The sequence below is a fragment of the Pinus tabuliformis genome, chromosome J (genome assembly GCF_031772625.1).
Source record: "Pinus tabuliformis cultivar Carrire ecotype Pingquan chromosome J, CPIR1, whole genome shotgun sequence".
NCBI classification, from domain to species: domain Eukaryota; kingdom Viridiplantae; phylum Streptophyta; class Pinopsida; order Pinales; family Pinaceae; genus Pinus; species Pinus tabuliformis.
Window position 1 is genome coordinate 712,200,775 of NC_142295.1, and position 72,089 is coordinate 712,272,863.

The following is a 72,089-nucleotide window of genomic DNA, read 5'->3' on the forward strand; positions in this document are numbered from 1 at the left end:
TGCCATCCTAGTCAAGGAACAACTTCTTTCTTTTTAAAGAAAAATATTCATGAAAATGTGCCTACAACTATTCAAGAGCCGCGTCAGTAGCTTTCTGATCTGCCAAACAATAATTTGGATGAGAAATTAATGAATTTTGGATATTCTCTTAGGGGAACAAGGGATTATTGGACAAAGAGTCATTGTGAACTCACTAACATGACCAACCAATTGGGTTTACCTACTTTGTTTTTTATATTGTGTGCAGATGACACAAAGTGGCCTGATTTGCATAGTGTTATGCCTTCGAACAAATGTTCTCATTGAAAAAATGAGCATGCCAAACAAATTCAAAAATTTATTTAGTACCTCCATATAGTTTCTATGTACATGCACCAAAGATTCAATATCTTGTGTGGCACATTTTTGCAAAGATATGTTGGTGATAAAGACTTTTGGTATAGGTTTGTTGTCGTTCCTTTTCAACAGATCTTTTAATTTAATGATTTGAAGCAAAAGGTACATTCTTATACTTGGTTAATATATGTTAATTGCAACTTTTGAATTTTTTCAGGTATGAGTGGCATCATAGAGGTTCAAATCACATTCATGGATTCTTGTGGTTTCCTAAAGCACCAGATGTGGAAACATTGGATTGGTATAATGCCATTGCTGTCAGTGCAACAAAGTGCTACTTTGACAAGTATGTTAATTCCCAGAATCGGCGTGACATACATTGTTGAAATGTCATGATCCATCGAACTCTAAATGATGATCCATGTATTTTAAATATTTAACAATTTTTTTCTTGCAAACCTAAAGAAGATTATGAGAATTTAGTGAACCGTGTCCAAAGGCATATAAAATGTAGTGTTGATTCTTGTTTATGCAAAAAAGGGTATATGCTTTCTTGTCTCCGTGATTCTCCATGGGAGGTTTGTGCGAAGCCAATATTGTACATAGATGAAAAGGGGAAAAAAGTATGAACAAATACGAAACGATGACCATTTAAATGTTCACAATGTTGATTTTTTGACAATCTGGCAAGGAAATGTTAATTGTCATCTAGTTCTTTCCCGACATCAAGTTTTGAAGTATATTGAAAAATATTCTTCGAATGGAGAACGAAGATAATAAAGTTATCACAAAATGTTGACCAAACTCTTGCTGGTGGGAGTGAGTGTGAGGCTCTTGCATTATCTGTGTATAGAAGGTAGTTGCTACAATGATTATTGAGCATGACATTGGACCTCAAGAAACCTACCATTTGTTGCTAAAGTCACCTCTTGTTGTCTATAGTTGCAAATGTTTCCCATTGAATGTTGGGAAGAAAATGTACCATAGGGTTTTGCTGCATTCTAATGAAGTTTTGTGTCAAAAAAATTTCATTGAGGTTTATCAAACCCGACCTATATTTTTGGAACATTTGTGCTTGATAGAAATAGCAAGATCGTGGAGCTTTGATGTGAAGCATATGCAGGAGCCTTGGAGGCCATGAGATAACCATGCTATCATTCGTGTTTGGCCATGGTTTTATGTTATTCTTGATGAAGGGATGGAAGTGTTCGAAACATTTTTTTGGAGTGAGTTGATTTTATATAATCCATTTTGTGTCATTGCTTTAGATATTGGGTTTTCAACTGAAAATATTGTTCAGAATTGGAGGAATTTCAAATATTGCACATGGCATGTTGATAGAGGCCCTTTTCCAAATGAAGGTGATGAAGAGGATGTTGAGTTGTTTATACATGAAGAAAATGATGATCGATATTTAGAAGAGTGGAAACTTTTTTCGTAGTTAGTTCCTCCAAGTTGTGTAAACATTTCAGACCTTGATAATGCTTGTAGAGGGGACTTTGATATTGATTATAATTGGTAGGAAACGATGGTATCAAATTATTTTTTAGAATAAGGGATCAATTTTGTAAAACATGCAGAATCGATAGGTGGTGAAAATTGTGGCTTTGTTAGGGACACATATTTGTCACGTTCCTCTCTATCAGAAAAAAAATAGCTGCTTTTGAAATTGTTTTTTGACACTTTGTTAATGGAAAAAATTATGGTGATTTGGAAACGATTATTCAAGGTACTACTAGAACTGGGAAGTCTTCTCTCATTGACTGTATTTCTCATGTTCTTTCTAGTTCAACAACAGATGGTAAAATTCCTTTGTTATTTCTTACTCCAATCGGTATTGTTGCTTTTAACATACATGCGAAATCAATACATTCTACTTTAAAAATTCCTATAAAAGATATAAAGGCATTGACTAGGTAGGCTTTGTCAGTGTTTCAAGAATAAATGAGGTTGTTTAATGTATATTTATTGATGATATGAGCTTTATAGGTCCACAACTATTCATACAAATAGATTCTTGTTTGCAAGAAGCCTTTCTTAGAAAGAAGGATTGTCCTTTTAGTGGTAGATCTGTCATTCTTGTGGGTGACCTTAGCCAATTGCTTCCTATTAGAGATAAACCCTTGTATGCAGGTAGAACAGCTGGGAAATCTTTGTGGGAAAGCTTCAACATTGTTTTTGTTTCCGAGAAAACTAGTGTCTTTTCGATCTGCTAGTCCCATTAAGACAGGTAGCTATCTTAGAAACAAACAATTAAAGCAATTTGTGATTTCCTTTATGTATGATAGATAAGAGAGAAGAAATGGGGGACAACCTAGATCTTCCACTTGGCTCCTTGCTTGATTTCTCTCTCCCTTGATAGAGCTTTCCCCTCCTCTCCTACTTGTCCCGCTTTAGAGAATACCTGTAGAGTCAAAGCAACAAAACACCATCAAAGCATCTCGATCTATAATATCATAAACAATGTAGAATCATAAATACATTGACCATACAATTGCATTCACAAATAACAAAATTCACAAATACATGATTATATGGAGGAAAACTCAAAGAACTTTATTAATAGTAGAAGAGAGGATTACAACCCAGCTGTCTGATCCAGCATCATCCTCCCAGCATCAAAGCCCTCTTCACCTCCTGAAAATCAAGGTCACCCAACAATAAAATGTCTCTTCTCAAAGATAAACCAACAACACTTCCTTACAAATTAAAAAATTCTAGCCCCTAGATCTCTCAGATGAGGGATCCATATATAGATGTCTTGCAAGGGTGTGAGTCAGCTCTGGGTTTTTGATTAGTGTCATTCCACTAATAGTTCTTGGTTCCACTTGGAGATTTCATTGATCTCTTACTCATCCTTAGATGAATTCAGAGAGGCAAGTGTCACGGGAGAAGTTTCTAGAAGATTCCCTGAGCTTCTACTTAGCAAACTATCTCTGCCATTTATCCATTCTCACTCATCACACCCTACAGAAGGCCTCTTCAGTATGCATCACACCTCGCTAGTGTAGCAGCCAGTATGCATCACACCTTGACCATGGAGTAGTCAGTATGGTCCAATTTTGGCTAGTTCTGAGTGGTTTTTCAGGTGGAACTTCTGGGAAATGATATAATCAGTTGACCATGATCCTTTAGGGTATGAAACAACAATTTTAGGGGTTAAAGAGCCCTTGGTTTATCAACATATGTGACTGGGGTTGAAGTGCCCAAATATGTCTATAACAGTTGCCCCCTAAAGCATGAGGTCGTAAATATTTTGATGTCAGGTGAAATGCTTTATCATGAGGATCTGAGGTATTCGAACTGGAAGGTGACCTGTATAAGATACAATACAATACATCATCATCATATTATTTTCATGATCTAGCTGAGGCGGGCATTCCCATGCTCAGCTTTATAAACTCATTTTCATGTACATAGGATAGACAATGGTTTTTTGTTGCAGATTGGTGATTCTTTGCATGAAGAGTCATCTTCCTTGGCTTAGATGACTATCTATGCAACTTTTGTGTACATTTCATGTCTTTATGTTCCTAAATATATCGTAGCCTGGATGGATGAAACTAGATCTGGAGTCTTCAAAACTTGTTCAATCTTCGCCCGATATACAAGTCGATCCATGTGAAAAGTTGTTCTTAAGTCAAACATGGAAAGGCATTGCTTGATTACCAGCCAATAATGTAAGCTGTTAACAAGCATGAGAGGAATCACCGATAATGATAATGACCCTCAAGATACTACAGTACAATTCATGTGGTGCGAATATATCATTCGATGTTGAACACCACGTAAAACCTTTCGGTTGAAGGCCATCGATGTAAACCTGACGCTGGAAGTGAGAAACTTTCCATTAAGGCATGCAAGCTTCAAAGCACTGAAAGGGTTGTTTCTAAGTCGACTTCTTGGATAATGAGCTAATGTCAAAAATAAGTGACTCACCATAGGAGGGCCTTAATGTATCCCACTTCTATGACACGAAACAGAGCAAATTATTTTCTGGAGGTGAAAATGATCTGGTGATACAAGGTTCAGGAATGGTGGTCATGAAAAATGAAGGGTGAAGGTATTGCAGTGGATGAGGCATTAGCTGGATTGTGAATTCTTTGAATGACTTCTCTTGAACATGTCGGCGACACTGAGATGGATTGGTAGCATTAACCCCAAAATATGGATGGTACGAAGGACCAATGGTGATATGACCGGTAAACTGAATAACCCAACTCGACTCAATCATGATGTTGGAGTGAAAGTGTCATGTTCAAGAGCAACCTGCTACCAATAAAATTCTTTAAGTTTTCTTCCCTTTTTCTCGAGTCCTTGCTGACCAGTACCTCTTTCTTTTTGCTAAGCTTGAGGAGGATAACATTGCTTGTTCTATAATTTGCCCTTTGGTCAAACCTGTCACTATATTTTAATGAGCCTAGCGATAGTGAAACTCATTCTTGTTTGGATGGACAAGTTTGTTGCTATCATTTTAACGAGTTTAATGACAAAGATAACTTGGTCCTTTTCATGTTTATAGAGTTTGAAAAGGGATGAAATGGAAACTCCAATAGTCCTTTTTCGTAGCATAATCCCTTAATTTCAAAAAAGTATAAAAGAATATGAAAGGGATGACTTTTCGATCACTTTAGAGAGTCGAAAAAGATAAGAACTCGATATTTTTGTTTGATAATCCCTCAAGTCCAAAAGGATTAAAATATAAAGGAGGGATGGTGGAAAGGCCAATAGCTCAACAATCCTTTTATATTTAACGAGTCTAAAAAGAGTTTAAAAGAGACTCATTTTTGAGGAAGGAGTGGTGTTTTCAGGTAGCAACTGGTTCCGGGTAAGCTTGGAACTTCTCAAAACATCGCAGCGTGAAGAGGGTGGCTAACAGGACCACTCGTCGCAGCTGTTCCTCAAAAGGGTAAACAATCAAGTGGAAGCATATGATTAGCCAAAAGAATGGAGGTGATGGTAGGAACACAACCAAGGTTCTAAAGGGTAATAACAATGTAATCACAAAGGTTATTTACTGAGGGTGGATTCATTTCTTAATGAGCTTGAGATGGGAGAAACTATGCTCATAGGTGGGTTTATTTTTTAACGAGCTTGAACATTGCGGAAACATTGCTCATACTAGTCGTTTAAAGATGTCTCTCATTGGTAGGTTTATTTTTTAGTGAGCTTGAACTCTACGATAACATGTGCTCATTGCCTTTTTATGTAAGCTAGAAATGACCAAACTACAAAGCTAACTACACTAAAGCTAAGGAACTACTGAGGTTAGGTAGTGTCATGCGGAAAGAGTCAATTTTGCGGACAAAACTGACCTCCCTAGAAAACAAGGCTTTTCTAGTGACAAACAATACAATCAAGCACTATCTTTCCCTAAATATGCATTTAAAATAAAAGCAACCAGGTGTTTAAGGCTTACCTCTAGTCCAACGCTGTTTGTAGCAGCCAAGCCTCTTCGATCTAGATGAGCTCCTTCTCCTTGAAGCTTGCATTCACTAACAAGCAAACAATTACATAGCACCTGAATAACTCATATAATAAAACATATTCATCATAAAGACCAAGGAGTTTATGAAAGAAATTATATATAACAACTTGTTGAGAAAAATGAACTTAATTGTATTAATTGGAAACAAAAGAAACCATTACAACCAGTGCCTTGGTGTTGTGCAGGTCCCTCCCAGGGTCCAGCAAGAGTTCTCCTCTACTTTGATCAGCTCACCCACTTCCAAATGAAGCTAAGAAAGGATTGGGATCTCTCCTCTCAAGCTCTATAAGGGAGTCCTAATTTCAGCAGCATCTACCCTTAGAAATGTTCAGCTTTCAACCTCCCTTCCCTCTAGCCCAATGCCTGTATTTATAATGCTTTGGAGGAAGTTAATCAGGTCCACCATCAATGGGATAAGCCCCTCTTTCAATGGGATAGCTCCCCTCTTCATGGGATAAGTTCCTCTTTCTTTGGGATGCATGAACCATCTGGAGGCGCTCAATCCACATCAAACCATCTTCTAGAATGCTCTAGATTCGACCACAAGTAACTTTTTTGAAGTAAAACTTGTGCCTTTTGACCTTTACAGGAGTACACACCCACCCCTTTACAGACAGAGTGTACAAGTACGTAGGTATTGTGAACTTGAGGTGCGTACACGCAGGTAAGGGTAAGAGAAACTGTGTAACCAGAGTTATATTGACTTTTAAGGACTTTCTCTCTTTCTTGGAGTTTGACATGAGGAGCAGAGGTATAAGACTTGCCAAGGAGGACAGTATGACAATTGATGGAGCCATACTGACTGCAAATAGTCATGGTGACAAATTTTAGTGTAACAGATTGCCCCCTAAAGTGCGAAGCCTGTAGTAGATTAGGGTTTCCGTCTTAGAGCTCTATAAGGGAGTCCTAATTTTAGCAGCATCTACCCTTAGGAATGTTCAGCTTTCAACCTCCCCTCCCTCTGGCTCAATGCCTGTATTTATAATGCTTTGGAGGAAGTTAATCAGGTCCACCATCAATGGGATAAGCCCCTCTTTCAATGGGATAGCTCCCCTCTTCATGGGATAAGTTCCTCTTTCTTTGGGATGCATGAACCATCTGGAGGCACTCAATCCACGTCAAACCATCTTCTAGAATGCTCTAGATTCGACCACAAATAACGTTTTTGAAGTAAAACTTGCACCTTTTGACCTTTACAGGAGTACGCACCCACCCCTTTACAGACAGAGCGTACAAGTATGCAGGTATTGTGAACTTGAGGTGCATACACGCAGGTAAGGATAAGAGAAACTGCGTAACCAGAGTTATATTGACTTTTAAGGACCTTCTCTCTTTCTTGGAGTTTGACATGAGGAGTAGAGGTATAAGACTTGCCAAGGAGGACAGTATGATAATTGATGGAGCCATACTGACTGCAAATAGTCATGGTGACAAATTCTAGTGTAACAGATTGCCCCCTAAAGTGCGAGGCCTGTAGCCTGTAGAGGACTCCCTTTTAGAGCTTGAGAGGAGAGATTCCAATCCTTTCTTAGCTTCATTTGGAAGTGGGTGAGCTGATCAAAGTAAAGGAGAACTCTTGCTGGACCCTGGGAGGGACCTGCACAACACCAAGGCACTGGTTTTAATGGTTTCTTTTGTTTCCAATTAATACAATTAAGTTCATTTTTCTCAAAAAGTTGTTATATATAATTTGTTTCATATACTCCTTGGTATTTATGATGAATATGTTTTATTATATGAGTTATTCAGGTGCTATGTAATCGTTTGCTTGTTAGTGAATGCAGGCTTCAAGGAGAAGGAGGAGCTCATCTGGATCGGAGAGCCTTGGCTGCAACAAACAGCGTTGGACTAAAGGTATGCTTTAAACACCTGATTGCTTTTATTTTAAATGCATATTTAGGGAAAGATAGTGCTTGATTGTTTTGTTTGTCACTAGAAAGCCTTAGCTTTTAGGGAGGTCGGTTTTGTCCTCAAAATTGACTCTTTCCGCATGACAAAATGGCGACTCCACTGGGGACAAAATGGCGACTCTTTCCGCAAACGATTACATAGCACCTGAATAACTCATATAATAAAACATATTCATCATAAAGACCAAGGAGTATATGAAACAAATTATATATAACAACTTGTTGAGGAAAATGAACTTAATTGTATTAATTGGAAACAAAAGAAACCATTACAACCAGTGCCTTGGTGTTTTGCAGGTCCCTCCCAGGGTCCAGCAAGAGTTCTCCTTTACTTTGATTAGCTCACCCACTTCCAAATGAAGCTAAGAAAGGATTGGAATATCTCCTCTCAAGCTCTAAAAGGGAGTCCTAATTTCAGCAGCATCTACCCTTAGGAATGTTCAGCTTTCAACCTCCCCTCCCTCTGGCCCAATGCCTATATTTATAATGCTTTGGAGGAAGTTAATGAGGTCCACCATCAAAGGGATAAGCCCCTCTTTCAATGGGATAGCTCCCTTCTTCATGGGATAAGTTCTTCTTTCATTGGGATGCATGAACCATCTAGAGGCACTCAATCCACGTCAAACCATCTTCTAGAATGCTCTAGATTCGACCACAAGTAACTTTTTTGAAGTAAAACTTGCGCCTTTTGACCTTTACAGGAGTACGCACCCACCCCTTTACAGACTGAGCGTACAAGTACGCAGGTATTATGAACTTGAGGTGCGTACACGCAGGTAATGGTAAGAGAAACTGCGTAACCAGAGTTATATTGACTTTTTAAAGACTTTCTCTCTTTCTTGGAGTTTGACATGAGGAGCAAAGGTATAAGACTTGCCAAGGAGGACAGTATGACAATTGATGGAACCATACTGACTGCAAATAGGCATGGTGACAAATTTTAGTGTAACAGATTGCCCCCTAAAGTGCGAAGCCTGTAGTAGATTAGGGTTTCATATCATCTAGGAAGGGTGAAGCACTTTATCATTTCAAGGATTATCTTGTGGAGAGCCCAGTCAGAACCTGCAAATATTCAACACAAAATACATATATGAGATCATATCATCGCTAAGGTAGGCATTCCCATACTTAGATTGAAAACTTTAACTAACAAACTAACTACTACTCTGATATAGGAATGATTTCGCAGTACATCATAATCATAGACTCATGTAGACACAGTATGGATGCAGCCATCTGTTTATGATTGGTCTACTGTATAATGAATACAAAACTCCTCGCAGCCTGGATGGTAGAAACTAGATCCAGGGTCTTCATTTCTACTTCCCGAAATAGTACGATTCTATCCATGCGAATAAATGAGTTGATGTCGAACATGGTAGAAACCACTTGATTTCCAGTCGATGATGTAAACTGTTAACAAGTGTGAGAGAAGCCACCAGTGATGTCAATGGCTCTCAAAGTACCCAGTACAATCCGTGAGATGTGAATGAATGTGTTGATGTCGAACATGTCACGGAATCCTTCGATCGAAAGTCAATGATGTAAACCATCGTCAAAGGCGAGAAACCTGCCATTGACGCATGCAGATTTCAAGGTACTGACAATTTCTAGGTCATCTTTCTAGATAATGTGCTGATGTCAATAGAAAGCGACCCGTTGCAGGCAAGCCCACAAATTAAGATAGTGCTTGATTGTTTTAATTGGAAACAAAAGAAACCATTACAACCAGTGCCTTGGTGTTGTGCAGGTCCCTCCCAGGGTCCAGCAAGAGTTCTCCTTTACTTTGATCAGCTCACCCACTTCCAAATGAAGCTAAGAAAGGATGTGAATCTCTCCTCTCGAGCTCTAAAAGGGAGTCCTAATTTCAGCAACATCTACCCTTAGGAACGTTCAGCTTTCAACCTCCCCTCCCTCTGGCCCAATGCCTGTATTTATAATGCTTTGGAGGAAGTTAATCAGGTCCACCATCAAAGGGATAAGCCCCTCTTTCAATGGGATAGCTCCCCTCTTGATGGGATAAGTTCCTCTTTCATTGGGATGCATGAACCATCTGGAGGCGCTCAATCCACGTCAAACCATCTTCTAGAATGCTCTAGATTCGACCACAAGTAACTTTTTTGAAGTAAAACTTGCGCCTTTTGACCTTTACAGGAGTACGCACCCACCCCTTTACAGACAGAGCGTACAAGTACGCAGGTATTATGAACTTGAGGTGCGTACACGCAGGTAATGGTAAGAGAAACTGTGTAACCAGAGTTATATTGACTTTTTAAAGACTTTCTCTCTTTCTTGGAGTTTGACATGAGGAGCAGAGGTATAAGACTTGCCAAGGAGGACAGTATGACAATTGATGGAGCCATACTGACTGCAAATAGTCATGGTGACAAATTTTAGTGTAACAGATTGCCCCCTAAAGTGCGAAGCCTGTAGTAGATTAGGGTTTCATATCATCTAGGAAGGGTGAAGCACTTTATCATTTCAAGGATTATCTTGTGGAGAACCCAGTCAGAACCTACAAATATTCAACACAAAATACATATATGAGATCATATCATCGCTAAGGTAGGCATTCCCATACTCAGATTGAAAACTTTAACTAACAAACTAACTACTGCTCTGATATAGGAATGATTTCGCAGTACATCATAATCATAGACTCATGTAGGCACAGTATGGACATAGCCATTTGTTTATGATTAGTCTACTGTATAATGAATACAAAACTCCTCGCAGCCTGGATGGTGGAAACTAGATCCAGGGTCTTCATTTCTACTTCCCGAAATAGTACGGTTCTATCCATGCGAATAAATGAGTTGATGTCGAACATGGTAGAAACCACTTGATTACCAGTCGATGATGTAAATTGTTAACAAGTGTGAGAGAAACGACTAGTGATGTCAATGGCTCTCAAAGTACCCAGTACAATCCGTGAGATGTGAATGAATGTGTTGATGTCGAACATGTCACAGAATCCTTCGATCGAAAGTCAATGATGTAAACCGTCGTCAAAGGCGAGAAACCTGCCATTGAGGCATGCAGATTTCAAGGTACTGACACTTTCTAGGTCATGTTTCTAGATAATGTGCTGATGTCGATAGAAAGCGACCCGTTGCAGGCAAGCCCACAACACGAAATCATAGATCAAGTTGAAGAAATGTAGCTGTAAGGACTGACTTAGGGATGGTCAATATGGATGACAGGTATTTTGCAGATGAATGGTTTATTTACAGTGACCTCTTGAACACGTAACGACACAACAGATGGCTTGGTGACAATTGACCCAAAGTTAATACCCGGAAACCGGCTGAAGACTTTCAATGTGGTTTGATCAACTATTAGGCAAAGGATTTCCCAACCCATATGAATGAAAAGTGTCGTGTCCAAGAGTGGTGATAAGGTTTTTCTGAGACAAAGGATAACAAATAGGCTCATTTTTTTCACTTTTCCCCCACCATATCTGGCAAGTACCTCTTTATTTTTTTACAAGCTTGAGGAGGATAACATTTGCTTCATTATAAGCTCATCCTTCGGATGAGTCCAACTTAGTTTAGATTCGAACCCTAAGAAGGAGTGGTCCGTTCCTGTTTGTAATCGAACAGGTCCTTTACTGTGAAATTTTAACGAGTCCAGTATAGGAGAAACTTAGCGTTTTTCAATTTTAGAGAGTCTGAAAAAAATTAAGAAGACTCCAGGGTTGACCTTTTTCGTAAATTTGTGTCTCCCAAGCCCGAAAAAGTATAAAATAATACTTGAGAGAACCGCTTGATCTTTACGACCAAGGAGTACTTTCATGATTAGTGTCTTTGACCTGAAAAGTAAAAAGCGATCAAGGACACGTCGTTTTATTTCCAATATTGAATTTGAAACGACAAAAATCCGACAATCTTTTCATGTTTTTACGGTCAGAAAAGGGCTGTAAAAGGACCGTATTTTAATTCTGTTTTAACTAGTGTAAAAGAAACGCTCAACAATCTTTTCATGTTTTGAGAGTCTGAAAAGGGCTTAAAAGAGAACTCCAAGGTTTCACTTTTTCGTAAGTTTTAACGAGTTCAAAAAAATGATAAAAATGTACTCATGGTTTTCATTTTTTCGTAAGTTTTAATGAGTTCGAAAAAATGATAAAAATGTACTCATATGACCGACTTTCAATTTAATTTACGAGTAGGAAAAGACGGAAATAACTCGGCATTTTCATTTGTTTTATGAGAATGAAAGATAGCAAAATAATCTTGGGATTTTCATGAGTTTAACGAGTCTTGAAAATAACTAAAATTGACTCGAGATAGGTTTCATTTTTACAAAAGCTTGAAACAGAGAAAAACTATGCTTCAAAATAGTTTCATTTTTACAGAAGCTTGAAACAGAGAAAAACTATGCTTGATGCCCCCTAAGCGTAACTGCTAGAGCGCATGCCCCCCCAGCTTCATTTCATTCAACTAAGTACAAACTGGATGGAATGAAGGTTCATGTATGAGATCATTTGAAAGACTCGACCTAAAACTGTAAGAAAATTATGCAAAACACTGAAATAACTAACCTAAATATACAACTTAACATTTATGATATCTAGTCAAACTCTCGACTCAAGTAGAGGAGGATTTGTTTCATTTTTTAACGAGCTTGACACAGGAAAAGAACTATGCTCGGATTCAGTTTCATGTTTACGCAAGCTTGAAATGAAAAACTATGCTTGTTATAAGTTCGCATGCCCCCAGCATAATGACGTAAATCAAGGTACATGCACTATCTTTCCCTAAATATGCATTTAAAATAAAAGCAACCAGGTGTTTAAAGCATACCTTTAGTCCAATGATGTTTGTAGCAGCCAAGCCTCTTCGATCCAGATGAGCTCCTCCTTCTCCTTGAAGCCTGCATTCACTAACAAGCAAACGATTACATAGCACCTGAATAACTCATATAATAAAACATATTCATCATAAAGACCAAGGAGTTTATGAAACAAATTATATATAACAACTTGTTGAGAAAAATGAACTTAATTGTATTAATTGGAAACAAAATAAACCATTACAACCAGTGCCTTGGTGTTGTGCAGGTCCCTCCCAGGGTCCAACAAGAGTTCTCCTTTACTTTGATCAGCTCACCCACTTCCAAGGGAGTCCTAATTTTAGCAGCATCTACCCTTAGGAACGTTCAACTTTCAACCTCCCCTCCCTCTGGCCCAATGCCTGTATTTATAATGCTTTGGAGGAAGTTAATCAGGTCCACCATCAAAGGGATAAGCCCCTCTTTCAATGGGATAGCTCCCCTCTTGATGGGATAAGTTCCTCTTTCATTGGGATGCATGAACCATCTGGAGGCGCTCAATCCACGTCAAACCATCTTCTAGAATGCTCTAGATTCGACCACAAGTAACTTTTTTGAAGTAAAACTTGCGCCTTTTGACCTTTACAGGAGTACGCACCCACCCCTTTACAGACAGAGCATACAAGTACGCAGGTATTATGAACTTGAGGTGCGTACACGCAGGTAATGGTAAGAGAAACTGCGTAACCAGAGTTATATTGACTTTTTAAAGACTTTCTCTCTTTCTTGGAGTTTGACATGAGGAGCAGAGGTATAAGACTTGCCAAGGAGGACAATATGACAATTGATGGAGCCATACTGACTGCAAATAGCCATGGTGACAAACTTTAGTGTAACAGGTAGGATGGTTTTGTCCTCTTCCGAGGCAAAACACTTCCTTTGCTTTGTTCGTGTGATGTAGACAAAGGTGAATGGTGGATCAGACCAATCACCTAACCTAAGAAGTTGAACTAAAAAGCTAAAAAGCTAAAAAAATGAAATTGGTCATTTTTCACTTGCATACAAAGGTTTGCATGCCCCCAGGTATTAAAAAGAGGAGAGTTTCCAGGTCACCATATGGAAGTCCCTATGGTTAGGCAGGATTGTTTCTGCCAACAGTAGACAAAAAACACTTCCTTGGGTTTGTCCATTGAAATAGATGAAGGTGAATGGTGTGAGCTTCCAATCACATAACCTGTCGGGAAACCTATCCTTTCAGCTGGGTTTTCCTACCAAAATAGATCAGGGTGGATGCCCCCTGAGCTTCGTTACATTCACTGGACTACCCGCGATAATTAGGTGGATGAAATGAAGGTTGAAGAGACATTCTTGATGCAAAGACACCATTTAGGGATGATGTTTGACTCATAGTTGTGTTTGAACTGGGAAATGAATGTTGGTTGATAAGATGCACCATTTGGCCTTCATGCAGGAAACACATCACTTGAAAGAGCGTGGAAACAATAACTTCCATGTTATAAACATAGTCACGCCCAAGGCGTAGATTGTAATCTAATGGCCCTTGGATTACCATCACATTCAAGTGAACGATTTTCCTTTTCAAAGTTATCGGTAACTTTGGAAGGATTCCTAACGGTCAACTGGTTCCTTTATTAAAGCCTGACTAATTTTGTGTCTTAGGCAGAAGCGATGGTGAACCAAGTGATTTCAAAGCAGTTGAGGAAAGGATACTCACTGAAGCCCCTTCATCTAAGATAGTGCCAGACACGATCATTTCGTAAACTTGTACTATGATCCGGAATGGTACATTAGATGGAAGGCGGGGTCTTGCTAGTTGATTCCAATCAAAGGAAACAACTAGACTGCTCAGAGGAGGTACCGGATAAATGCTGGATGAACCTCATGAACTGGGGGAATTTCCTCTTGTTGTAAAGGAACGGGTGGATTTCCCCCAAGTTCATCAGACTCTGTATTGACAAAAATAATTTGAACGGTGTCGTTCTCATTCTCTTTGGAAATTGTGTCATCTGAAGGTGGACCTTCTGAAGGCAAGACTCAATCAACTACCATCTCGACCTGTTGACTTTGGTCTGGTATGGACTCAGAAGGTTCACTTTCAACGATAGGTGTTTCGACCGATAATTGAGTTATGCCAGTCGGGTTTTCAACTAGCGACGAACTTGGTGAGAGTTTCTTGTATCCAGGTGGAAGTCACTGCGGTGAAACATGACGGTTATCTAAGACACTTTTGGCTTTGCCCATAAAAGGAAAATAGTGAAGAGCATGATTACCTTCACATAACCTACATGGAAATTTCACCCTTTCCCTTCTGTCCATAGACTTCATTTTCATTGGTTGATGGTGTGCTATCAACCTGATTACTATAGGTTGATGACACCGGATGGTGCGAATGGGGAGACCATTCTCTCAAGATCCGTGGAATGCAAGGACAATCTTGATGAAGGTGGTCCCCCTTGCAAATTATGCATGGAGATCTGTGTTTGGAAAGTTTGGTGTGCGGATTTTCATTGGACGATGCATGGTTGCCCCCTTGTTTAACTGACTTCTTCTTCTTATTTTACTTCCCTTTCTTCTTCTTCTCAGCGACTTTATTTTTAGTATCACTAGTTTCACCAAGCAAAGAGGAATAAGGGGAGGGAGAAACAGGAGAAGTAGAAGGTGAAGGGACAACTTCAGTATCATATGGTTGTTGATTCGATTGCTGAGGAATCATGGTATTTTGAATGACAGAGGTTGAGAATAGCCATACTGGAAAGTCAATTGTGATTCTTGGAAGGGACAATGTAGCCACATATGGAGCACCAATATCTCCCCAAGAAGAGAAATGACTAGGATTCTCCCCAAGAGGGGTTCCTTGATTGGTGGACTCCATTATCTCAACCTAAGATCAAGGAAGGAACAAGGATGTTATTTCGATTTAAATAAATTTTAAATGACTCTTTGACACAACTTTTCTTTTTCAATTTTTAAGAGTCGAGAAAAAGCTAAAGATGACTCTAGTCGCCTTCAATTTTTAATGAGCCTAAAGTGACAAGTGCTCAGATGGACCTTTTATTTTAAGGAGTCAAAAAGGAACGAAAGTGACTCCTCTAGAAATCTAGACAGAGGGATTACCAAACCAATCACAAAACTGCAAAATACACCTTGGTGATAAACTAAAGAGAAACTACCAAGGACTTATGTATGACAGTCAATCTTCCTGAATGCTGTGTTCAGTGCATTGCGATCGATAGAGCACTAGACATGACTTCCTATGGATAAAGGATATCATCCCATTGTGGTCTCCCAATATATACTCGACGGTACGGGGAGCACAAGTCCATACTAGAACTTGTCGCATCAAAGAGGAGAAATCACCCAACCTTCAATGAAAATGATAGTTACCAGGTTTTGCGACGTCGAAACATGCCTCTAGCCTATACTTCTAGATGCGTTGCATTAGGTTCCAAAGCATTTTTATGTTCATTGAGATTTATTTTAGATTTGATCTTGTTTAAAAGTTTGTCTTTCAAGGTTCACCCCATGATGTAGATGTAAAATTCCTAAATATATGCAATCTAAAATGATAAACAATCATTTATTTTCTTTTAGCAATGAAAATCCTAGCTACTAAGGAAAGAAGATTACGATTCTTTCAATAGAGAGCAAAGAGCACACACTAAATGCACTTTTCCTAAATCATTTTTGCACACAGTCTAAATGCAAATACACATGCATGTATTTGCTTTTTCATTTCCTTAATGTGAGAATGCCAAAAAGGAAAACTAAGTATAGATCTGAACTATTTTCTTCAAAGCGACATTTCGACAATTTCTTTTCAAAACTAAAGGAAGACTAAACGACACTTTTCTATTTCGAACAAAAAACTTCTTTCAACGCTTCAAATATTAACAATTCAAATAAAATACAATGACAAAAGTACAATCGACTATCTACAGGAGGAAGACTTTACGACACTCTGGTTTTTGACTCAAAATGATAGTTACGACACTTTTTGCATCAAAACAATAGTTCGATTAAGCTGCTTTTGAATAAGGATTGAAAATGATGGAAAAATACATAAAAACATTCACTAATCCTAATAAGTGGAGGTTGAAATATGTAAATGAAAGAGGCTTGAAGAATGAGATACTGATCATAAGCAGCAACACAATCAAATAGAGCTGAAAACAAGGACAAAAAACAAAATTTCAAAGAGAGAAATGAGATCACTCAGTCATCGCACCTGTGCTTCTTAGAAACAGGGATGCATCTCACCTGCTACACATGGGAGGTGCGATGCATATTGGTTTCCAGTCACAGACAATGCGATGGGCCAGGGAACAAAACTGAGTTAGCTTTTTGGTCAAATTTACAGCTGAGTTCAGGGATTTAGGCTGAGCTATTATGAACAGTAAAGAACAAAGTACAAGGGTATGATATTAGGAGGTTATCAAGCTACCACAAGGGTGCTTAGAATTCTTGTAAGTTAGATGTTCAGTTCATAAACCAACCTGGATATTAGCTGAAGCAACATTCATCTACTTTGCAGTTGCATAGCAAGAACAGTTCGAAGGCTATCTGGCTAACTTCAAGCTCTGTCTATAGTTTATAAAGTAAACAACAATAACAAACAAACAGACTATTCGCTCCCCAATGGAGTCGTCATTTTGTTTTCGGGAAAACTAGTGTCTTTTCGATCTGCTAGTCCCACTAAGACGGGTAGCTATCTTAGAAACAAACAATCAAAGCAATTTGTGATTTCCTTTATGTATGATAGGTAAGAGAGAATCAAAGGGGACCAACCTGGATCTTCCGCTTGGCTCCTTGCTTGATTTCTCTCTCCCTTGATAGAGCTTGCCACTCCTCTCCTACTTGTCCCGCTTTAGAGAATACCTGTAGAGTCAAAGTAACAAAACACCATCAAAGCATCTCGATCTATAATATCATAAACAATGCAGAATCAAAAATACATTGACCATACAATTACATTCACAAATAACAAGATTCACAAATACACGATAATATGGAGGAAAACTCAAAGAACTTTATTAATAGTAGAAGAGAGGATTACAACCCAGCTGTCTAATCCAGCATCATCCTCCTAGCATCAAAGCCCTCTTCACCTCATGAAAAGTAAGGTCACCCAACAATAAAATGTCTCTTCTCAAAGATAAACCAACAACACTTCCTTACAAATTACAAAATTCCAGCCTCTAGATCTCTCAAATGAGGGATCCATTTATAGATGTCTTACAAGGGTGTGAGTTAGCTCTGGGTTTTTGATTAGTGTCATTCCACTAATAGTTATTTGTTCCACTTGGAGATTTCATTGATCTCTTACTCATCCCTGGGTGAATTTAGAGAGGTAAGTATCATGGGAGAAGTTTCTGGAAGATTCCATGAGCTTCCACTTAGCAAATTGTCTCTGTTATTTGTCCATTCTCACTCGTCACACCCTACAGAAGGCATCTTTTTTATGCATCAAACCTGTCTAGTGTAGTAGTCAGTATGCATCACACCTTGACCATTGAGCAGTCAGTATGGTCAAGTTTTGGCCAGTTCTGAGTAGTTTTTCAGGTGGAACTTCTGGGAAATGATGTAATCAGTTGACCATGATCCTTTAGGGTATGAAACAACAGTTTTAGGGTTAAAGAGCCCTTGGTTTATCAACATATGTGACTGGGGTTGAAGTGCCCAAATATGTCTATAACAATTGTCGCTTTCGAAAAATTTATAGGTAGGAAGGAGACGATTTGAGACAAATGTCATTTCACAATATTTTAATGAATGTTAGAAATGCAAAGCATTTTCTTTCTAATTGGGATATTCTTATGACGTGCGTTGATAGTTTCTTGGATCCATAGGAAATGACATTGTTTGATTCTTATATTCACTTATTTGTGACAAATAATCTCGTCAATTTTCACAATGAAAAAAATGCTTAAATCGTTAATTTTTCCTATTATGAGATGTGTTATAGAGTGTAGTAGAAGAATAGAGATGGATGATAGTGAGGATGATGTGTTGGAGCATGAATTACTGCTATGTCATGGATAGTGCATGATGTTAACATGTAATTTGTGGGTTGAAGCTAGCCTGGTCAATGGTGCACTTGGATATATTGAAAATATTTTCTTTGTGCCTAATTCTAAGTCGCCAGAACTTCAAGAATTTGCTATAGTTATGTTTAAAAAGTATTTTGGTGTTCTATTTGATAGGGATTGTCCTATTGTTGTACCCATTGTGCCTACTGTTCGGGGGAATCTAAGACAAATTCCTTTGGAAGTGGCATGGGCATTGACAATACACAAATCACAATGCATGCCTTTGCAATGAGCCACTGTAGATATTGGAGACAAATAGAGGCACGGTCTAACATTTACAACTATATAAAGAGTGAAATAAATATAAAATTTTCATATTTCACTAGCTTTTTATTTTCAACATTATGCAAAAATGCAATACAATGCATATGTTACACATAGAAATAAAGAGGAGGAAGGATTCAAGTCGATATAATTGAAGGGGTATTTATGTTGAATACAATTTACTGTTGATGACTAATTTTTTGTAATTTTTGTTGTTTCTTGCAATTATTTGTATGCACATCGATAAGTTATTTTGAATCATTTTAGGTTTTTATGTCTAGTTGATATAAAATGAGGGTTTCATCCTATTTTTGTCGATGAACACATTCATGTCCTTCTTAAAATGAAATCAAATGTGGAATACTTGTATCATTTGCACGAGAGAGAATATGGAAGGATACCGAGAAGGGACTGGTTAGAAAGCATGAAGCATCGTGATCATTATATTGCTGATTTGAATTGGTGCTCCTTTTGTCATCAGTATGGTTGTGTTCTGGAAGAGGCTATCTTTCAATAATTCTATTTTGCTGGAGTGTTTGAAGTTTAATTTTGTATCAGAATTTGTTCAAAACTTCCCCTTTGTTTTTGGTATTAATTCTTTGTGTTTATTAATGTAATGGATCATAATTGCAGTGTATAAACATAACTTTGATTTTAAATTGTTGTTTTATTTTTTTAAATGTTTATTTCATAATTACTTCATCATGATTTATTAAATGAGTCTTAATATAATTAAATTATTATTAATAAAATTATGTTTATTTATTATTATTGTTATTATTATTATAATAACTTTGTTTAATTATTATTATTATTTATTATTATAATTATTTTTTATATAATAGTAATATTATAACATCCAATATTATAATAGTAATAATATATTATTAATGTTGTTATTGTACTTATTATATTAATATTATTCATAATAACATTAATAACATTAATTCTTAATATTATTCATAATTGATATATGTGCTTCATATGCCCCTATCCATGGTTAAGAATATTTTCATACTCATATAAAATAGTTTGGTTGTGAAATAAGTTATTTGTTATGGGCATGTGGTATTGGTAATCCATGGTATTGGCTGATGGTATTGTAACAAAGCCTATTTTTTACAAGTTAATAATATCCACGGTAAAGTGGGGATTAATATCCAACATTAAGAATCTTGTATTGTTATCAAATATCTTGTTTGTTAAATAGCTTATGGTATTTAGGCATGTGGTATTGATAAGTCATGGTATTGACCCATGGTATTGTAACAAAGCCTATTCAAAAGTTAATAGCAAAATCAAAATATAACAAATTGAATTTTATTATTGTTATTACTTTAACGTTTCTACTATTAATTGAGCCAATATTTAAATGTTTACACTCATCCTTGATACTAGGTTCATATTACTTTTAACTCTTTTTTTAATTGGGGCAACATTTAAAATTGTTTACCTACTTACATTACATCTACACATCTAACCTATACTGGGTTCTAGAGCGCCTCTTAGCACAATAAATTATTTTGTTGAAGTTAAAAGCATGATCTCATAATACATTAAACTATCTGTTTTTTTTTTAAATAATTATGAAAAAAATCCATGTTTCATTTTGCAATAGTCAATGTCAAATTACTCTTTGTAATTAATTTGTGGAGAAAGAGGAAAGACCGTGGAGGAAGTGCCACAGAAGGGGTGAGAAGAGAAATTAAGTGTAGGGAAGTTTGTTAGGTAGCAGGAAATATATCGAATCATGCTTTTCTTCCTCCACGACGTGCATAAAGCTAGGGTAATTTTGCAAATAGTTATTTTATTACTGATTACTCTAACATTGTTATGACTAAGATTGTTGTTAATCCCTAAGAAACTTTCATTTTAAACTTTTTTTCAATTTTAAACATTTAACCACGATGTGTTGCAATATGCTAAATAAAAAAAAATTTAATGCATTGAAGAAATTGTTAAAGATCAATAAAGCATGAAGAATAAAATATCAAAGACTAGAATTAAATCCAAGCACACACAAATAAATGATCATCTCATTGAATTTTAAATAAAGTTATATGAAAATACTAGTGCAAAAGGAAAAGCTCGAACAATTGAAAATGGTGGAAGCATTTGTAAATGAAATTAAGTGTTAGTTGATGCCAAAAAAAATAAACGAGGATTACTGTATCGATAAAATCTTAACAAAAAATTGATTCACTGCAAGAAAAAGAAAGTAAACATAGATCCAGAAAATTTTCAAGATCATTACATACTCAATAGATAGTAACTAGACGGGTAGTTATGGAACATGATTCTCTATTTCTGAGCTCGCTGATAATGGGAGTTGAAACTCACAGTGTACATGTTTCTCCTTATGAGCTAATATGTCTTCAAATTGATTTAGCTTTTCGTGTAAATGCTCCTAACCCCTCTTCAAATTTACTAATATATCCTACATCTCCCACAGGTTGCATTGAATATTATTCATGGATGAGATAATTGCATTCCATTCATCATGTTTGTTTCTTAGGAGCTGTTCCACAAGAATTTTGAGATATGCAAGCTCATTACCAATGTTGTGTTGATCAAATGAATAATCGTTAAAATTAGACCTATTAACAAAGCTATGATCTATAGCCTCCCCCTGACAAATTCGTTGCAAGTGGTGTCGACTTATTTTCGCTCGTTCACCAAATTCACACCTCATTCTACCTCATTTGAATGGAATTTTGTATTTTACTAGATGACATAAAAGACTTGAATACAATAATGCCATGAACGATGCAAACTGATGAAAGCTTTTAATTTCCATGTGTGACATTTATCTATATTGCTTTATTTAATTCGTTGGATATACCCTACGTCAACGTAAATCACCATTAATTTAGTCAATTTCAAAAATTTATGTAACTTATTTTTCAAAGCTATCTATTTCCCTTTCTAGTTAATGTAAGAATTTATTCGGAAAATCCACATGGTATATGATTATTATTTTTTAACAAATCGATCGATATTATAAAATAGTATTTCGACATTTATTCACAAAATGCATGCATAAACATTTCTCCACAACTAGTTTATGTTCTTCAATGGAAGAGGGATGTGCAAAAAGAAATATGTGTGGCAGAATCCTTGTTCATTCTTTTTTACACTTTTGTATATGTCACCCATCCACACATACCAACTTTCTGGAGTGTGTATTACTAAATATTAAAAAGTTAATTAAGGCTAATCATGAAATCATTATGCCTCACATTAAATTATTATGCAATTGATGTTCTATCATTAATAGAAACATTACTAAATGATAACTATAATGCGTTCAATAAGAACAAAGTCCATAATTCATACAATTTGCACAAATGACACTCGACACTATATTATAATTTCTTCTTCCTCTAGACTTGAATTCATATAAGCTCTAAATATATTATGATTTTACTATTACTCTACTACAAATGCTTATTATCTCAATAGTACCAGTTATTAATATATGAAAGTATATCTGTTAATCAGAGAATTAAATCTTAATTATGTTTTTATGATAACTTGATTACGTATTGATTCACTTAATAAGTGACAAAAATATTATTTTATGATTATAAGTCGATTCAATGAATAAATGACAAAAATACTAATTTATAATATCTATAAACACATTTTTTCTTGAAATGTTTACTACCAATAATCATTATACTTGTGTGGATTGCGAAGATATGGAATAAGATTTCATTGTGAAAAATAAATATGCAAATAGAATTGTACAAAGGAGACTGACACGTCATTTCATTATTAGGCATACTGGCCGTGGAAACTTATCCATATACTTGAATTGATTTAATAAATGCCAAAAATATTGTTTTTGTAATAATAAATACAATTTTATTGATATGTTTGCAACCAAAAATCATTACACAATGCATCAAAGTAAACACTATTATGCTATAAGGGGTAACGTGACTTTGTATCGATTTGTTGAATGGATATTAATAGCATTGCTAAGCATTAATTAATTATTCAATGCTAAGTGTGAATTCATCTACAACACAATCAATATCTATCATTCCAAGTTTCCACATCTTAACAAACATTTCCATCTCAATACATTTTTACACACTTGTCCTTTCTCGCTGTTATGAAACCAACTCAAGAAAAGATAGAAAAGATAGATCAATGCCTTAGAATTCAGCCTCTTTGAGGGGGAAACCTCCTTTACATTACATAAATGAACAATTCTTGGATGATTCAAATGACAAAAACTCCTTTCTATATATAGGAGTCTAAGGAGTCACAATATAACCCAGTTGACCTAACAATAATAATATAAAGCCACAAAAATAACAATAGAGGGATTCTATGGGGCACAGTAATAACAATATGGGGGCAATAGGGGCACAACAATATCAATAATGGGTATAACTACAATAGTAATGGGGTAATCACTAGTATTATAGGGGCCCAACATGCCCCTCCTTCAAAAAAGTGTTGTCCTCAACGCTTGAGTAGTTCTGGATACTTCTGTATAAAATTCTCATCCTCCCCTGTGGAATCTTCAATGGATAAGTTCTTCCACTTGATAAGATACTCCAAAATTGATCGATTTCGTAGCTATCGAGTTCTTGTTTCTGTGACTGCTTCCGGTTCAAATATAATTTTTCCTTCCTCGTGAAGATCTGGCAATATTGTTTGAACTGGGAGCTTGTCGCCTATAACCTTCTTTAAACATGAAACATGGAAAACTGGGTGCAATCGAGAAGCTGCAGGAAGCTCCAATTTGTATGCCATAGTACCCATCTTTTGTAACACCTTGTATGGACCGTAATACTTTGGTGATAATTTATTATCCTTCTTAGCTTGCGTGAGGGGCATTTTCTTATATGGTTGTAGCCATAGGAATACCCAATCACCTACATCAAAACTTCTTTCACTGCAATGTTGCTCTGCCTATTGTTTCATTCTATTCTGTGCCAACACGAGGTTATCCTTTAAGAGTTGGAGGAATTGTTGTTGAAGTTCGATGTGCTGTTCCACTTCTTGAACCTTAGAATTTTCTCTTAAATATGATGTGATGGATGGTGGTTGATACCCATAAAGTGCCATAAATGGGGTCATTTTTGTTGTTGTATGGAAGGAAGTGTTATACCACCATTCAGCCAGAGGCAACCATTTGACCCATTGTGTCTATTTATCAGATACAAAGCAACGAAGATATCCTTCCAAACATTTGTTTACTATCTCAGCTTTCCCATCAGATTGAGGATGATAAGATGAGCTATGAGCTAACTGAGTACCAAGACAAGAAAAAATTTTGTCCAAAAATTTCCAGTGATAATGGGATCTCTTTCACTTACAATAATCTTTGGGTTTCCATGTAGCTTTTGAATTGTTTCCATAAATGTAGTAGAAATTGTACTGGCTTTAAATGGATGTGATAATGCACAAAAGTGTGCATACTTGGTAAGTCTATCAACTACCACCATGATGACACTCTTTCCCTCAGACTTGGGTAAGCCTGTGATAAAATCCATTGAAACCTCCTCCCAGTGTTGGCTTCGAATGGATAAAGGTTATATCATTCACGTAGCATAACTTAGTATAAAATGTGTAATTTTTAAATTTTATATATATATATATATATATATATATATATCTATATCTATATCTATATCTATATCTATATCTATATCTATATCTATATCTATATCTATATCTATATCTATATCTATATCTATATCTATATCTATATCTATATATATATATATATATATATATATATATATATATATATATATATATATATATATATATATATAATCTACACAGAGATCGCTAAGTTTTCATATTAAAAATATATTTTTTATGCAAAAATATATTTTTATTATTTTTCGAAGTTGGCGAAGTGATATTTCGATACATTTTGTAGACACGTGTTGATGTTAAGTTTTTTTTCAACTATTTAAATAAATTGAAAAACCAAAAGTATCGTTTTGAAAAGGACTTGTAAATGAAGATAGTGGTATTCTTTGAAATTTTTTCATTGTGTATAATGTATGATATTTATTTTTTATTCAACCTCTTTAAAATAATCAAACTTAGGCTTATGTGATCCATATCATGAAAAGTAAGAAAACTATTGGTAAAAATCACATCATCAGAGTTTTTTCGATGAGTTTAAAACTATCGAGTGTGGTTCATCGTTAGGACGAGATCGAGAACCAGATATTAATATGAAGTTAAACAGATGAAGAGAAAAAATTTAATTCGTTATAATATAACGGTTAGATTTCACTAAATAAATAATATTTTAATATAAGAAAATAATTGTTAGAATATAGTTATTAGTATTAAACTAAGGAAAATAAATAATCGAAAGGAAAATTTTAATGAAATGAATATCTAGAAATAAAAATAAACATAATATTTAGGTCAAACCTAAATAACCAAACCAATAAAACAATTAATAAAATCAATACAATAATATAATAATATAATAAAATAAAAATAATATTTGGCTCAAACTTAAATAATCAAAATAATTAATTCTAAAAAATTAAAAATAATAAATGATCAAACTTAAATAAAAAATATTTGCGTGAAACATAAATAATCAAAACACTAAAATGTAACAACCTCCAACTAATTAGATCAATTATGTGATTAATAATCAACACACAACTATTCAACTAATTAGCATAGAATTTTCAAAAAATATGAGTAAACACAACTTACATATAGTGATGATATTCCTTATTTGTGATTTCGGGGTTGAACGCTATTTGAATCCCACTAATTGCAACAAAGTTTTGGGGACGACTCTCCACCCAACCATAGGATCTGCTGCACATAATCTTTCTATAGTTGGCCACCCCTAAGCCCTCAATCGACGTACTACTGTCAGGGAATCCTTTGTCTCACAACACTTTTCTCCCAAGATAATGGATTAAGGAATGGATGAATATCATCCTCCTCATTTTCCATTAAATAAACCAAAAAATGGAAAGAGGTCCGCATGCACACATTCCATGTCTCAACATGCAACTTTTATGTCTTTATTTTAAGTTTTACTTAATTTAATATTTCTCTTAATTTAACTCTTTCTTATTTTATTCATTTTTACTTTTTGTTAACTTTACTTATTTTACTATTTTTATAGTTTACTTTTATATATATTTATTTAGAACTCTAGTTTATTATTTACTATTTTATTTATTTATTATTATTATATTCTCTTCATTATTTATTTACTATTATTATCCTTTTCTTATTTTTAACTATTTATTTACCATTATTATCTTTTCTTTATTGTTTATTATTTATTTATTTATATTGTAATATTATTTTATTTATTTATTTATTTATTATTATTATTAGGGGACATTACATACTCCCCCTCTTTAAAGAACTTCATCTAAGTTAAGTTGAATCATTTAAAATTTTATTTTATTTAGTTGTTTATTACTTCACATTTGCCCCGCACCCTTTGCTGAACTAGTATAACCGGCAGGAATTGAAAGTTTCCACAATACCCAGGAAATCCCAAGGAATCTTTGTCCTTTTTCCCACTTTTGGAACCAGGCATAAGCCTCATTGGTCTATACCATAGCCCAAGGCTATCCCCAAGGATCATGCCCGGCTCGTACCTCATCTACCCTAAGGCAGGCATCCATTCCCAATACTCAATGACTTCGGGCATCTCACAAGGCTAACCCACTCCCTCCACACTCACTAAGGTGCACAACCCCACGCATCGAAGTCCTTACACCCCCACGAGACTTAAGCATCACAATCCAATAGAAGATAACCCACATGCCAACTCTTGCATGTCATCATGAGAACATAACATCCTTGTTATCAAAAAATTCTGCATGTCATAAATCTACATACAATTACCACATGCTTCACATCATAATATCCTCCTAAGTTATAAAATCAACATATCAACATCAAAGACATATCATCACATAATAAATGTACATGTCAATATACCACATATCATAACATCATAATCAATATGCATATCATATTCATCATAAACATAAAACATCATTATCATAACAAATAAATAAATGATCGCCACATATGCATGATTAACCTCTCATCGGAACTATACTATTTACCACATACCATCACTTCATGAAACATCATTAATATTAGAATCATCTCAATACTTATCAGATATAGAACAATACTACACTATAAGAATTCTTATCATGGTTCATCAAAATAAATTTCATTTACTTGTGTAAACAATGAATACCAACTAGGAAATAAGATTATTCAACATTCCTCTAGGTTGTAGGCTATCTCACCAATACTATTACTGTCATGTATTCATTAAGATACCAATTAATTTTCAATAATCATTTCCACTTTTGCCAACTAGGAAGTTTACCATTTACACCATAGGTATACTGATTTAACTACATCATTAAATTTCAAATGAGGTTCATTATCTTTAGAATTAATCCCTTGTCATGTAATCTTCCTTCCCCAAGGAAATTTTAGTGGAATTCATTGTTAAGATATTATCAGTTGTACAATCATTCTCTAAATTATCAATATCAATTAAAATTCCATGATCACTATACATATTTTTCTTATCCAAATGGCACAGATACACTAGGTCATCATTATTTAAGTCTTATGTCATGTTTAATCCACCTTCATGAGGGCTTGTTGTCCCTTGGTGATTTATCCATCACACATGTAATTGTTATTGTACATCCTCAAAATATCTACTTATCTCATCGAGTTCCCATCTTCATACCACTTGACCTCGCTTCATACTCAATGTTTTCTCATTCATCTACATAGTTTATTTCCTTTTCCAAAAGTTAAACAAATTTCATCCTTGAAACATTTCTCTAGTTTATCACTTGCCATTTCTCACCAATTACAAGTATTCAAAAATTCCAATCTTGACACTTTTAAATTTTGTAGGTCATCACTATGACCCATACCAATCATTTTGTTCAATCCACTCATCAATATCCTTAAGAAAACTTTCCAAAGATAGACCCTATAATTTAGCACTAGACATTATTACAATTTCAAAATTCCCTTCACACTTTAACGTTATGCACCTTAAGAACTATATGAACTTTAATTAGCTACTACAATATTAAAATTTCATATTGTTGTTGTTCACATTAGCACCATGCTCACTATCACTAATGTTGGACTTCCCATGAAAAAAATACCTTAATGCTAAGGCATTTTCCTAGTTTCCGCTCAGAAAATCTTCCGAATTTCTATTTTTAGCTTCTTTATTCCTGTCCTATAGACATTCATGGATTATGTAATCATAGGTTACCATAATTCCTACAACTCTAATTAACTTCATAATCATCACAGTAATTAAACGTTATTAATTGTTATCAATGCCTATTGCAAATTCTTCCATCATATTCTAGGACAATTTATTACTTATTGTTGATTTCTTACTCTTGTTTGTGAAACTTCCACTCATTCTCTTAAGTATCTATCTAGTACTATTCTCTATTTATCTCATTATTCCAAGTTGGTCATGGTTATCATGACTACCATTGATTATCATTAATAATAAATTTGTAAGTTCCTCCATTGTCATTCATTCTTATATAACTTCATTAAACATATACCGTTAAGAGTAAGGAGCAATCTTAGAATCCCTCCTTTTTTTCTTTTAATGATTTTCAATACCCTTATCTCCTTATATTATTTTTCTGCAATGCTATTTGTTAGCACTATTATTTCAATGTTGTATCATTTTATTTCCCCTTTTTAAGAGGAGATATCCTCAAAACAAAGTCATAACAACTTGAATTCTATTCTATAGGCACTTTAAATATATTCCACATCCACTTTAAATACTTTCCACATGAAACTCCCAATTCTTTACGGATAGTATATTGTGCTAATATTTTCCCTTTGATAAGAAAACATGATAATTGTTAACCATTACCTCCTTTCATTTATATTGCTAATTTATCACTTCCAAATTACATCATTACTATTAGGTTGTCATAATAATCATCATAAATAAGTTTGAAAAGTTTGTTGTGGATTGGTCGTCATCTAATTGGGATATAAAAAACTTAAAACATTTCAACCTTCCAATATTTCGTTAAGTTTCCACAATGCTTCACTCTAAAAGGTGTGCCTCTTAAGAAGTGCAAACATATAGATATTACTGACAATGCAATTTCTGTAGTTATTTTTTAATACAACCTCTTTAAGATACACATGTCTTACATTAAATTCAAAACAATCAATTTGTACACAATCCACCTTAATTCACTCAAATATGATTTTTGACACCTAGTTTGCACATGTAACTTGCAAAATTTAGTTTGTTATTAGTCTTGAATGTTACTTCATATTGGATGACCTCTTCCTAATGTTCATAGTTAGGATTTCATTACCATTATTTCCTTCTTCAGGGGGCTACATCCTTAGAGAAAAGTCAACCAACAAACTACCAATATTCACCATGAATCCAAAATTTCAATCACTCCATCTTACTTAACCAACTAATCCACATCATTATTACTAGGTTTTTGTTTATTCACTTCTCCTCCAATGTAAGTAATCAAATATGTTCTCAATCCTTGAATTTTTTCTTCTTTTATTCCATCTTCTCTCTTTTTTTTATTTTTCTTTTTAATATTCATATAAATTCTTTATCAATTATTAATTTACACTTACATTTATTATTAAATCAAATACAATGCTCATAATTATTAGAAGTAATAATTTTATAAACCTTCATACAATGAAATATTACAACATACTTCTAATAAATAATAAAATAGAATAATAACTTATCAATCCTAAGATAATATTTTAATATTAACTAAAGAAATTCAACCTTCATTACCCATTTCAACATAATACTTTAATAATAATTAAACAAATTCAAGCTCTTTCATTCATTTTATTAAATGGATGAAGCCACATCTTATAAATTTCTTCCCAATCTTTAGAACTTCTATTTATTTTTATACTATATATTAATATATATTCTACATAACAATCATTATTAATATTTAAACTTATTATTATTATTATTATTATATAACTAGATTTACTTTCCAAATAACAAACTCCAAAAATGAAATTTTAGGCACAAAGCTTTATTATCCTTAACCTTATTTAAACTATTTTTTTTAGTATTTATTTATTTATTTAGTATAGCAAGAAAATTTTGTTGCTAACATGATTTGGATTTTCCTCAAAAGATATTAAAACGTTGAGTTTGAATTATGATGCTTTCAATCTTTATCCCATCCTTGTGATCTATTCAAATGGAGGGAGGAGGGAGAGAGCCTCAGATTATTTATTTAGTATAGCAGGAAAATGTTGTTGCTCACATGATTTGGATTTTCTTCAAAAGATATTAAAACGTTGATTTTGAATTATTATGCTTTATCTTTATCCCATCCTTGTGATCTATTCAAATGGAGGGACGAGGGAAAGAGCCTTGGAAGCAGGCTAACAATTTTCATAGATTTCTGATCTTGATTTTTCTTTTACTACTTATTTGATTTTTCAAGGACTCAAAATCTTGATTTGGTTCATTAAAATATAATTTAAATAATAATATTAGAAATAGATGAATATAAAAAATGTATCATGTTCTACATTAAATAATTGATATGATTTTCATGAAAATCTATCCATAGTAAAAAGAAAAATCACTACCCTTTTACGATCCTACAAACCAATTGAATATGACATGTGTGGCTCAAAAATCATGTATACTTACACTTTTTTTTTTTTAAATCACAAACACATTTTTTTTAATACAGATATTATTTCATTTTATATATATAAACTTGACAGAAATATAAAGCTCTATTAGAATGTTATTGTATCATCATTATTCCATTTTTACAAATACATAACTTTTATATTATTAATAATTATGTATGTCATTACAAATTAACTAGAAATTCTCTTTAAGTTTTGGGTTTTGGTTTTCAACGATATAACTTTAGTTATCTATAATTAATTTACAATTTAGAATATAAATTTTAATGATTTTTAATTAGATTTTATTTTAGCTATTTCCATTTTTTTTTTAGTTAAAAATAAATCATAAGATTACAATAAAATAAATTTTAGTTATTTATGACCATTTATATATAACTAGCTTAAAATAACTTTTAATTTAAATAAATAATAATAATAAAATTCAAAATATTTTTAGTTAATAACTAGTTTTCATTTTGAAATATGACTTTTAATTATCACTAATAGTTTTCAATTCAAAATATAACTATTTTTTTTAAGTAACTTTTTACTTTTCAAGTAAATCACAAAGTTTATAATAATAATTATATAACTATTTAACTTTTTTTTTTTTTGTAAGTTAAGTTAGAGCCTCAATTTCTATTTATATAACAGCAAACTGAAACCACATATAGTTAATAGGTGGCCTCAATTTGGCCATTGGGAAACCAAGTCTGTTGGCCACCTATGCATATTGTAAGCCATCCAAAAATGGTAAGTTATCAGTCTTTCTTCCCAAGCAATATATACATAACTATTTAAAAACCAGTCTATAGTCTTATATCCCATAAGCATGCATGTAAAAGAAAGCTAACTGCTAAAAAACAAAATCTTGAGATCACTAAACTCATCTATTCTTTGAGGTATTCCAGTTCTCACTCCACTATCGCTGGATCTTTAGCTGAATCTCCAGGTGCTGGTGTCATTTTAATAATACATGGAAAGTGTCGCTGTATACGGTCCAGTCTTATGTCCCTCTTGTAGAGTTAGAATTGGTTTGTTTGCAGATTCCTTTTATAGTCTAACATGTCTCTGAAAATCAATGCCATCCCCATGGACACTTGCTCCATTGCTTTTCCTCGAATTCTTTTCATGAGCCAGTAGAGATGCAGGGTCTGTTTGAACTGGGTTAGTCTCCCTTTGGTGTTCCCAGGATCTGGGATGTGGCCTTTCCATTCCTCCATTTCATATTTGGAGTCCTCTTCCAAAATTATATCCTTATTTTCTTCTATAATTTTTCAGATCCCAACGTCTGTTACTTCCTTGTATGCTTTTTTTGCCTCCCTCACATTCTCGTCCATGGGTTTTCTGTCTTTCTTCTATTCCAAGGTTCCGAGGTCCTTTAGATGAGGACCAGATTTACCTTGTCCTCCACGACCTCTTCCTCTATGTTATCGGGAAAACTAGTGTCTATTCAGAGCTGCTAGTCACACTAAGACGAGTAGCTATCTTAGAAACAAACAAACTAAAGTCACTCGTGTTTTCCTTTACGAGAGATAGATGAGAAATAAGCAGAGAGTACCAACCTCAGTCTTTCGCTTGGATCCTTGCTTGTTTTGTTTCCCCTTTGATAGAATCTCGCCACTCCTTCCTTAATTGTCCCACTTCAAAGAGCACTTGTAGAGTCAAAGTAGCATAATACCATCAAAGCATAGAGATCTACCACTGTAAACAATATAGGATCAGATATATATTTACCATACAAATGCATATATCAACACAATATTCAGAGATACACAAGAATATGGAGGAAAACTCAAATAGCTTTATTGATAGAAGTAGTAGAAGAGAGAATTACAACCACTTGGTCTGACCCAGCACCATCCTCCCAGCATGAAAGCCCTCTTCACCTCGTACAGAGCAAGATCACCCAACAATGTCTTCAAAGAGAAACCAATAGCACTTCCTTGCAAATTACAAAATTCCAGCCTTTGGATCTATGAATTGAGGGATACCTATATAGATGTTTGTAGGGGGGTGAGTCAACTTCTGGGATTTTTATTAGTGTCATCTCTCTGATATTTCTTGGTTCGACTTGGATATTTCATGATCTCTTACTCATCCTTGGCCAAATTTAGAGAGGCAAGTGTCAAATGAGCAGCTTCTAGAAGATTCTCAGGGTCTCCACTTAGCAAACTGCTTGTGCCATTTGTCTGCTCCCGCTCATCACACCCTACAGAAGGGCTTTCCAGTATGCATCTCACTTTTTACATGTGGCAGGTGAGATGCATCACACCCTTAGCACTGGGCGGTCTGTATGGTCCTACTTTGATCAGTTCTGAGTAATTTTTCATAGACAACGTCTGGGAGATGATGTAATCAGCTGACCTTGCTCCTTTAGGGTATGAAACAACACTTTTAGGGGCTTAGAGGCCCTTGATTTATGGACATATATGATTGGGGTTGTAGTGCCCAAATATGTCGATAACAGTTGCCCCCTAAAGTATGAGGTCGTAAATCTTTTGATGTCGGGTGAAATGCTTTATAATGAGGATCCAAGGCTTTTCGAACTGGAAGGTGACTTGTAATAAGATACAATACAATGCATTATCTTCATAATATTTTCATGATCTAGCTGAGGCGGGCATTCCCATGCTCAGATTTATAAATTCATTTTCATGTACATAGTACAAACAACCGTCTGTGTGGTAAATTGATGATTCTGGCAGAGTCATCATCCCTTATTTTGGATGATTATCTATGCAGCATTGATGTACATTTGATGTCTTTATTTTCCTGAATATATCGCAGCCCAGATGGATGAAAATAGATCTGGGGTCTTCAAAACTGTTTCAATCCTTTCCTGAAAGTAAAAGTCCATCCATGTGAAAAGATGTTCTGATGTCGAACATGGAAAGACATTGCCTAATTACCAGCCAATGATTAAGCTGTTAATAAGCATGAGAGGATCACTGATGATGATGATGACCCTCAAGGTACTGCAGTACAATTCACGTGGTGTGAATACATGAGTTGATGTTGAACACCACACAAAATCTTTCGGTTGAAGACCATTAATGTAAACCTATCGCTGGAAGTGAGAAACTTGCCATTGAGGCTTGCAAGCTTCAAAGTACTGAAAGGGTTGTTCCTAGGTTGACTTCTTGATAATGAGCTAATGTCACCAAGAAGTGACCCGTTGTAGGGGGGCCTTAATGAATCCCACATCTATGACACGAGATGGAGCACATTATTTTGTGGAGGTGAAAATGATGTAATGATATAAGGTTCAGGGTGGCGGTCATGAAAGAATGAAGCACAAAGGTATTGTAGTGGATGAGACACAAGTTGGGTAGGTGAATTCTCTGAGCGACTTCTCTTGAACATATTGGAAACACTAAAATGGATTGGTAGCGTTAACCCCAAAAGTGGATCGTACGGTGGACCAATGGTGATATGACTGGTGAATGGAATAACCCAACCTGACTCAATCATGGTGATGGAGTGAAAGTGTCATGTTCAAGAGCGACTTGCTACCACTAAAGTTTCTTCAAGTTTTCTTCCCAATTTTCCCCACTCATTTCTGACCAAAACCTCTTTATTTTTGTCAATCTTGAGGAGGATAACATATTCTTGTTCTATAATTTTCCCTTTGGGCAAACCCGTCGCTATGTTTTAACGAACCTAGCGACAATGAGACTCGCTCTTGTCTGAATGGACAAGTTTGTCGCTATTGTTTTAACAAGTTTAATGACAAGGATAACTTGGTTCTTTTCAATTTTAGAGAGTCTGAAAAGAGACGGAAAGGAAACTCCAATATTCCTTTTTTGTAATATAATCCCTTAAGTCAGAAAAAGTATAAAACAATGCGAAAGGGATGACGTTTTGATAGTTTTAATGAGCCGAACAAGACAAACACTCAATATTTTTGTGTAATAACCCCTCAGGTCCAAAAAGATTAAAATCTAGAGGAGGGATGGCACTTCCAATCACTTTAACGAGCTGGAGAGGCCAATTGCTCGACAATCTCTTCATATTTTATGAGTCAGATGAAAAGAGCTTAATGGAGACTCATTTTTTGAGGAACAAGTGATGTTTTTGGATAGCAGCTGGTTCCAGGTAATGTTTGGAACTTTTCAATCACGACAGTGTAAAGAAGATGGCTAATAGGATCACTCATCGCAACTGTTCCTCAAAAGGGATAAACAATCAAATGGAGGCATATGATCGGCTAAAAAAGGAGTGGAGGTGATAATAAGAACACGACCAAGGCTCAAAAGCTGATAATAATGCGATCGCATTGGTTATTTATCGAAGGTGGGTTCATTTTTTAACGAGCTTAAACTCTAGTGGAACATATGCTCATTGTAGGTTTATTTTTTAACGAGCTTGAACTTCGTTTAGACCTGCTCGTGCTAGTCGTATAATAAGGATGTCTCATCGATAGGTTCATTTTTTAGGGAGCTTGCACCATTCGTAATTTTGCTTCGACTCCCTTTATTATGTAAGCTAGGAACGACCAATCCTACGAGTTTAAGGGGTTAAGAATCTACAAACTAAGAAAATAAACGATCGTTTTTCACTTTCATGAAAAAGGGTTTGCATGCCCCCAAGTATAGTGAAGTAGAGTTTCCAGGTCACCCTTCAATTTGCATACAAAACATTTGTTCTGCCGGGAAAGGAATACCTCCTAATAGAGGTATCTTATTCCGATGTAATCCCATTTTCCTAAACGGACGAGTGTGTCAGACCAGTCATATATCCTCCGCGGAAACCTACCCTATACCTGAAGTTTTCCTACCGACGCAGACTAGGGTGCATGCCCCCTAGGTTTCAGTCACAACCACCAAATCACTCGCGCTCATTAGGTGGATGTACTGGAGATTGATGAGACATTCCTTGCGCAAAAAGACCTATTAGGGATGGTATTTGACTATTAGCTATGTGTGAATTGGGGAATGAAAGCTGGTCTATGAGCTGGACCATTTTGCCTTCATGCGGAAAACACATCACTCGAAAGAGTGAGGAAACAATAGCTACCATGCTATAAATGTAGTCGTGCCCAAGGAGTAGATTGTAATCTAAAGGTCCCTGGACTACCATTACATTCAGATAAATGGTTTTCCTTCTCAAAGTTATAGGAAAATTTGGAAGGATCCCTAACGGTCGACTAGTTCCTTTGTTGAAACCTATCAGATTTTGCATCTCAGGCAAGAGCGATGGCAAACCAAGCACTTTCCAAGAAGTTAAGGAAAGGATACTCACAGAAGCCCCTTCATCTATGATGGTACCAACCGTGACCATTCTGTAAGTTTGCACTATGATTCGGAATGGTACATTAGATGGTAGACGAGGTCTTCCTAGTAGATTCCAATCGAAGGAGATGACTAGGTTGCTTGGAGGTGGGACCGAATAAATGGTTGTACACACCTTTGAAGAACTTCCTTCCTGCAGTAAAGGAATGGGAAAATTTCCCCCATGTTCATCAGAGTCTGTGTTTACGAAAAGAATTTGAACGGTGTCATTCTCATTCTCTTTGGTGACTATATCATCTTAAGGTAAATCTTCTGAATACAAGATGGGGTCAACTGCCATCTCGACTCGTTGAATTTGGTCTGATGTGGACTCAAAGGGTTTACCTTCAATGATAGGTTCTTTGACCGACAACAAAGGTTTTTTAGTCGGATTTTCAACTAGTAATGGACTCGGCAAGAGCTTCTTGTATCCAGGAGGAAGTCGGTGTGGTGATGCAGGACGGTTATCCAAGACTCTTTTAGCTTCGTCCAGTAAGGGACAACGGTAGAGGGCATGATCGCCTTCACATAGTCTGCAAGGAAATTTAGATCTTCCTTTTTGTCTGGTGACTTCGTTTTCACTAGTTGACGGTGTACTCTCAACAAGATCGTCAGAGGTTGACGACATCGGATTGTGAAAGAAGGGATATCATTCCCTTAAGATCCATGGGATGAAAGGACAATCTCGATGATAGTGGTCCCCTTTGCAAATGACACATGGAGATTTAGGTTTGGATGGTGCAGTGTGTGGTTTTTCGCTAAACGATGTACGGTTTCCCCTTTATTCCATTGTCTTCTTCTTCTTCTTCTCCTTCCCTTTCTTCTTCTTCTCAGTTACTTGGTTTTTAGTTTTACTATCTTCACCAAGCAAAGAGGAGGAAGGAGATGGAGAAACAAACGAAGTGGAAGGTTGGGGGGCAACTCTAGTATCACCTAGTTGCTGATTTGGTTGCTCAGGAATCATGGTGCTTTGAACGACAGAGGTCGAGAAAAGCCATACTGGCAGACCAATTTTCAATCTTGGAAGGGATAATGTGGCCATATGAGGTGCACCAACATCTCCCCAAGAGGAGAAAGGGCTAGGATTTCCCCCAAGGGGAAATCCTTGATTGGTGCACTCCATTTTCTCAACCTAAGATCAACGAGGGAACAATGACGTTATTCCATTTAAAATAAATTTTAGATGCTTTCACACAACTTGTTTTTCAATTTTTAAGAGTCGAGAAAAAGCTAAAGATGACTCTAGTCGCCTTCGATTTTTAATGAGATTGAAGTGATAAGCGCTCAGATGGACCTTTTCCTTTAAGGAGTATGAAAAGGAATGAAAGAGACTACTTTGGAAATCTAGACAGAGGGATTACCAAACTAATCACAAAACTGTAGAATACTTTTTACGGTACGGCAGTCAATCTTCTCAAATGCTATGTTTAGTGCATTGCGATCGATAGGGTGGTAGACACGGCTTCCTAAGGATAAAGGATATAGCCTACTGTGGTATCCCAATATATACTCAATGGTACATGGGAGCACAAGTTCATACTGGCACTTGTCGTCTCAAAGAGGAGGAATCACCCAACCTACGATGAAAGCGACAATTACCAGGCTTTACAAAATCGGAATACGTCTCTAGCCTAGACTTTTAGATGTTGTGCATTAGGTTCCAAAGCATTTTTATGTTCATTGAATTTATTTTACAGTTGATCTTTCTTAAGAAGTTTGCCTTTAAGGTTCACCTCGTGATGTAGATATACAACTCCTAAATATGCAATCTAAGATGATAAATAGTCGTTTACTCTTCTTTTTGCAATGAAAATCCTAGCTAATAAAGAAAGATAGGCAAAATCCTCTCAACATAGAGCAGAGAGAACACACTAGATAAACTGTCCTAAATCAAAATCAACAAGTAGTCTAAATGAAAATGCACATGCATGTATTTGTTTTCAGCTTTCTTAATGTATGAATGACAAATAGAATGCTCAATACAAATCTAAATTATTTCTTCTTCCAAAGCGACAATACTAACGATTTTCTTTAAAAAAAAAACGAAATGGAGACAAGACGACACTGTGTGATTTTGAATTGAAAACTACTTTCGACACTTTGAAATACTACAAATTCAAATCAAATACAAGAGTAACAGTGTAATCGACTATCAAAAAGAGAAGGATTCTTTTCTTTGACTGAAAATGACACTTGCGACACTTTCAAATCAAAAGATGATAGTTCAATTAAGTTACTATTTTGTAAAGGAGAACTGTAAATGGTGAAAAATATATAAAAACATTCATAATTATTTGTATAATGGAGGCTAAATCATGCAAAGGAAGGGGGTTTCCACAGTGGTCTACTGATTACAGATAGCAAAACTCCTGAATAAAGCTGAAGAGAGTGAAGAAAAAAACAAAATCTGGAGGCAGAAACAGTCTTACCTAATCATCGCACCTGTAACACAGGGAAATAGGGATGCATCCCACCTACTACACATGGGAGGTGCTATGCATCTAGTCTGCCAAAAGGAGACAGTGCGACAGTCTAGGAACGAGATTTTAACTTGGTTTTTGGTCACATTTTGTAGCTTAGTTTAGGGATTTAGGCCGAGCTAATGATAGTCAGTAAATACAAAGTATATGTGCTGATCTAATGAGGTTACTTGAGCTACCTCAAGGGCACTTAGGATGTTTGCAAGTTAGTTGTTTAGTTCATAAAAAAACCCCAAGACTAACTGAAGTAGAGTTGATCTACTTTGCACTTGCATAGCAAATGCAGTTCGAAAGCTAGCTGGCTTAACTTCAGGCTCCATCTGTAGTTTATGAAGCAAACAAATAGAGACAAGTAATCAAACTATTCACTCCCTAGCGGAGTCGCCATTTTGTTATCGGGAAAACTAGTGTCTATTCAGAGCTGCTAGTCTCACTAAGATGGGTAGCTATCTTAGAAACAAGCAAACTAAAGTCAATTGTGTTTTCCTTTACGAGAGATAGATGAGAAAGAAGCAGAGAGTACCAACCTTAGTATTTCACTTGGGTCCTTGCTTGTTTCATTTCTCCTTTGACAGAATCTCGCCACTCCTTCCTTACTTGTCCCGCTTCAAAGAGCACCTGTAGAGTCAAAGCAGCATAATACCATCAAATCATAGAGATCTATCACTATAAACAATATAGGATCAGATATATATTGACCATACAAATGCATATATCAACACAATATTCATAGATACACAAGAATATGGAGGAAAACTCAAATAGCTTTATTGATAGAAGTATTAGAAGAGAGAATTACAACCACTTGGTCTGACCCAATGCCATCCTCCCAACATGAAAGCCCTCTTCACCTCTTACAAATCAAGATCACCCAACAATGTCTTCAAATAGAAACCAACAACACTTTCTTGCAAATTACAAAATTCCAGCCTTTGGATCTCTGGGATGAGGGATCCATATAAAGATGTTTGCAGGGGGGTGAATCAGCTTCTGGGATTTTGATTAGTGTCATATCTCTGATAGTTCTTGGTTCCACTTGGAGATTTCATGATCTCTTACTCATCCTTGGGTGAATTCAGAGAGGCAAGTGTCAAATGAGCAGCTTTTAGGAGATTCTCAGGGTCTCCACCTAGCAAAATTCATGTGCCATTTGTCTTCTCTTGGTCATCGCAACCTACAGGAGGGCTTTCTAGTATGCAGCGCACTTTTTGCATGTGGCGGGTGAGATGCATCACACCCTTAGCATTGGGCAGTCTGTATGGTCCTACTTTGACCAGTTCTGAGTAATTTTTCATGGACAACTTCTAGGAGATGATGTAATCAGCTAACCTTGCTCCTTTAGGGTATGAAACAACACTTTTAGGGGCTTAGAGGCCTTTGGTTTATGGACATATATGATTGGGGTTGTAGTTCCCAAATATGTCGATAACACTCTAGCTAGAAGTGACATGTCACCGATGTCCGCTACCTGTTCACAGTCGTCACAATTCAATGTCAGGATAAAACTACCATTACCCATCCAAATACCAATTGCCTCGTGGGGTTTCTATTCTCCAATACTGCCACCTTTCTTCCTACACTCCATTTCTCCCAGGAATTCAAGTGAACCAGGAGTGGTCTTCACATCCTCCCTGCTCACCCTGACCTGCCTCTCTGTCAGAACCATAGTCCCTGTCTCTCCTCCCCTATCCCTTCCTCCCGTGTTGAGGTCCCTCATGCTAACCGATTCCCTGTGTGACGCTGTGAAAGCTACAAAGGGAGCTTTGCACTGGGACTCTCCTCCCTCCCCCTACTTTTCTTTCCATCACCACTCCCTCCCCTCGCAGCGCTACCTCCTCTGCATGTCACCCATTCCTTGCTTAGCTTCCTGCCCAGCTTCCCTTCCCAGGCTTGCTCTTATTTGTTACCATAACTCCCCTTATATTTGGCCTGAGGAACTTCTTTGAACCCTCAGTCCTCCATTCCACCCAGATAAACTCCTTACTAGTCTCACAAGCCTTAGCCCTGAGAAAAATGCGCCACTCCCTATTAACTTCTATACCCTCAACCCTGGCCTGTATCAAAAAAAAGCTACAAGGCCACTCATCCTCAATTTTCTTGCTCTCTCTGCATAGCATAACCTCTCCCCAAGGAATTTCGTTCCCAATCTGGCACAAGTTCCTTCCCCCTCCCGCCATACTAAACTTTCCTACATGAATTACAGAAAGAAAACTATTAATGTACCCATAGTTATTATGCCTGCTTACTGAATGTGAGTATGGCCTGTCCTCTGCTCTCGTTCTCCTGCTACTTTGCAATCTAGCAAACCTTTCTTCCCTATGCTCCCTCTCATATTCTACGTTACCTACCTGCCATTCCATCCACCTTACATCATCGTCCTTACTACTTCTCCTATTGCCTACGTACAAACCACCACTTCTGACGTTGTTGCATACATGCAGGACTCCACCACGCCCTGTGGTATAATCGTGTGGGCTGTAGTGGGTAGTCCGTTTACCTCTTAGTCTCTGACAACCATAATTAGTTTGATTACCCACTCTGTCACCACGATTGGAGGAAAATTAATTTTTAATTTAAATAAACAAACAATCAAAATAAAATTTTAGTACAAAAGAAAAGTAATTCACTTTTATATTTAGTATGCAAAAATTATAATTTGAGATTAATATCATATGCATATATATTATTAATTGTGCTTCTTTAGTTTTTAAATAAAAAAATAATAATAATATATTTAGAGTATCCATGTTAATATATTGTAGAGTATGTATATACGTCCAAATATTATTTAAAAAATAGTAAAGTTTAACTACTTTCTTTTTTTTGATAAGTAAGAGTCGATCCTTCTATTAATCTAACCAAATTACATAGTTTACAAAGTATCCCATTCAGTAGGGATGATAGAAAAACATGGACCGAGGCCCATAAAAACCTTACATGCATCCCACCCGGAGTCCACTAAACAAAGTCGGGTACAAAACCCTCAAGAAACAAGCTTGAATCAATCCTCGTCATTGAAAACACAGCCCCGATCCAACGGTCCTCGTGGATATCGCACGGATAAGAAGCACGGAGATTAACAGCCCGATGAGGGTGGTTTTCTCTCACCTCTTATGGCCGCATGTCACACTAGGAGTGGAATCGGAGGCAACTTATGGAAAACCAGAAACCATGTATGTCTCGCGCGATATACAAATTATGGTTTTCAGTTCATGGTTTCGCGAAAAAAACAAAAGGGACCCACAATGGACCCCACAACGCCCAACAAACAAACCCGATGGCAACTAAAGAATGGGTCCACTAAACAAATTTAGGTTTGGACCCTCTAGCAACCAACTCGAACCAGTCCCCACCATTCAATACACAACCCTGATCCAATGGCCCTCGTAGATATTGTGCGGGCGAGAAGCGCGGAGGTTAACTGCCTGATGAGGGCGGTTTTCTCTCACCCCCCATTTCCATGTGTCACACAATGAGTGGAATATAGGAAACTTGTAAAAAACCAAATACCATTGTTGACCTGTGCGATATACCATTTATGGTTTTGAGTTCGTGGTTTCTTGGAAACACCAAAACACTCAGTCGCCACACGAAGACCGTTCGACCATTCCCACTAACAATTCTAAGCCTTCCTCCTGGAGTCTCCATCAATAACCTGCTGATCCCAATGCACAAAGGCAGCCAGTTCTGAGGTGCTGCTCAATTCATAGCCTTCATCATTCAACCGAAAGAGAACAGAGGTGTGGAGAGCAGCCAAAACCAAAATTTGTGGACGAATTAGGTGATACCATCCTCACACCTGTCTCCTGAATCCGTTCGATCAGTATTGTTCATCCACAGTTCCAAATCTTTGGTTGCCAAGAATAAATAGTCCTCTCGCATTTTTCTGGTAGGAAGCAACTCCCATGCCTACCAATAATCCCTATCCTTATTTGCCACTCATTCATTAGCCAAACAATCCACTAGCATGTTTTCCTTTGTTATGACATGGACAAATCTTATTTTTTTACGGGTCTGCAAGTGACAGTGGATACGGTAAAAAACCGCAGTAGCTTCCAGTGCTTAGACACTTTGTCTAGTGATGTTCCATTGTGAATCTTCTTGGCTGCTCTAATAATCAATTATGAATTAGCTTCAATGATAGCATTCTGAACATTTGCCTCCACCAGGATCTCCAAGCATTGTTCTAATGCTAGAAGTTCAGCCATATTATTGGTACCCTTTTCCAAGTGGCCATGGAAGATGTATTTGGTGTGCCCCTAATGATCTCTTATAGCACCCCCAAAGCCAGCTACCCCTGGATTTCCTTTTGAAGCTCCATCAATGTTTACTTTGAAGAAGCCCTGTGGAGGGGGCTGCCAACTATTGGCCCCTGTATTGATTGTTCTCACTTCCTTTCTTATTTTTTGAGGATTGATGGATTGTAGTCCCAAATTTTGTATAATATTCTCCTCGTGAGGCAGAGGAAGATCCTTGGGAGTTGACTTCAAAAGGCTTTTAACTGTTTCTTTAAGTTGTTTAAGAATTTGATTGATTATGTGCTGGGGCTCGCTAGCTTTATTTTTGAAGATCCGCCTATTGCGCTCTTTCCAAACATTCCAGATGACAAAGCCTGGTGCTAGCATCCACGCTTTGTTGATGATCTGATTCTGTAAGTTATTCCTCCAAATTTTCAAAGTGTTGGATATTCTGAGATTGTCCCTGTCTGTTTGTCTGAAGATTGAGGCCACCCAGTTCCACACCTTAGCAGAGAAAGGGCAGAGGTTGAGAAGGTGTTCAATTGTTTCCTCATGTGAGCCATAGAGGTGACATTTGGAAGGGCCAATGAAGCCTTTATTAAGAAGGTTTTCCCAAGTTAGGATCTTTCTTTCATGCACCAGCCAAAGAAATAACTTTATTTTTATCTAGTGAGGAGTTTTCCAAAGCTCCTTCCAGACTTGTATTGTATTTACAAAATTAAAACCTGTGACTGCTTGTTTTGCTTCTTTGAGCTTAAAGTTACCTTCATTGTTCATCCCCCATCTTAGTTGGTCAGGTAAGGATGAAACCAGAATCTGCCTATGCTTCGAATCCTGGGAAAGAGCATCTGCCTTGGCCCTCAAAGGACTCTCATCGCTATACCCTAGGTCCTTCCATTTTCTCCATTTAACATTGTTACTTTCCTGATTCTAGAAATATTTTACCACTAATAGACCTTTGCACTCAGTGTCTCTCTTAAGGGATACTAGGTCATTCCTATTCAGGATGGGTTCCTATTTCCAACTGTGCTCCTAAAATCGAGCACAGTCCCCTACTTGGATTTCCCAGAAATAGTGTTGTTGAACAATGCTTTTATTGTCCCAAGCAAGTTTCCAAATGTGTGAGCCCCTAATCTGTCCTAACATTTTGATATGATCCTGCTCCTGGAAATCCTTGGCATATTTTTGTTTCCAAAGTTTGGCCCATAGGGAATTCAACTCCTTGATCCACCTCCACCAGAGCTTAGCTCCTGAGACTTTGCTGAGAGCTTCCAAATCATGTAGCCCCAAGCCGCCATGGCTTTTGGGCCTGCAAAGCTTGTCCTAGGCTACTAAAGCCCATTTCTTCTTCTCCTCCCATTTGCCCCACAGAAAGTCCCTTTGGATGTTTCTTATTTGTTGCTTAATGCCTTGAGGTGCAAGGAGAGCTGCGAACATGAAAATAGGAATGGCCTGTAGGACCACCTGTGTGAGCACAAGTCACCCTTCTAGGTTTAAGGATCTGTATGTCCATTTTTTTATCTTGTCCTAAAGTTTATTTAGAGTTTCTTCCCATATTGTCTTGCTTAGAGGTTTGTCAGTGAGGGGAATGCCAAGATATTTGGATGGTAACTTTCCCCTTTGAAAACCAAGAATCCTGGTAATGGTTCTTTGTATAGCAATTTTAGTATTAAAGAATTTTTTTTTTTGACTTGTTGAGGCTTACCTCTGTTCTTGTTGCCATAGCAAAGTCATTCAGTATGCTTTTGATTGCTTTTGCTTCCTTAATTGTGGGTATGCCCTGCAACATGGTATCATCCACAAATTGTTGATGAGTGTTAGCCTCTCCATCTGGGGTGGGTTTGATACCCTAAATTCAACCATGCACATTTGCCATTTTGATTGCCCTACCTAGCCCTTCCATCATGAGGACGAAAAGGAAAGCTGGGAGTGGATCTCCCTATCTGAGCCCTCTGGAAGGTGAGAAGCGACTTGAAGGAGCTCCATTAAGCAGAATGGAGAAGCTGGTTATGGTATCTAGTGCCATAACCCATCTTATCCACTTTTGGTCAAAGCCATAGGTTTTCAAAATAGCTCTAATATAAGACCAGCTAAGTTTGTCATAGACTTTCACAAGGTCCAACTGTATTATCATGCCTGCTTGTTTATTACATTTAAGAGAGTGAACCACCTCATGTGTTTGGATGATGTTGTTGAGAATCTATCTTCCTTCCAGATAGACTGTTTTCTCTTCCGAGATGAGGGAAGGTAGCAGGGGCTTGAGTCCATTAGCTATCACTTTGGAGATGATTTTATACACCACATTGCATAATGCTATGGGTCAGAATCCATCCGGAGTCATAGCATTTTCCTTCTTGGGGATTAAGTCTATGAAGGAGGTGTTCAGTGCTTTCAGAACCTTTTTGGATTTTCTAGAGTCTTCCGCAACTTCGAGGATGTCCTACTTGACTGTGTCCCAACAAGCTTTGAATAAGTCTACATTGAAACCTTCCAGTCCTGGTGCTTTTCCACTTTGCATTTCCTTAATCACCTCATTGACCTCCTCTTTCGATACTGATCTGTTAAGATTGTGGTTGTCCTCTTTGGTGACCAACTTGGGAATATACTGGGTGAGTTGATAAATAAGGCTAGATCTATCCTCCATTGGCTCCTTTGCAATATTGGAGAAGTGTTGGACTAGACTTGATTCCATGTCCATGTGAGATACCAGCTCAGTACCTTGAGAACCCTTAATCTTTGTGATTTTATTATCTGTCCTATGTGCCATAGTGGTTTGTGAAAGAACTTTGTGTTTCTTTCTCCCTCTTTGATCCATTGAATCCTAGATTTCCATCTCTAGAAAATTTCCTCTTGCAAACATCAGTCCTCCCATTCTTCTCGCAGAGAGTTAGTTATTTTTTGCCTCTCTTTATTGAAGCTCTCTGTGATATTGATCTGATTGATTTCTTGTAGTTTCTGCTCAGTTTCTATTCTAGCCTTGAGGATATCCCCAAATTGCTCTCTATTCCAAGCTTTGAGTTTAGATTTAATATGCTTGAGTCTTTGCTGGAGCATATACATTTTGGTACTCTGAATATTTAACTCCTCTTTCCACCATTTATCAATGTTACTATTGAATTTGAGGTGAGGGAGCCGGGCATTTTTGAATCTAAAGGGCTTGTTTCTCAGAGTGCCCATAAAGGTAGCTTCTAGCTGAACTGGCGAGTGATCTGAACCTCCAAAGGGCAGAATGGAAGCGGTGATAGCTAGTCCAATGAGGAGGAGATCCTCAGAAATAATAAATATTTCAAGTTTGGAAACCACTTGAGAATCCCCTTCCTTTTATTATTCCAAGTGAAGGTGCCATTTATAGTTTTAGTGTCCACTAGTCCCATGTTCCTTATGAAATCCTAAAAGGTTTCAGAGTCTCTGCCTAGTTGTCTAGTGCCTCCTTTTTTTTCTAAAAGAGATCTTATCATACTGAAATCCCCTGAAACTCTCTAGGGCATGTTAGGGTGTCTTGCTCTTAGATCTTCCAGAGAGGTAAGAAGCTTGAGTTTGTCCATTTGCTGCTAAGGTTAATAAACATTTGTTATCATGTAAGTCTTCTTATCGCCTACATGACTACACCAAAGATAGATAGTTCCTGGATGCTTCTGTCTCCAGGATTCCAAATTTTTGTGGGTCCCAGAGTGTTAGAATCCCTCCTGCTGAGTTATTTTCCCTAACGTCTAAGTACTCATACTTGATTAACCATTTATTATGAATTTATTTTTTTTATCCATTCAACATTTAGTCTCCTGAATAAAGATCATATCTGGTTTTTCTTCTTTTATTCTGTTACTTAGATTCCTTTGTTTCCTTCTACTACCCAAGCCTCTAATATTCCATGTTGTAAGCTTCATTAAGAAAGGTTAGTAAAGGAGTAGTTGGTAAGATCTTTCATCTTACCTGAGTTAATCAATAGTTTTCCACATTCGTTTAGCAGTTCATTCTGTCTTTTCCTTCCTCTTTTCCTTCTTGAGTTCTTTGGAGATTGTGCCTGTGAGTTCTCCATCATTTTGACCCCACTCTGCTCCTGGCTTTTATGGTTTCTCTTTACACCAGTTCCCTTTGATTGTGCCCTCCATAGAAAGAGTTGTTGAAATTGATATAGTCTTCTTTTGGTAAGGAGTCAACTCCTTTTTTCTTGCCTCGTTCTAAGAATAGTTCTAGATCCAGATTTTCCCTATCTAGAATCTCTTGTAGTTCATGGTCCTCTGTTCCTGCCTCACTTGGAGTCCTCTCATAGTCTTTACTGATCTCCATGCCACTTGGTAGATCCTCCTTCTACTGGTTGTTTACTGTGATATCCTCCATTCCAGTTTATGTTTCCTACTCCTTAGATGCATTCTCCCTGTGCTGGACTGTCTCCACATTCTCCTCTACTTCCTCTAAGGTTTTGAAACTATTGTGTCTTGTGTTTCTGTCTTCACTGCTGTTCTTGTGTGGCCGTTTACCCCTTTCCCTTTGGCCCCAACCTTGGTAAAACCTTCATGATGTTTTTCTGGAGAGGTTCTCCCATTACCATACATATTGTTTGTTGGGTAGTCTCTAAATAGATGGATGTGTTCATGACATTTTTAACACCTAAAAGGTATGTGCTCATAGTCCACCGTTTGCAACCATTATTCATCATATACCTTTAAAATTATTTCTTCTGGAAGGGCTCCAAATAGATCCATTTCCACACATATTCGAGCAAATGAAGTATATTTACCTTTGAGAGTTGCCTATGATATCTTCAGAAAATGCCCCATCTTGTTGCCTATGGTCTTCAAGGATTCTGGTAGCCAGTAATCCATAGGTAATGAGTATATTTTGATCCAAACTAGTATAGATGTAAACATTTCATGTTCCAAGACAATGTTCATCATCCATGGCCACATGTAGAGTCCTACCGCGGCATAGAAATAAGCCCCCCCTTCAAACACTCTGTCTTTGTCTCCTAGGTTCGCGAACACCATCGTGAAGAAGCCCTTAGAACCCAGATGTAAAAGTATTTATGCCTTTGGCTTACAGTGGCTTCTAATCCAGATATGTAGTGCCCTCTCCATTGGCCATAAACCCATGAACTTGCAGATGATTACATGTTCTTCCATATGGTCCTTGTGTGCTTGAATCGCTAGGTCACTCAATATGACTCGAGGAATGATGCTCGATTTGGATTTGCAGACTCCCTTGGTTCTTGTGGGAGTCATTTTTCTTCTTCCATCTCCATTTTCCTTTTCTTTACTTCTTTCCTGTTGATTCCCTTCCTGACCCTAGGATTCGTTTCTTGCAACTGTCTCCTTGCCTCTTTCTTCTAGACTCTTTTCCAACAGTTTTTTGAAGTGCTTCCCTCTTGCTTCCTTGCCTCCTTCTATGACTACCTGACTGTAGGAGGGAGAGGCACTCCCCCCTCCACGTTTTGCCATGGAACCCTAAAGAAAAACCTTAGTGTCAACTTCGATCCTCATTCAGGTTGTAGTCTGTCTTCCCTCCCAAACCCCTTTGAGATTTTCGTTGGAGGCTTACAAAGTTTATCTACTTTCATAAAAGAAATTACATTTATTTAATAATTTTCATAATAATTATTGTAAAACCAATGATATTTATTTAATAGTTTTCATAATAATTATTTTAAAAATAATGATATTTATTTAATAATTTATATAATAATTATTGTAGAAAAAGATAAAAATTGTATTTATTTCTCAAATTTATTTTCATTAAATTTCCATCATCGCAAGCAAAATTATTGATGAATTTAATTAAGTATTTTTCTCAAACTTTTCCCTAGAGGTCATATAGAGTGGAACCTGCTTTGATACCATATGTAACAACCCAAAATTTAAATATACAACTAATTATATCAATAATGTGATTAATAATCAATGCACAACTATTCAACTACATAGCATAGAATTTTCAAAAAATACGAGTTGAGAAAACTTACGTGTACCGATGATATTCCTTACTTGTGATTTCAGGGTTGAACACTGTTTGAATCCCACAAAAAGCAACAAATTTTTGGGGATGACTCTCCACCCAATTGTAGACTCAGCTGTACATAATCTTTCTATAGTTGGCCACCCCTGAGCCCTCAATCAATGTACTACTACTAGAGAATCCTTTGTCTCAAAAAACTTTTCTCCCAAGAGAATGGATGAAGGAATGGATGAATCTTATCATCCTCATCGTCCATTAAATAGACCAAAAAATGGAAATAGGTCCGCATGCACGCATTCCATGTGTCAACATGCAACTTTTATTTCTTTATTTCAAGTTTTATTTAATTTAGTATTTCTCTTAATTTAACTATTTCTTATTTTATTCCTTTTTACCTTTTGATAACTTTACTTATGTTACATCTTAGGCTTTTGTGATCCATAATGTAGTAATCATGTCTTTTGGATTAATAACATCAGTATTATTTGGTCAACGTTTTGGACCAGCTAATGTGGTTCATCCTCAGGACAAAGGTGAAAAAATCCATAGATCCTAATGGATAAATAGAAATGATGCATCATAGTCAAGAATTAGCCGTTAGAAACTAGTCCTTAGCAAATTAGCTTTTTTTAATTAATGTATTTTTAATTTTCAATTTCAATTAAAAACTAGTTGTTATAAACTAGTCGTTAATTGTTTATATAGATATTTAATTAATTATATAAAAAAAAAGAAATTATCTATATATATATATATATATATATATATATTATAATAACCAAATAACCAAATAAGAAATTATTTATTAATAATATTAAATTATTTATTAATAATTATATATGAATTATTGATTTTAATAACCATTGTATATTTATAAATTTACCAAAGTTAAATAAAACAAGTTAATAATACATATTAACCCTATTTATATTCCATAAATAAATCAATAATTAGAATACTAAAAATACAAATATAATATAATATTAACATCTATAAAATTATTCATTATCTAATCTATAAAGAAAGGGTGGCGGGGGAGTAATCAAGATAAAAGAGCTAGAATCCGAATCTTACTCAATTTCGACCCATAATCCCTATTGAGATTGATAGCATGTTTCTCAATCTCAATAGCCTCTCTAAGGTTCCTATGATGGAAATGATCAACCTTGGCAATGACCTTCACATCCTCAATGCAAACATGGTGCTTATATTTCTCTGCATGCTCGACAAGAGCTGATGAGCGAGAACGGTTGTGTCTTACGTTTGAAGCATGTTCTTGGATTCTCTGTTCAATAGAGCATGTGGTCTCCCCAATGTAGGGAACCCCACATGAACAAGGAATGGAATAGACTCCTTTCATGTTCTTGGGGTCAATAAGGGGTTTTACGGATCTAAGAGAATTTCTAATGTTTATAGCTTACTTAGATATATATATATATATATATATATATATATATATATATATATATATATATATATATATATATATATATATATATATATATATTTAAAACTTAAGTTTATTATTTCTTATTATTATATTCTCTTCATTATTTATTAATTATTTATTATTATTAATTATTTACTATTATTATCCTTTCTTTATTTTTTACTATTTATTTACCACTATTATCTTTTCTTTATTGTTAATTACTGATTTACTTATATTTTAATATTATTTTATCTATTTGTTATTATTATTATTATTTTTATTATTATTATGGGACATACATAAAATAAAATTAATATTTGAGTCAAACTTAAATAATCTAAACAATTAATTCTAAAAACTTAAAAATAACAAGTGGTCAAACTCAAAATAATAATAACAATAATATTAATAAATAAATAATAATAATAATAATCATAAATAAATAAAGTAATTAATTAAATTAAATAAATAACTAAATAAATAAACGAATAATGAATAAGATAAAGTAAATAAATCAAAATAATGATTAATTACTTTATTTTCTTCATTTTTGGTTTATCCATTTAGCTATTTATCTAATTTAATTAATTAGTTTCTATTTTTTTCTTATTATTTATTTATGATTATCGTTATTATTTTAAGTTTGACCATTTCTTATTTTTATTTATTTTTATGTTTTTAGAATTAATTGTTTCGATTATTTAAGTTTGACATAAATATTATATTTATTTTTATTTTTAGATATTCATTTCATTAAAAGTTTCCTCTTGATTAATTATTTTCCTTAATTCAATATTAACAACTATATTCTAACAATTATTTTCTTATATTAAAATATTATTTATTTAGTCAAATGTAACCATTATATTATAACGCAAATTTTGTTTATCTTCATCTATTTAGCTTGATGCCAAGGTCTAGTTCTTCATCTTGTCTCGATGATGAACCACACTAGATGGTTTGAAATGCGTCGAAAAAAATTTGATGATGTGATTTATACCAAAAGCTTTTTTACTATTTAAAGCACTTAAAAAATATTCAAGCATTATGTTTAAAAGATATTAGATGAAAAATATCATATAAATTCAAAAATGTCAAACTCATATGCCATTAGATATAAGGTTCCTTCATGAATCCAACGTGATCAACTCCACTACCTAAGGACAAATTTAGCCCTAAGTCTACTAGGGTAAAAAATGGAGTTGCATGAAATTTTGCAAAAGAGGTGCTGCAATTGATGATTTTAGGACTTAAGAGGCTTGATCTAGCTCCTAAATTAAAATTTAAATAGTTCGATCGAGAGTTTCGTAAACCTTCAATCAATCCATATACGTGGTTAATAGAGGCTTAGTGGAGCACTATGGCTCGATCGAACCTTTATAGAAATTTTTTGAATGACCTGAAATTAAACATTTTAAAATTCCAAATCTTATTATAATTTTTGTTATAATGACATGTAAAAAACTTATTAAATTTAATATTAATATTAAAAGAATATTGTTATTATTATTATTATTATTATTTCTAAGTAATGCTAATTCTATTAAGAAAACAATAAAAATACAACGAGGCTTTGGCCTCTGCAATGCTAAACAGAGTTATGTCATGATTAGTCGATAAAAACTGAAACAGGACTGCCCATCGAGGGGAAACCAGTCTGAGTAAGCCCAAAAAAAGATGCCCACGCAGGGGTCCCAGTTCAATACCAAAATAAACATCTAGGTAATTTTACCAAAATTAGCCACATAGTTTGAAAAATAAATAATAATAAAAAAATCGCATGAATCAATGAAAAAGAAACCTGGCGTCTTGAATAGTAGGTTGCATGGACTCTCTTGGGGAGGTGTCGCCTGGTCGAGGCTCTTCGATAATGAAACATCTGTACTCATCCCACTCCTCGATCATTGCAGATGTGCCACCAGGGATGCCCCCGTCCGATTGTGTGCCACCCGAACTGCCCTCGGCTACATGCCTACCTCCAGAGATGTCCTCACCCTGTGGAGTGTTGTCATGGCCATCTTTACGACTAGGCACAACAGAGCTGCTGTCCAAGTGTTTCTATAAGCTAATGGCTTGACTCTCCTTTGCCTTCTTCTACTTGCTGTTATCCTCTGTCTCTAGGACTGGGTCATGGGTCTGAGCATCTTGCTCATCTTGTAGTTGAATTTCTTCATTGAAAGCCACTGATACAGTGGCGATGATAACCGGCCAATTCAAGGTACTTTGAAAGCGCAATTGGGTCGAGTGATGTGACAGATGGGGGGGTGGGGCATGGGAGTTAGTTTCTTGAGTTGTTGCATTCATTCTGCTAGCACCATAGTCTTAGGCTCGACCTCTTCCACTATGGGTGGTAGGATATCTGCTAGAGAAATGACCTCTGGGTGGAGAAGACGAAGGGTAGGAGGAAGGGGTCATCAATTCAGGAGGAGGCCACTAAGGGGGGGGGAATGTTTTTGCCTCGGCTGCTGCCTCTCCTGCTGCACATCCAGTGGCGAAGACGCAGCATAGCTCTTTGGGCGAGATGGTTGTGGGCTGAGATGACAATAGTATTAGCAATTATTGCAGAGGGTGAGGTAGAGTTTACGTTGGAGTTGATAGAGCTATTCAGGCGAGGAACAATGTTATTTTGAGAAGAATTCATAGCACAATGAGCAGTATGGGAGAAATGGAAGCCATTCCCCAAATCAACACAGCTGAGAAGCCAACAGTGCCTCCCTGTTGTCGTGCGAGAGCTCGGCTCCACAACATCAGGGGGGCAAGAGCAATTTAGTGGGAAGGGGGTGAAAGAGTTCAACCCTACAAAAGCCATTGCCTTAAGTCTGCTCCAAGCGTCTCGACCTGAGCACCAGCTTAATGGTGCCTGCAGGTTGACGGTGGCTCGCCATAAATTGGCATGGATGGGGATGTGGGTGGCCATGTGGCTTGGTCTTCTACCATCCTCATGTCTAATCTCCATTAAATTCAAATTAATCACCCACATTCAGGGGTGCCGCATCATTTTGTACCAGTGCATGATATTTGTGTAGCCGGGAAGCATTGGTTATTATGTTGAATGAACCTGTGTGTAGAGTTCGGTCACTGTCCACCCCCAAATTTGCCAGGAGATTAGCCACTTTGTTGCCTTCTCTTCTGATATGTTTCAAAGTAATTGCTCTGTTAGTTGTGATCCATTGTTCAATGAGCTCTAAACGTTCTGCCAATCTCCAGCTACTGACCACTTTGTGTGCAGGGATCCCCTGAAGAATCTATTTAGCCATATTGATAAGAATATGAGAATCACCTTCTATTACCAAGGGAAAGAAGCCATGATGTTGAGCTAGAAGAAGCCCTTGCCATAGCCCCTCTAGCTCAACAGAGTTGTTCGTATCCCATCCAATTGAGCCCAAGAAAATTAATAGAGGTTTGCCTTTGTGATCCCTAAATATTCCTCCATATCCTGCCCTACTTGGGTTGCCTTTGGAGGCCCCATCGAAGTTTAATTGAATCATTTTATGTGGCGGAGGGATCCATTTGCTGGGAGTATGGTGAGGTGAGGAGGATTTACTGTGTTTCACCTACACCTGTTTAATCCGAAGATTCCAGTTTGTCCATATATTTTGCTCCTGTGGAAGGGTAGGAAATTCCTCTTCATGCCAAGCTTGGAGCATTAAGGTTTCCTGAAGATTATTGCAAAAGTTGCTCCATAGGACCTCTATTGGTGTACATTGATCTTTGAAGATGCGACGATTCCTTTCTTTCCATATAGAGCAAATGAGAAGACCTTGTATGATTTTCCACAAAGAATTTATCATTTTTCTCTTATATGGATTGGTTGCCCAATTATGGATGGTATTGGTGATGTCCTCTTTAACTCTTCCTTCTTTTTGACATCTAAAGCTTGCATTTTCCCAGAGTCTATTTTCCAAATTGCATGTGTTCATGAGGTGTTGGATGGTCTCTTCCTATTATTTATAGTTGGGGCATATTGAGGGCCTATGGAAGCTTTTTTTCCGTAGGTTGTCCCAAGTGAGTATTCTTTTTTGAGATAATAGCCAGTGGAAAGTAAAGACTTTGGGCCAAACATTGGGTGACCATACTTTATCCCAAAGAGGATCCTTAACAGTTTGATTTCCAATTAGTAGTTTGTATGCCTCTTGTGTGGTAATGGTACCACGAGAATTATACCCCCAACGTATTATATCCTTCTTGTCAGAAGAATGGATTTTTTGATTGGTAAGCTCTGTGTCCAATTCCTTATGTATAGACTCTATTCCTGCCATGATGATGTAGAATACGATGAGCCATTGTCTATATCCCTGATTGAGGCTAGGTGTCCAATGCTAGCTGACTTTATCCATCTGAGGCTCTTCCCAACCCTTTGCTTGTTGAAGTCTGATCAGGTTCCTTAGCTTGGGTCTTTGCTGCTAGGAGTCACCCCAAAAGCATGCATTGTTACTGCCCCTTATTTCCCAAAAGCTGTGTTGTTGGATTATAGCTTTGTGCTGACTGGCTGCATTCCAGATTAAGGAACCTTTTTCCATTTCTATGAGTTGAATTAACTCATCTGTCAGTCGGTTGTTGGCATATTTGGCAGTCCAGAGGATGGCCCAATCTGTGTGCAAAGCAGAGAGCCATTTCCACCATAATCTTGCTCCCATGACTGCATTTCTTTATTGAGGGTCTTGGAGGCCAGTACCCCCAGAATTTTTTGGAAGGCACACTATTGTCCATTTGACCAGTGCCCATTTTCTATTTTGTCCCAAGGATCCCCATAAAAAGTTATGCTGTAGATTTTTGATTCTCTTAAGCACCCATTTTGGTGCTGCCAAAACAGAGAAGAGATAAAGAGGCATGGATTGAATGACAACTTTGACTAACACTAGACGACTAGCCATATTTAGGGCTCTGAAAGTCCAGGAGGAAAGGCGAGCTTCAAATTTTTCTAGGAGCACTTGCTAGTCGGAGTGCTTTAATGCAGAATCAGTGATGGGGGTACCCAACTATTTAGAAGGGAGAGAGGCGATCAGTAAACCAAGAATATAGGCGATAGATGATTGAGTTATAGTGGGTGTATGAAAGAAGAAGATTTGAGATTTGACATTATTTATGTTGGCTCCTGATGCTTCAGAGAACTAGTTTAGAAGGGATTTGAATTTAAGAGCCTCTTGAACTTAGGGGTGGCCAAATATCATATTATCATCCACAAATTGTTGGTGAGTGAACGTAGGGGTATTGGGGAAGGAGATTCCTCTGAGCTGCTGTGATTGAAGTGCATTTTTGATAATTCGACCTAGCCCTTCCACCATTAGGACAAATAGAAAGGAGGAGAGGGGATCTCCTCGATGGATGTCTTTAGAGGGATGAGAGGGGGTGGAAGGAATTCCATTGATGAGAATAGAGAATAGAGTAGAGGTTATTAGACACATAACCCATCTGACCCATGGCGGAGAGAAGCCAAAGGCTGTTAGTATTTTCTGGATAAAAGTCCAATTTAACTTATCAAATTCTTTTGAAAGGTCAATTTTGAGGAGCATACCTACTTTTTTGAGATGCTTCAAGGAGCGTATGATCTCATGGGTGAGAATGATGCCATCTATGATTTGCTTCCCTTCCACATATCCCGATTGTTCTGGCGAGATGAGCATGGGTAGCAATGGCTTCAAGTGGGAAGCGATAACCTTAGATATGATTTTGTATATGAAATTGTAGAGAGCGATAGGCCTGAATGTGTCCGAAGTTAATGATTGTTCTTTATTGGGGATGAGGGCAATAAGAGTCGCATTCAGAGAGCGAGGCATCTAGCAAAGAGTCCAAGATTCTTCTATCACCTACTAGACTTCCTCTTTAATGAGATCCCAAAAGTTATTAAAGAAGTTTGAGGTAAAACCATCTGGACCAGGTGCTTTTCCTTCCTTGAGCTGTTGCATTGCTGATTTGACTTCCTGTAGAGATATCGGACGAAGGAGTAGTTGATTATGTTCTTCTGTTATAATTCTTGGGATGTTCTAGATAATCTTTTCTATAGCTGTCTGTCGGTTGACTTGTGGTTCTTGATGCACTTTTTTGAAATATGTAAGGAGCTCTTTTTCAATATCCTCATGTTTTTCCAATCGTTCTCCTTGCTGATTCTGAATATGAGTGATATTGTTGTGCATTCTTCTCTGTATGGTGGTGCGGTGGAAAAATTTTGTATTCCGCTCTCCCTCCTTTAGCCATCTGACTCGAGATTTTTGTTTCCAGAGTATCTCCTCTTGCTTTTCTCTTTCTGCAATCTGATTCTGAAGGAGCTTTTCCTACTCTGAGAGGGCTTCAGTTCTTCCTTCAATAATTATTGTATGCTAGATTCTTTTCATTTCCTGAGCTAAAGCATTCTGAGCTTGAAAGATATTTCCAAAGGTCAGTTGGTTCCACTGCTTGATGTTCTTTTTGAGATGTTTGAGTTTTTGTTGGAATTGAAACATTTTTGTTCCTTCTGGGGGACTGAAGCTTTTCCATGCTGAATGGACCAGATTAAGGAAGTCTAGATGCATCAGCCAGAAGGCTTCAAAGCGGAAGGGTCTTCGAGTGGTGTTCCCAGGTCTTTTCCATTGAAGCGAGATGGGCCAATGATCTGAACCGGACAGAGGTAAGATCGAGGCAGAAAGATCTCCTCCAAGATGGATGGCATTGTCTGAAAGCAAGAATCTGTCAAGATGGGAGGAAATCTGCTAGGTACCTGCTCTTCTATTATTCCATGTGTAGATACCATTATTGAATGGCATATCAATAAGCCAGTTGTTTTGTATGAAATTCTTTAAGTGGGTACTTTCACTATCTAGTTTGATTCTGCCTCCACTTTTTTCCTCCAGTTTAGTAATCATGTTGAAGTCACCTCCTGTTATCCAGAGTGGATGTATTCTGGTGGAGTTGAGCAAAGTTAACGTATTCAGAATTGCTAACTTATTCATTGCTTCTTGGGGAAAGTAGACATTGGTGAGATGACCATGTACATTAGTCCCTATAATATGGAAGGTGGCTTGAATGAAATGATGATTCGCATGGATGTTAGTGAGCGTGATAGCTCATTCATCCCATGCTATTGCTAGTCCTCCTGAGGCTCCCAAGGCATCCATTACGACTGATTGACTACCTGGCCAAGCTTTGGAGAGAGTTTGGCCAAGTGTGGTAGTATTACATTTTGTCTCTTGCATGAAGAAAATTTGAGGTTTCTCCTGCTGTATCATATTTTTGATCATCCTGTACTTCCCAAGGCTATTTAACCCTCTTATATTCCAAGATATGAGCTTCATAATTCAGTATCGGGGAGGGGACGGTAATACTTTGTTAGCTTGGAATATTTTCCTGAGTCCACCAACATTTCCCCAATGTGGATGGTTCTTTGTAGGTCTATCTTTCTTCCTCATTTCTTGGTGTCTTTAGGAATATTTTTCCCATCCCATTGACTCCCTGGTTGAATACCTAGAGATCTTTGCTGATGTGCTCTGGAAATAATAACTTCCAAACTTTGGAGTTGTCTTTCTGGGATTTTGTCAAATTCTTTGTTTTTGCAAGCTTGCTCTAGTCAAAATATGTCTAGATCGCCTGTCTATGCTTTCAGGCTCTTCTTCTATATGCTTGGGCTCAGTACTTTCCCCCAAATCATCTGTAGAAGCATTGGGTTCTTTTTGAGAGATGTCAATGTCCATACCATGAGGTTTCCAGATTGGAGTCACATTGGGAGTGGAGGTGGTGATTTCTTTGGTCTGCGAGGGTTTTTGAATGTGCCTTGAGTTTGTGGGATTGAATTTAGAGGGTGACTTAAGTGGCTCTGTGGAGGGCAAGGGGGACTCAGAGTCGTGCGATGCAGGTTGAGCCAAAATGTCGAAGCCATTAGTGGTAGAGAGCTTTGAGGTATTGACGGGAGGATTTTTAGGGTATGATGCAAGTTTTTTGTGATTCTTTTTTCAATTGTTTACCTTGGTAAATCCTTCAGAATCAGGTTTCTCTGAGGAGGTATGAGTTGGGGGTTTTACATTTAACGGGCAGTCACGAAAGAGATGGCCATGGGCATGACATTTTCTACATCTGAATGGGACATGTTCATAATCTATTGATTGAATCCACTCAAAATCATCATGATATAGACTTACCGTGTCCGGAAGAGCTTTGCTGGGATGCATGTAGACACAAATGCAGGCATAGGAAGCATATCTTCTGAGTTTTTTCTCTTCCACAATTTTTATGAACTCCCCCAAGCCATTTCCAATGCCTTGCAAAGAATCTTCATCCCAATACTCCATAGGAAGGGAGTATAGGGATATCCATACTGGTGCCCAGCTTAAATCCTCTTTGTACGGGTTGAATCTTTCAATCTGGTCTCTCATGTACAGACCCACAGCATTGAAGAAATAGGGTCCACCATTGATTACCCTATTCTGATCTTCTATGCAATTAAAGACTGTCGTGAAGAAACCTTTTGGTCCCAGATGTAGGGTGATGTGCCCTTTTGGTTTCCATTTGGCTACAATCCATCCCTGCAGGGCTTTCTCTGTGGGCCAGAAGCCAATAAATTTCCCAATTAAAGCATGATCCTTCACAAACTAGATTTAGGTGTTGATCCTTTGACTCGGTAATTCAATCTTTGGTCTTTCTGCTGCAACAAGTTTACAGGTTGCTGAGGTTGCTTTGGGAACCTCATCGTTTCCTGCATTATCTGTCTGTGTATTCTGGTTTGTTTCCGTTGCTTCTTGTGGCCTTTTCTGTTTGCCTTAGTTTATCTAGTTTTCTTGCTTTGTCCTAATGGTAGTATGATCCAATATTGATGTCCCTTCATTTCCATTCTAAGTCTGAGTTTCTCTATGACCGCTGGGGGGAGGCTCTGAGTCCCCCCCCGGGAAAGTAATCCATGACGAATGTGCTATTCGTTGTCATATGTTATTGTCAATGGTGCAGAGAAACTGTTGCGGATGCATCGTGGTCTGAGCAAGTTTGCCATTGTAGGGCCTAACAAAACCCTAATCTCTCATAGTTCTCTCTCTCTGAAATATTTTTCTAAGTAGGTTATAACCTAAGGTTCCCTTATTATTATTATTAAATTAAATGATAAAATGATATTAATTTAACAAATTTAATATTATATATTTTAATGTTAATATTAAATTTATTAATTTTGGATTAATATAATATTATTAACATTAATATAATGTAAAAATTTCTCATATTATAATATATACTAGCTATCTTAACTCTGGGAGAGCTTTGGGTGATGTAGAGAGAATGGTTAGGGTTTCAACGAATCTACACTAACGACCCTGTAGGCATATCAGACTAAGAAAGGATTGCAAGGGGGAAGAGATCCCATCCTACCGGAATATCGTAGCACGGGAATCCAATCAACACGGTGCAACTGGTAGCAATGACAGTCATAGAAAAGGACCTCTAGTCTTAGGAGCTAAATGGCAAGCAATACTAGGAGGTAAATGTCTATCGAGGGCGACTAAGAACCCAAGATTTGCTATACAAAATAATAATCTTGAGGAATATTCAAAATACATGAAGGATCATGCCCTTATATGAAAATTTATAGGGGCTTGTCCAACAGAGAAGGAACTGATCAAATGGATTCAACAACGGTGGCAGTCGAAAGGTCACATTGATCTCAAGCTAGGGGTGAAAGGGTTTTGTATAGTGATCTTTTTTAACCTAGAATACAAGGAGAGGGTTTTTGAGGATGAGCCCCATTTCTTTAACAATATAGGACTCTTCATTAGACATTAGGAGGAATGATGAAACCCGGACCAGGAAAAGCTACTGGTAGCTCCAGTGTGGGTTCAACGTTTTGCCTTACCAATGGATTTCTGGGATCTAGAAAATCTTGGAAGGAATTGGTAATTCTATTGGAACCTTTGTCAAAGTTATAGATTCTACACGAAAAGGTAGGTACACCTCTTACGTTAGAATCTGTGTATACATGAACATCACTGAACTGCTTCCAGACTTCATAGAATTGGAGTACCATGATGAGATCTAGAAGCAACCCATCGAGAATGAGCACATCCCTTTTAGATGTTGTCGCTGCCATGAATGGTCATTTGTACCGAGCCTTCTAGCTAAATCAGAATGAAAACCTCATCGCGCAGAAAAGAACAGGAAAAATGATGGCAAGAGAAGATGGGGAAGGATTCTAGGAGGTGCACAAGAGGAAAAGGAATCATAGATAGATAGGAGACCAAAGAGCAAGCCAAAATGAAAATGAGAAACAAGCCCAGAATCAGTTTGTAGTTCTTCAGTAGGAGGAAATGGGTGAGATAATCCATGATGCTTCCATGCAGACTGAAAGCCTACAAAAAAAGGACCTATTATTGTTATGTATTTTTGAGGTTGATGGAGTAAATACATTGGACAACATCAAACCACTTTTGAAGATGGGATCTAGCCCTGCCAGCTTTAGAGAGGGATCTCCCTTTATGATTTAACTTGGTTTTTAAGTTGATCTTAGGCTAGTTATGATTATGCTTGGTTGTTTGTTTGAATTTGGTTGATTGATATGATCAAATTACTTTCTTTCTGTTGGGATATGGAGTCTAATAAAGTTGGATATTGCATCAATATGTCTAACGAATAATCACAGGGTGAGATAGTTACATTTACTGGATCCTTAAACTGAATTATGAAATGGATAAGAAGTGATTTTAGTAATGACTGAAAAGAATTTAAGAAATTTTCAATCAGACTTTAGAAGAAAAACATACAGATTGTAAAATAGTCCAAATAAGGTGTTCAATTAACAAATCTTATTTTTCACATTTCTTGTTTTACAATTAGAATTTCAGATGATTATAACACAGAGAAAAACAAAGGGAACAACTGTTACAATAGGAAAAACATCACCAGTAAATTGCAGCACAAGAATCCTGTGAAAGTCTTTGTATTATTGATGCTCTGGCATGTGGAAAAAAGTACAATACTCAATAGAAAAATTATACTGATGATTAACCAACACTCAATACTTCAAATGAATGAAGTATTTAAACAATATTTCTAGAAGGATTACAATGAAAGCCGCATCGATATGGAAATCTATTATTAACTACAAAATAATGACTAATGTGCCCACAAAAGGTGAATTCAGTAAAGTGATCTGGATGTTTGGCACTATTTGAGCGGAGCACAGTTGCTGAGTTGCCACGATTTGGGTGTTGTTGATCTAGGTGAATATTAGTGGCCACCCACTAATTCCACTTGGACCCCCACCATTGCTTCTTTCATTTTTTTAGTTTCCTTAATTGAAGCACAGTTTACTACTTTTAGCAATTTTTTAGGTCCTAAACTTCCGGAGCCGTTTTGAGGCCCTAAACGACATTTTTCTAGAAACCTACTACCAACAATCTATTGTGTAAAATCATCTTTTCCATTGTACTCCTCAGAGATATCTTTCCAATAGGTTATCATCCACGTCAAATGGAGATAATATGACCAAGTTGCGACCCCGGGAAGTTGGCTATCCAACTCACCCCAACGGGGCCCATAAACTCTTAGTGTTACATCTCCTTGGGTTAGGGTTTTGGTTGTTTAGGGTTTTTCCTTATTGTTCAGTAATAAAAAGGCCCTTGAGCCTCATTGTAAGGTAGTTCAGAGGCATGTAGCTGCCACATCTCTTCTCATATATAAGCTACCATCGCCCTAACTGGTTTATTTCCATTTTTGTTTGTAATCCAATTTCAGTATTTTACATTAATGAAATGAAGTATTATTTCCATTGCATCTCTGTGTTTATGGTTATATCTGTAATTTTTTGCATTCTTGTTTAAGTCCGGATCAGTTGTGTTGGCTGTAGCTTATCTTTTCTTTAATATTGAAATTCACACAATTGATCCCACTACTCTTATTCTGGGACGATGATTTTTGTTGCCTTGCAGTAGATTTCATCTACCTCTGTATATTTAGAAAATGTAGGGCTTACCATGAGAATATGCTTTATCTCATGCTGAATGAACATAATGTTACTCATAGCTTCGAAAAAACATCTCCCCTGTCATAGCACCTTTAATGTGGGAAGACTTAGCATTATCCTTTGCATTGTCTGTAATATTCTTCTTATAATCTTGCCTGGTCATTAATTTGTCACTAATTACAAATTAAGAAGGTAAGACCCTCTTTGTTAATACCTCTATTTTTGTGAAAATTATGTTGACTGCTACTTCCAAACTGTGACATTTTTCTGTAAACTGCAAAATCAAATTTTTCTTTGTAAGAATTTTCTTTACTTCTAAAATTATCTTTGTCATGTCCTCTACTCCCAAATCATCCATCTCATATCTGTTTTTAGAATTGAGAAACTTGATGATGCTGTTGGTTGTGGCATGCATATCTCCCAACACATTGTTAATAGTGGAAATGGCCTGATTGGATTTCTCAATCAACTCCTTCTATTCAAATATAATCTGAATTCATGGCTAGATTTCATCAATGGCTTCAATTATATTATTCCACATAATTTCCTTAACTTGAGCCAGTGTGTGGCCAATGGAGGATTCAGTTGTAGATTTCTGCCATGCTTCTATCTAGTTTTGAGCTCTTTGTAGCTTTGCTGCATGGAAAGTCTCAGTCTTTGCCTTCTAGTCTTGCAGAATATTAACTTGAACCTGTAATCTTTGAATTTCTTCTGTTTGGAGAGACATATTTCCCACTACACTTTCCAACTGATCTGTCATATTCCCTGTGTTTGTTGTAGAAGAGGTAGATGTAGGAACTGATGTAAGAGGTACAACTTCCAAAGGGACAATAAACATTTTGACAGCTTTCTCCTTTTCTTTGATTATTTTTTCCATCTCTCTTTCCATTTGTTTCAACTGTACATTCTATTCCATGATGAGATTCATCATGTTTGCCTTATGTGACTTTGTTTATTCAATGAATTTGGCGAGAGGATCTTCTATAGCTAGTAATTTCAACTGTTTTCTCAATGCTTCTATGTCGATATTCTTCTTTCTTATGATCTCTTATGTTGCATTGGTGTTTGAAGGATCATATCGAACTTGATTACCAAGTCCTCCAAAGCTTTTATCCTTGTGTCTTTGGCAAGTGAGGAGATTTTCTCCATCTTCAATTGTCATTAAACATTAACCAAAGTAACCTGCAATTTAGGAAAACTCATAGCAATGTTAGTGAGTGTGGATGAAATCATTTGACCAATTTGTTTGTGCAAATCCATTTGATCAATGGGATGTATGTATTTTACATCAAACTCAAATGAATTCTTTTTGTAATTTGATGCTGCCTTGGGCTATGGGATTTGTGCTTGGAGGAAGGCCATCTACATTTTTCCTTTCTCAGAGTCAAAGGCAGACAGTAGTCTGCTTTGAGAACTAGAAGTCTTATTCCAGAACTAATTATAGGTATTGATCTTCAAAGATTAATTTCTCACTTTAATCTCCTTGAATATATAAAATATGCTCTTTTCTATCTCCCATGTGGTAGATGTGTGATTTTCATAACTTGTTGTCGATCCTATGAAGTTGTCGAGTGGTAGGAGAGAGTGTAGTCTGATCACATACTAGTGAGGAAACATGTGTCCCTTTGGTGGTGATAATATCCTCTTGAGTTGGATCCTTTCTTAGGTTACCCTTGGGATTGATCTTAGTCCTCTTCCTATATATGATTCTGAAGTCTTCGATGTGATTATCAGTCACTGGAGGTGACTCTTCTTCTGTAATCCTTTTTTCCGCTTTCTCCTGTGTGATAGGAGTCTGTAATGTTGAAGTTGACACCAATTTCTCCTCTACCTCTTGTAGAGTGTTCCCAATCCATTCTAGTTAGTTCTTGTATCTCTCAATCTCTAGTCTGGTTCTAAGAAAATAAGTTGTATAATTATTCTCTACCCTTAACTTGGAGATGACCCCTAATGGATCATATGACCATGTAAAGCTGAGGCTAAATTTCATTTCTTTCAACAATTTGTCCGCTTCTTCCCCTGCTACCCTACTATTGCAGATGAAAGATCGTATTTTTGTTTTGATCTTGAATTGGGAATACTTCTTGGCAGAAACAAAATGAATCTTATCTAAATTGAACATTTGCTTGATGCATTCTAGAGAAAAAATCCTCATTGTGAGGAATTTTTGCAGTTTGTAAGGAGCAAGTTCACACCCATATATCCTTAAATTTGTGTAATTTTGGTAAAGATACTAATCTCTTGTTTGGACTTGGTTTGATAACTGAAAAATTTTCCTAATTTCTTCACTGATTCTTGGCTGTAAATTGTTTCTTAGGAGACTGAGTGTTGGATGTACAAACATTTCTATGAATTGTTTGTATGAATATTATTTTTGCTTCTACATTACTAGTGTAGTCTAGAAGATGACAGATTGTTGATTTCCCTCTTCATCCAACTTTTATAATGAAATCTTGAGGTTGTCTCCATGAAAATATAAAAAACATGTATACTAACAGAAAAGCATATTAAATACTTCCTCAGTTTGAATTTGACAAACTGTTCATGGATGGAATCTGCAAGGAATTGGCTGAAATTGAAGAATATGGAAGGCTTGGAATATGTAGAGAAAATGGAAAGGAAACCCATAATGGCCTCATCTACCCACTGATCTGAGTAATAACCAAGGAGGTAGGAAGTGACAGTGATAATTTGCTTCGTTCTCTCAGGGAAAATGGAGGATAAATAGGGAGGGTTTATCTTGGGCATCTTCAGCCAAGAAAAGCTCAAGGGTTTTGGATATTTTTGCAAAGTCCATTTTTTGATACAATTCACTAAGTGCTTCATGAGAGAAAGGAGTGGAATTCTCTGCAATGGGTGCTTTCATCATTTGATCTATGGATTGGGAAGTTATGGTGAATAAAATTTCTCCTGTAGGAGCAATAACAACTCTTTGGCTAGGTAGGTAACAAGCATGACATTTCTTGATGAATTCAGGGGCACTATGGGTACGGGGAAAAATATAATGGGGAAAATTGGATTCCCACAGTCCAATATCATTTGACTTATCAATGAACTTGTCTTCTAGCCAGTAGTACATTTCAAACAAATCAAATTCACACAGGGTTTCATGAATTTTGTAGTCCCTATCCGCCAGAGGTATATGGTGAAAATCGATGGGAGGGTGGATCAGAGGACTCACGGGTTCTTCCTATCCCTTATATTTAGGAGGCATGATTGGATAAGGCTAAGAACACTGATGGAATGGTGATTATGCAGGTTTGGAGTATGCAGAGAAAATGGATTTGAGTAGACAGGAAAATAGAGGCAGTAATTAGCACGACGGTTAACTGGTGTGATGCTCGGGTGGGTGAAACTGTTGAAATTCAAAATGCCAAACCTATCATATAAATATGATATTAGCAGAGTGTAGAATCGATGAATAGGCCAAAAAAGGAAATTTATAGATTTCAAGGTTCTCGTTGATGATGGCGTGGGTCCGTTATATTAATGGTTAAGTAATTAAATTACTTAACGGATTGATTTGGAGGGAGTGGATGTGATAGGCAGGAGAAATGGATAGATGAAGTGGCAGGAGACAATTTTCGGAAGTGTAACGGATAGGGCGATGGCTTCATGTGGTGGAGAAAATCATTGAGGAGGGTTCTTGAGGTGGTTAGTGGTTTGGGCATGGGGGGTGTGAAATCACAAGATGGTGCCACATTGCGATGAGGGTGGGTTTCAATACTGACCATTTTGGACCCCTTCCCCACCTCGCCCATCCCCGAAAGTAAAGTTTGGATGGTGAGGGGGGGCTCAAATCATGATGTTGGTCATCAAATATCAAATGAGGATTTCAGATGATGCGAAAGGTGACGGTACATTATCGTGATGTGATGGAAGTGCGGTGGGGTGAGAGAATGTATTTAATGGAATGTGATTGGATGTGTGATGTGGTAGGGAGATGAATGAAATATCTAAGTTGGGGAAAGAGGGTCGGGTAATGAAACTCATAAATAAAGGGATAAGGCAACACATGTGCTTTAATACACTGAACCTTAGAATAAATCTTTGTCTCTTTTCTTTCATCCCGCACATGAAAATACCTTTAGAATTTGACTCAGGATAAAATTTTCATGCTTCTCCTGAAATCACCATTCTGTTTCTACCTACCCAAAATTTCAATTCTTTTACTAAGCTAACATCTTTCCTTCTTTCTTTGTAGGGTGCATTTAGACTAGTAGACCCAAATCATTTTTTTTTTATGAGAATCTATCCTATTGTATCACTTATTTCACCATTTATTCAGATTATACTATTGAATCAATTTTTATTTCTACCTAGCTCCTAATTTACCAAGATTAAACTGATTGGTAAATATTTATTCACTAACCTATTTAACAGAACTTAAAAGTGTTTAATCATGATTAAACTGTATGATTTAAACAAAACTTCAGTCATTGTGGCATTCAAAAACGATTTGCACACAACCTTATTTGATAATAAACTAAAAGAACTAACTTATCAGTAATGGCATTTAGACTTGCAACACTTTTCGTATTATTTTTTATTTTTTCTTTTGTGGGGTTCTTATCTCCTTTTTCTATTTATTTTTTGACATATCCTCTTTTCATTTTCTTTTTTTTTCATATATTTTTGGAAATCATTGAAATATTGAAATTATGTACAATATAAAATTACAAATACAAATTACTCAATCACCTTAAGATTATATAATTTATAGGACCCTAATAAGGGCTCCAGTTGGGGATGGAACTTCTACAAGTGAAGTGTCAAGAACATATGATCAATAGCCTAGAGTACTCCATGTTTGTAATGTCTTCATTTGCTTTCTTTGTTGTTTTAAGATACTTTTGGTAGCTCATCAATCCAGGCTTAGGTCCTTCACTTCGGGCTCCAACCTTTGTTAATAGGTTACCCAATCAAAAACATAAATACTATGGTATTCACAATGAAGTAAGAAAAATCTGTAGGCTAAGAAAAGTAGTGCTTCAACATCCTACCATTGACAGGACTTATAGGTATCTCGGCTCCATCTAGCTCTTTAAGGAAGAATGCATTATTTCCCTTGAAATCCCGAACAATATATGGCCCTTTCCAAATATTACCAAACTTCCCAAGTTTTCCTTTGTCTTCTCTCCTACAATCCCATCACAAAACTTGGTCCCCAATGTTAAAGTCATCAACTTTTGTTCTTCTATCTAAGATCTTTTTAATGTTTTCCTGAATAACTTGGGTCTTGTTGTATACTTCCTCCATAGATTGCCGCAATCGGATAGTTTGATTGATCCTTCTCTTTACATCATTAGGTTCAGCTTGCACTTCTTGAATGATCTTCTTAACTGGAACTCCTAAAAATGATGGAAACACTGCATCCATTCAATAGACCAATTGGTATGGTGACATGCCAATTGATTTTTTAGTAGTAAGTCTGTCAGCCCAAAGTGCATTGACCAACTTGTTATGCCAAGATTTTTTATTGTCTTATAACAACTTTTTGATGATGTTCACCAAACTTTTATTTCAAGATTCAGCCAACCCATTACCCTAAGGGTAATAAGTTGTTGAATGTCCAAAGTAATGCTATATGGTAGAATTCAATCATCTTCTTAGATTTAAATGCTACAGCATTATTAGTGATGAGTTTTCTAGGACAGTCAAATCTGGAGAGGATATTAGTCTCAAGGAATTTAATAATGACATTGTGAGTGGCAACTCTGGAAGGGGTTGCCTATATCCATTTGGTAAAGTATTTAGTGGCATTAAGAATCCACTTATGTTCGATAGAGGAAGAGGGATGCATTTCACCAATGAATTCCAATCCCCATTGCTGGAAGGGGATTTCAACAGAGATAGGCTTTAACGGCAAGGGAACCAATTTTCACTTTCCCTCAAAAATCTGGCATTTATGGCATGAGGTGACTTGTCTATGTATGTCAGGGAAAAATGTAGTGCCGTAGAAACCAATGCTAAGGATTTTATTAGCAGTGGTTTTCCAATAAAAAATTACGCCGCAATCTCCTTCATGAAATTCCTGCATAACCTTTTCTACATCATATTTTAACAAGAATTTAAGTAAAATACCCCCAACATATTTCCAATACAAGACATTATCTATAATGAAAAATTTAACTTCTTTTAACTTCATAAATCTTGCCTTTTTTTTTGTCAAACCGGGAGGAGCACTTAAATTAAATAAAAAATAAAGCAAGTCTACATACCAGGGTGAGTTCAGAAATGCCTCATCAATTTGTGGAGTCGCCTGTTCCCCTTGATTATCTAATGAATCAACCAAATTAATTTCTAAAGCATCGAAATTCAACTCAGCCATCAATTTGGCTAGTCCCTGACCTTTGACTAACTTGGTGGGCTTGATTTCTAAGTCATATTCAAGAATGACAACAATCCATTTGCCTCATTTTCCATCAGGTCCATTCTATGTCAAAATTCATTTGACCACTGAATTAGGTACATAAGCAATAATATGGGAATGCAAGATATATACTCTAAAATATCTTATTTCTTTAACCAATGAAAATGCCTACTTTTCCATAATGTTGTATTTCAAAGATTCATCTCTTAAAGCTTTACTAAAGAATGCAATAGGCTGCTCAAAACCTTCATTGTTTTTCTATAGTAAGACTGTTGAAATAGTGTCTTCAGAAGCAAAAGAGGAGATTATGAAATCTTTTGTAAAATCTTGGCTAATCAACACTAGTGCTTTGGTTAATGCCTGTTTAACTGAGTCAAAGGATTGTTTAGCCTTAGTATTCCACTTGATTTGTGAATCTTTTTTGCGCATGTTTGTTATATTTCTAAGACGTTTTGGAAGGTTAGGAAAGAATGTCCTTAGGAAATTTATTTTACCAATAAAATATTGAAGCTTCTTAATGTTTCTTGGATGAATGGTTTTTAATATTGCTTCAATCCCATTGGGATCAATCCTAATTCCATCCTTGGAAATAATGTGACCGAGAAGTTTTCCTTCCTCAAGACTAAGCAATGTCTTCTTAGGATTTAGTGAGATGCCAAAATTTATACATTTTTCAAACACTCTTCTTAGATGTGCTAAATGTTCCTCACCATTTTTAGAATAGATAGTAATGTCATCTAGATAAATCACAATAAAATGACCAATTTCATGAGCAAAGGAAATATCCATTTCTCTTTGGAAAGTGGCTCCAACATTCATTAACCCAAAGGGCATTATCACATACATGAAAGTTCTCCATGGAGTAGTGAAGGCAATTTTATCCTGATCATCAGGATGCATTAAGACTTGGTTATAACCTGAGAAACCATCTAATAAGGAAAGTTTACTAGACCCTACTACCTTTTGCAATATATGATCTATTTTACGTAAGGGGTAGTTGTACTTAAGGGATACCTTATTAAGATTTCTGAAATCAATACACAATCTGATTTCTCCAGTTTTCTTTCTAGTAGGTACAATGTTAGACACCCATTTAGAGTATCTAAGAGGAAGTATAATCTTAGCATCATACATCCATTTCACTTGTTTTTCAACCAAAGGCATCAGGACAAGATTTATCCTACAAAGTTTTTGTTTGAATGGTTTTTGATCTTCCTTGATTGGGATTTTATGTTGTATGATACTAGTGTCGTATGCTTTTAGATCCTCATATCTTCAGGAAAATATATCTATGAACTCTTTGAAAAGAGATATGTATCATTGTTTTGTGACAATAGGAAGTGATTTGGAGAGTTTTATCATTTTGGGATTTTTCTCACTACCTATATTGCATTCTTCTATGTTTTCCCCTATGGGTTTGATTATTGGCTTTTTTTCTACATCATTAAAATCAAAAATTTCTTCTAACGGAGCTAGATCCCTCAGTAGAACATTATCCTTAAGCTGAAGTACTTCAAATTCTTCTTTTTTATGGATCTATTTCATGCAATTCTAATTTATGTACATCTTTATTGACTGAAATATTTACATCAGAATCATCAAACTTCTTATATACATTAACATATTAAACAATCTGATTTTCTACTTCACACTCTAAATCTATGCTACTTTCTTCATACTCATCCTTGGATTGCAAAAATTTTTCAATCCGCTTGTCACTTTCAAATACCTGCCAATGTCTCATATTATCACGTAGAGTTGGATGGTGTTTAACATCCACTGTATACTGTCAATTTGGGTGAGGCATTTTGCATGTGCTAGCTGAAAAAGCTAAACCATTAATGAGGAAATTCTGATTTCTGGGAATGACTGCAACATCATATTCTACAAAAGTTCCTAGAAATTCAAGCACAACATTTATGTAGGCTCTCAACCTAGGGTGCTTTGCAACATATTCTCCTTTTATATGTTTTAGGATTAATTAAGAATCCCCCTGAACTGAAATTATTTTAGCACCTAGCCTTTTCAATAATTAATCCTAAGAGAAATGCCTCATATTCTGCTATATTATTGGTGCAATGAAAGTTGAGTTTATAGGAATGACCTTCTGCATAATTGTTCCTTGAATTGGACACCCAAACACCTGCCCCTCAACCTGCTTTTCCACAAGATCCATTAAAGATATTTTTCCAAAAAGGTTCAATTTCAGTGTTTTGTTGCACCATTTGTGTTTGATTTTCATGTTTCTCATCATTTTCATTTTCTGCTTTAGTAACCTGTGCATCAATGTCTCCATCATTATAAAGAATGAAAGAGTCCAAGCCAGAATGAAAGGAGTAAAGAGGATAGTTATGTGGTTTCTCTTAACTACTTACCATATACTTAATTAAAGTTTCCCTATACAGTCTTCTCTGTTGACCAAAAACTAGTATAGTGGCGTAATTCATGTCCATTTGTAGGGTTCCTTGTAATTTTGCTCCCCATGAACATGACAACAACAGGCCATACTTAGGGGGGAATGTCTGCAACCACTATATCCATCACTATAATTTTAGCAGGGATTTGGGCTAAAGTAACACATAGGTCTTTGATAACACCTAGGCATCTAACCTTGCTAGAATCAAAGGAATACAAATATTTCTATTGTCAAGCCCTAGTTTTTTCGACATTGCTTTGGGCATTAAATAATGGGATGCACCTGAATCTACCATAACATTATAGATAATTTTATCATGAATACTCAAACTGATATAAAATGGAGGGACTCCTCCTTCTTGTGGTTTGCCTTCTACTTCTGGCCCAAATAAGAGTTCAGGTTGATCATCATTCAGATTTACATCGTCAGTTTTCTCCCCAATGTTTAATGCTTTCGTGACTTGAGTCTTGTATGAATTTTTGTTCTTTAATTCAGTTAAGGGGATAGAAACTTTCAGCTTGGCAATTTCATTTTCTATGCTGAATGGTGTTTGATTCTTAAGCAGATTTGAAAAATCAGACTTACTAGCAACTACTTTTGTGGGAAGTACTATTTGTTGATTGGTAGAAGGGAGATCACTTTGAGTAGTTTTGAAAGGAGTATCAATGGTATTTTTCGTAGTAGCTTCTGATGGCTTCTTTCCAAGTTTTTCAGTGGTTTTCTTAGGAAGATTTTCTGTTTTTTTCTTGGAGTCAGAATGAGAGACCCTTTTGACAAGATTTTCAACATTCTTTTTATTGGCACTATCTTGACTTTTCTTACTTCTAATATTATATTGCATATGGACTTCCATTATGGAATTTTCAAATCCTTATTTGTATTCATCTGACTCTTTAGAATCCATTTCAGTCTGGGCTATAAGAAAAAGTTCTTGCTCCTCCTGAGTGAGGAAAATTATTTCGTCATCACTTAACCCTAACAAATTTATTTGATTATCATCCAAATCTTCCACAATATTCCCCTCATCATCTGTGTAATTTTCTTGAAAATGAGGTTGGACCTGTTGTTAAGTTATGGTGTGTTCTATGCTTATAAAAATTTACTACTTTTTCTTATTATATTCCACAGATTAGCAATCACATGTACATAAAGTAAAGTGCAGATAGAACATTAAATGATTGACATAAAACAAGCCAAGACAAGAGACACAAGATGTGGCGGCTAGCCAGGGACAAACCCCACAATGTGTGGGGAAATCCTTTGATCAAGTCTTCTTTTATCTTTAATAATTCATCAAAGATAAATAGTACAATAAATCTGATTCATATTAGCAGTAGCAAACCCTAGATTAATAGCATCAACATTAGCGGCTTCATTATCAAACTAGGGCAGACGATATCTCACAAACCGACTGTCGGATTGAC